Source organism: Neolamprologus multifasciatus, chromosome 2 (assembly GCF_963576455.1).
Source record: "Neolamprologus multifasciatus chromosome 2, fNeoMul1.2, whole genome shotgun sequence".
Lineage (NCBI taxonomy): Eukaryota > Metazoa > Chordata > Actinopteri > Cichliformes > Cichlidae > Neolamprologus > Neolamprologus multifasciatus.
The window spans coordinates 1,550,026-1,622,114 of record NC_140440.1 but is presented as its reverse complement, the minus strand read 5'-3'; the positions used below and the strand labels follow the sequence as shown (position 1 = coordinate 1,622,114).

Here is a 72,089-nt window from a genome sequence, read left to right as displayed (position 1 = left end):
TCGGAAAAAAAATTTGAAATGCAGTTTATTAAAGTGCAATTCAAAAAAGGTTTTTGAAATGCAGTTTATTAAAGTGCAATTCGAAAAAGGTTTTTGAAATGCAGTTTATTAAAGTGCAATTCAAAAAGGTTTTTGAAATGAAGTTTATTAAAGTGCAATTCGAAAAAGGTTTTTGAAATGCAGTTTATTAAAGTGCAATTCAAAAAAGGTTTTTGAAATGCAGTTTATTAAAGTGCAATTCGAAAATGTTTTTTGAAATGAAGACTTAAAAAGCATTTTAAAAATCAGTTTATTAAATTGGAATTCAAAAATGAATTTACAAATGCAGATTTTATTCTACAATTGACTATGTGCACATTAGCATATGCTACTTCCGGTGCGGAAACTCCTGTGGGGAGCTTTGTTTCCGGTGTCCTATTCGCGCCTGGTTTACGGTCCAAAACAAGTTAAGCAAATGAATAAATAAAGCGACGATTTACATTTCTATAGATGTCTCGGGCATTTACCCAATATATCTGTAAATGATGTTCATCGACTTGTCGATATATTCCCCCTGTGCCTCAGAGCAAAAGAGAAAAGGATTCAAATGTTATATTTCTCAGCTGTCCCTCGTTTATCGCGGGTGTTATGTTCTAAAAATAACCAGCGATAGGTGAAATCAAGTAGCCAATTTTATTTTTTGACGGTGCAAAACGTTTCGTGGACATCGTGGACATACAGCACTGCACTTCAGAGTCACACTGCTAGCATCGATGCAGCGATTCTGTACTGTACAGGAGAGACATCATGGAGGAGATCGTCTGCAGCGATCAGGACCTAAAAAAAAGCATGCAACAAAAAACTTGCACTAAAAACTCTGCGAAACAGCGAGGTGAAAGGTGAACCGAGTTATAGCGAGTGACCGCTGTAATTTTGAAGGTAAGTCACAACATACCCTTCGTAAATACTAATGTATAGAAACCCTTACCAGCAATCATTCATTTTTTGTGTGGCTTTTTTCACGGTTTGTTAACATGCTGTGTAGGTGTGTACTTGACTAGCTGATATCAACATAATGGGGGAAACATCTGGTTTGACTATTCTTCACCTGTAGTTTGAATGCTGAACATTTGCCTGTTTAAATCATAAGACCAGTCACTATACAGAGATGTGCTTCTGAATGTGGACAATGTGTCTTCTGCTGCAGTGATGCAGTTCTGCTTGTGTTGAGTGATGTAAACAACTGATCGATCTAAACTCTTTAAACGTCAAAATTGATCATTAGATTTTTTATGACACAACAGTGGTGAGTGTTCCCACCTTCTCCTCTTTGTAACTTAACGCGATCTTTCCGTTTTCGAGTTTTGGACATCAATTTTGGACTATATCTTCGCAGTAGCGATTGAATGCAAAGTAAAGCTACCGGAAATGTACAACCCCCACATCCGGTCTCAAACCAGGAAGTTAGCATTTTCTCGTGCACAGGGTCAATTCATTAATTAAGCACAGGATTTTTTATTTCGATGCGCGTGGCTCTTGTGGTCCTCCATATATATATAGCGGAGATGACAATAAAGTTTACTTTGACTTCAGCACCAAGCAGGCGCACCGAGCGCTCACTTTTCGTGTATAGAATTTCGAAAAAACATCGGTGCAAGGGTTAGGGTTAAGTCTGTATCATAATGTCTGGTGTTTTCATGTTTGTTGGTTTGTTTAAATTTTGTTTTATTTTGCGAGTTGGTTATTAGATGCTGCTCCAGCCAGCCAGTGAATCCCCCGCCGCCCCGCCCTCTCCTCCCTGTGTCGCAAGCAGCAGGCGCACCTCGCAAACGAGGGCGCCCTTACTCCCAGCAAATGGGCGATAGAAAACCGATCGGTGCCTGTACCATTCCCAATATGCGCTGGCTGACGTCGGGGCAGCATGAGTACTAGCATTTTTTTTTTTTTTGCCGATGCCCGTGATGCCGCTCCCCACCACGATGCTGCCTCGGGCAACTGCCCATGTCGCCCGTATCTAAAACCGCTACTGCATGTATGTATGGGAGAGCAAGTTGTGGATAACATCTTGCCCAAGGATATTAAGTGTGGATAGAAAAAAAGTTGTTTTTTCTTTGAAAATGTATATGTATGAAAGCAGAAGTTCTCTTTATTTTGATCTATTTACTCTTTGATGTCATTACCAGAAATATTTTAGGATTTTTGAGGAATTTGTGAATATCGTGAAAAATGCTGGTGGTAGCTGTCAAACTTGAACATATTTCAGTGTTTATAAATCTAATGTTTATGTTATTTTTTGCAAAGTATTGATTATCTGCTTAGACTGAAATAATCCAATTGATAACTACAGCACACCATTGTTTTTCTTGTGACATTACCAATAAGTTTGATGTGTCACATGGCCCTCTTCCTACTGAAAAAACGAAAGTTGTATCCAAGATGGCCGACTTCTAAATTGCCACCATGGTCACCACCCATCTTGAGGAGTTTGCCCCCTCACATATACTAATGTGCCACAAACAGGACTTTAATATCACCAACCATTCCCATTTTATTTCGGTGTATCCATATAAATGGCCCACCCCGTAGAATAGGACACAGCTCAATTGGTGTTTTTTATAAGAAGTAGCTCATCGTGATGAATGACAGTTGATGAGCATTCTCAGTTTCTGCTCGCTTCATGCCTAAAATCACAATTGCTCATGGTTCTGTGATGTCCTTGATACTTACAGAAAGGTAAGTATCAAGTTTTTTTAAAAAGTTTAAAAACTTGTCTCAACCCTCTCTATCAAAACAATGCTGAAAATTCCTGGAAGACAAATTAGTTTCTTACTGTTTAAGGGGCATGTCACAACCTAGAAAACCATATGGAAGTTCTTGACTATTTAGAATTTCTTTGGAGTGACTGATATTAGTTTGATTGTAACATGGTTATCTGCATGTAATCATTAAAAAAAGAGTAAATGTCATAGATACACTGCATATGTTTTCCATTCACCTGACAGAAATGTCAATGCCACTGACACAGGAATACATCTGAAGTGCACAATTTCCTGCTGAAACTGGACAACTGTGGTAAATATCCTGACCTAAATCTCCCAAAGGTTTAGACATTTCAAAATGATGTGATGATACACCATTAGTGCAGGAGGGAATGATGATGGACAAAATCTGCAGAAAGATCATGAGCCAGTTGTTGGAGTATTGATTGTCCCAACAGCTCATCCACTTTAGAAGTTGATATAAAGTCTTAAAATCTCTAAATAAATAGGAAATATACTGCTGGAAACTCTTTTATAGTTAATTTATAAACAGATAGAAAATCCTTTGTTTTATGTGTCTAATAATGCAACAATAACCCAACAGTGATGCTGTTTTTAAATTGTTCCTGTGCATTTAGTCTTCCTCAATGTCTTTTAACTCTTCATGTTAATGATGATGTTATTAGAATAAGGACCAAACCCTGACTGCTGTTTACACTTGATCTGAGCATGTTGGCCAACACTCGGACATGACAACCTTTTTCTTGTCATCAAATATGATGTTGTTACCCTGGTTACGGGGCATTTTAACCTGAGATATCAAGTGAGGACAGTCACGGGCCTCTTATTAGTTTGAGTGTTATTTTGTATTGAACAGTGGGAACTAATTTCATTTTCTCTGTATACAACACACACCTATAGACTTTACACAAGTAATCAAATGCCTCTTTTTTATTAATACGTTTTTTATGTTTTTTGTGGTTTCTACATAGCAGCCCGATTTTGGTTACACAAAGTCACTATATATATTTGACCCTAACAGTTGGGGAATCCTTCCAAACACTGGCCATTTAATGAGTGTTTTTCTGGCCTATTCACATGATGTTTTTTGTGTATGCTTACCAGTTTATGCCATCCATGTGAAGCTCAAAATCTCCTCTTCTGACCTTTTGTGTGGCAGACATTACAGAGATATTATGCAGATATTGGTTTAAAAAAGCCAGACACTATAAGAGAAGAAGTGTAATAATTTGAAGCAAATATATTCTCGGACATTCAGAGACAGAAAGAAACTGCTATTGGTCTCTGATGAAATCAGCCTAGTCAGAGATAAAGAAACAACTACTGCATCACTTGGAGATTAAAATGGATTTTATCTGCACACCAGGGGCGATTTTAGCCCAAAATGAATCAAAGCACCCTCAAAGATTTCTTACTTTTTTGACAATATTTGCTGTTTGTGGGACACACTACTAAAAATATAAAAAACATACAGTACGTAATTGAGATGGAACATTTTAACAACAAAAGTATAGATAACCCCTCCCCCCTCCCAAAGTGGTTTGTTCCAGCTCTCCCCTGTTCTGGCTCTAGCGCCGTCGCTGCCAGAGTGATGGTGGCTGAGACGCAGCGGAGCGGAGGTGGAAGTGTCTGGTTTAAAACAGGACATATTAGCTGCATTTAACCTTCAGTTACTCTTTATATAGTTAGGTAGGAGTCAGGCCATGTTTCTTTTTGGATGAAAAACATTACACCAGGTAACCTGCTGTGTTGAAAACGTGTTTCCCGACTATGTTTGCTACCCTACAATCCGTCCTGCTCTGTAGTAACATCAGCGACATTTGACCGTCCTGCTGCTCCCATTTATTTATTTATTTATTTTTGCCTGTCCCGTTTGGATCTTTAGCCATCAGAATTGCTGTCTGAAGGCCAAGAAAGATGCCAAGCGGATTTACTTTACCAAGTGGATCATCATGGCCATATTGGTCCATTTGATTGACTTTTATTATAATTATGTATATATTTTATTTTCGATTTTTAAAGACGGGACAGACATGACTGGGGGATAGGACAGGGAGAAAGAATGAAAGAAAGAGAGGGAGAGAAGAAATGTTGCTCCCATTGAAATGTATACAGCCTATTTAAAATCTAAAACTTAACATTGTCCGTAGCCTACTGTTGCTACCACCGTCCTGTTTGAAATGTAATGAGAGAAACTGGTTATTTTGTCCTATGTGTATGTGCCCATATTGAACCCAAGGTACTAACTAGCTAACTGGCTGGATGCCAATTAACCTTATAACTCCTGTTGTGTGTGTGTGTGTGTGTGTGTGTGTGTGTGTGTGTGTACAGAGAGACAGCCAGGTTCATAATGGATATGAGGAAGTTTTTTCAAAAAAAGGAGCCACATTTAGGTAAAAGTGTAAAATCAAATGATCCATCAATAAGGAATAATGTTAGATCAGTGTTTCAATATTTATATTCTTTATTAGATGTACATGTGGTTTGGTTATTTGCCTTTTGGTTGAAAGTACACTGAGAGAGGACTTTTTTTTATTAGTGATCTTAATTATATTTTTTTTAATCTGACTGAATACAATCTATTTGTGTATGGTTGTCAGTCCAAAGAGGGAGAGAGGAAAGAGGGGAACCTGAGTACAAAGTACAAGGTCAGGAAGAACCAGGTAAGAAAACAGACAGGGGGTACTAACAGGCAAAATAGAAACTGTTAAACTGGCAAAGAAAAAAAACACAACAAATTTTACTCGTACAATCTTTTTACATTTTTTGATAATATTTTGTACATTTCAAGGACTCTTCTATTTTTGGAGTGTATTTTTTTATGTATCTGTATTATATTATACATACACTTTAAAAGTGAATCTCTGTCCAAAAAATGCACTCAGTTTACTTTTTACTCACTGTGAGCATCATTCATTATTCTCCCCCAGTAATTAAGGTTTGGATATGTATTTTTTAAAATTCCAATCCAATCTTCTTTGGCAGTAATAGTCTTTAGCAGCATTTAAATAACCTTTATCAGATTTGATGGTTTTGTTACAGACTTTTCAAAAAAGTGTTTTGCTTTTCTTTCACAAATGTGGGATTAAATTGTGTTAAAATGTACAAAACAGTGATGTCATGTTTTGTGACGAGGACCCAGGCACAGAGAGACTTGATGAATTTAAGAAACTTATGATTTAATAAAGAAATTTGCAGACTTGCACAGAGATGGTAAAATTATGATGACTGATAATGGAGATGAAGACAACAGACGATGAGGACAGAGAGGAACAGGGGTTTAAATGCACCAAGGAGACAGTCAGAGGGAACTCGGGACAACTGGAGACATTTAAGGATGCAGGGACTGACAGAGACGGGGAAGAAGTCTCATCATGACGAGTAAAGTTTACCTTGCCTGTATGGGCAGCTCTCTTGGTGCTCAGCACCCCCAAAGCTCTGATCCTAGAATCACCCCTGCTACACACAACTAAAAAAAGGAACCGCAGCTGAGTTGCAAACCTGTACAGGAGGTAGCAGGTAAAAAAGGAACCAGACCAGTTTAAAGAGTGCAGTTTGTATCAGTGTCAGTAGAAGGTGGAAAAAGAGTGTTATGGAATGTGTTCAGTGATACAAATTCCATGACAAAGTATGCAACAATAAGTCCTTAACTAGCAGACATCATTCTCTGCTGATGCCTTTTGGATTTTTTCTGGTTACAGACATCTGTAATGGCAGCAGACTGCCTGATCACCATGCGGTGGATCACTCTGCCAATTACAGAGACACAAAGTCACTTTCACGACCCAGTGGGCACAACATGTAGCCAACAAAGACAGAATTATTCACTCTGCATGTACAGTATAGAAATCCTTCAGCAGCAAAACCATAAGCAGTGCTAAGCTGACACACACAAACCCAATGGCATGGAAAGAAAGCTGTGCAAATATGCAGCAGGCCTGTGCATGTCTATCATTGGTCTTTTCAATGTACCTTAAACTACAAACCACAGTGTGCATGCTGTCAAGATCACGAACGAACATGTGGCCAACCACACATTACGTGGTTCACTCGTGGTTAAATACAAAAAATGTTTTACTCTGCTTGGCTAGAGTTAGAGTTGGGGTAGTTATCATACAACTTAACCCCCCCCCCCCCCCCCCCCCAGACATTTAAAATTTCTTAAGCACAATAAAACATGTTGTATATAAAATGATTTTGTCCAAAATGCTGCAGCAAGAGTACTGACAGGGACTAGAAGGAGAGAGCATATTTCTCCTGTTTTGGCTTCCCTTCATTGGCTTCCTGTTAAATCCAGAATTGAATTCAAAATCCTGCTCCTCACATACAAGGTCTTAAATAATCAGGCCCCATCTTATCTTAATGACCTTGTAGTACCATATTACCCTATTAGAGCACTTCGCTCCCGCTCTGCAGGCCTACTTGTTGTTCCTAGAGTATTTAAAAGTAGAATGGGAGGGAGAGCCTTCAGTTTTCAGGCCCCTCTTCTGTGGAACCAGCTTCCAGTTTGGATTCAGGAGACAGACACTATCTCTACTTTTAAGATTAGGCTTAAAACCTTCCTTTTTGCTAAAGCATATAGTTAGGGCTGGACCAGGTGACCCTGAATCCTCCCTTAGTTATGCTGCAATAGATGTAGGCTGCCGGGGGATTCCCATGATGCATTGAGTTTTTCCTTTCCAGTCACCTTTCTCACTCACTATGTATTAACAGACCTCTCTGTATTGAATCGTATCTGTTATTAATCTCTGTCTCTCTTCCACAGCATGTCTTTATCCTGTCTTCCTTCTCTCACCCCAACCGGTCGCAGCAGATGGCCGCCCCTCCCTGAGCCTGGTTCTGCCGGAGGTTTCTTCCTGTTAAAAGGGAGTTTTTCCTTCCCACTGTCGCCAAAGTGCTTGCTCATAGGGGGTCATATGATTGTTGGGCTTTTCTCTGTATCTATGAAGCGCCTTGAGGTGACATTTGTTGTGATTTGGCGCTATATAAATAAAATTGAATTGAATTGAATTGAATTGAACACTTGTCTGTTCCCCTGGAAACACATTCATTAATAATGATCCATATGTGCCCCAAGATGAGCATAAGCCCAAGTGCTCGTTACGGCCTCTTGTTCCTGTATCTTGCAAATTTGAGCCTTTGTGATGCTAATGGGTGGCCTGCACTGTAAATCATCCTGTGGTGCTAGCACATTTACAAATCAACAGATAATGATGGTCACTGTTTGTGGCTGAAGCTGAGGGCGGCTGTGGTTGAAAATCAGCTCACAGCCTCAGGGTTTATGTGCTAAAGAACAAATTTTAAAAACTAGGTGGAACATGGCTGTTTTCATAACCATTTGAGGAGACAGGAAATATCTAGTTTTTCATTTATTTATCATCAATTACTTCTGAATGACCTCTAAAAAGTTTTTTTCTTTATAAAAGGAACCTTGATTCATTTAATTTTTAAAACATGTTTTTAGTAATGTGTGTTGGAGTGCAGTAGCCCAAAACAGCCAGCATTTTAGTCTTCTGTGTTTATTTTTATATTATTCAGATATCTAACTTGAAAGAAGACATCTAACTAACCTAAGGTGTCTATGTTCTTTAAAGTACTACAGTACTAGGTGTATTTCATTCCAAAGTAATGCATTACTGTAATCACATTACATTCTTTAATGCAGTACTGTAATGTGTTACTGTACTAAATTTAGTAATCACATTATAGTTATGTTCTTCTTTGGATTACAAAGCAAAAATGCTTTTTTGTCCTAAACACTTACAGTGAGAACCCTGCAGCCAGGTGATATTAGCTTGTACGCAGGGAGAATGGAAATGGTGAAGCTGTCTACAGCTTTTGAGGAGTGGAGATATAGACATTTCTTTTTATTGGTATAAAGGACAACAGAACAATGATAAAGTACAAACTGCTTTAACTCTTTGCAACCATCCGCACAGATAGGGCGGATGGTTCTCCCTGAGAAATAAATAAGAGACACCTTGTGGCCAGGGTGTCTTCACCCTTCCCAGTGTGGTGAATTTTTTAGCTCTTTTTTTGTGTGTGAAATTATTTTTTTTAACCATTTGACTTGAATTTGATTTAAGTAGATGCGTATTCTTTGTGATATCAACACATGGGAAACAAAAATCATTTAGGCATTTATTTTTAGCTCAAAATGACAACATTAACACAATAAAACAGGTCTCTTTCTTAAACAGAAGCCTGTCATGCTTAACTTTTGAGAATAAAAGTAAATCTTTCTTTAAAAGAACTCTGTCCTGCTTAACTTAAAATTATATAAATTGATAGAAAACAATAGAAAGAAAAATATTCTTGTAACAGTGCACATTTAGTGCATTTAGTGCAATTGGCTTCAGTAGAGGCATTATTTCAGCTTTTGCTCCCGTTTGTAAACCCACTTGTTCCCATGATTACGCATCATAACTCATCATCATTATTCATCTATGTATTACTTTTATGTATTACTCATCTATTTGTTGTAATCGTCTATCCTTGCAGTTGTTTATTACACAAAATAAATTATATTATCACACTTCTGGCCACATAGCGCTGATATTCACTGCACATGCCCATTTTAACCTTAACCAGAGGGTTTAAAAACAAACAAACCAGTGTTTACCATATCTGCTTCTGCCGTGGCCTGGTGGACAAAGATTGGTTAAGGGTTCCCCGAGCTTTCACGCCCCTCATGTTCTTCATGTGCCCACCATTAGAAGCATGCCTATGGAAAAAGTGCGCCAGCACACAGTGCAGTGCGCTTTATAGGTGTTATCGTGCACTTTTCCAGCCAGGTGTTTTCCTTTTCCCATTCTTCCCTGCACTTTTGCAGCCTTTTTTTCTTTCTCTGAGAGGAACAAACATTGCTGGTCTAATGCTGGGCTCACACTCTGCGATTTGTGGCCCATTTTGAGCCGATTTTTGAGTCGTGCGACCAATTTGGTGATCGGCCCGATTTTGGCCTTCATCGTGCATCGTGTAGTATACGTGGGGTAATGAGAAGCGATTAACACTTCACGACCAGCTCCCGATCATCAATCGCTCGTGAGGGTGTCACTGCAGCCGCTCACACTGCTCACGCGCAAACACGTAAACGTCGGTGAAAAAGACGGAGCAGCACGGCTGTGCAGCGTGTGATCTGGACACAAGCGATGGAGGCACAACTTGTAGAACTTTGGAAAGCTCATCTGAGCCTTTTTGATGTGGCATCACCAAATTATCACGACCACAACAACCGTGAAAATAGTTGGATTTACATTGCTGCTCAATCACAGCTGCCTGATCATGTTTGTCATTAGTAATTTAGCAAAGTTGATGGTGGTGTGTGTCTGTGTGAGTGAAAGACAGAGAGGGAGAGCGAGCGACAGATTTTCTGTTATAACCTTCATTTTATCGCATCAGAGCATCGGGCGGTATAGTGTGAGACCCTGCATCGTGACCTACGAACTTATAACCCATGCGAGCCAATCGTGCAGTTTGAAAATCACACAGTCTTTGCCCAGCTTCAGGTGTACTGTCGTCTGAGACTTGCACCGCAGTGTCGGCGTTTGTTTCCCCGTTGGCCATGCTTTTTGTTGTGGTCATCTGTTGTCTTCCGGTATTTTCTCCGCAAGCGACCTTTCCTCAACCAATGAGATGAGCGGTAATCTGAATTGTCATACTCGAATTGTCATAAGTGTGCTGTCAGCTCATTGGTCACAAAGCAGGAGCGGGGCTGGGAATTATGTTTTCAAACAAAGCGTTAATTACATTAAAACTTATTGACTACTTTTGATTCTCACTGTGTTACGGGACAAAGTGCGTCCCTTTTCAGCTCAATACGGGACGTGTACTTTTGTTTCTAAATACGGGACGATTCCGTTTTTTAAGGGACGGTTGGCAACCCTACGCACAGACAGCATGCCAACACAAAGCTAGCAAAGAACCCAGTATGATGTTAAAGCTGAGTCCTGTACTGAGAGTCTCACACACTGCTTTACTCTTACGACAAGTAACGAGTAATACGTAACATGTTACTTTTTTGAAGGAACAATCACAGCACCAGACAGTGAGATAATTTCTGTAGAAATGTTGAGCTGACCCTAGCTTGAATAATGTTTAAGTATCTCATGTTTGACTGTAGAACGCTTACTTTGAAATACATGATTTTGTATGCAAAACGACTACATACATTACTACTGTAAGGCAGATTTCCTTTTAATATATCTCTGAATGCATGCACACCAAAGTGAATACTTGAGGTTCTCCATAACTGTCAAGTCTTGTTGCAATAGGACCTCGTTGTGAATTGATTAGCGAGTTCATGCATCATTAACTTTCTGACAGAAACCCTGCTCTGTGGTATCTACACATACACACAGTGTTTTTTTCTTTTTCTTTTTCTTTTTTTTTACATACACTCACATCAAAGTGTCTTCAGCATTTTTATATTAGCAAGTGATTTTGTAAAATCAAAACACACAGTTTGCCATGCTATATTAATTTAACATTATCAGTTTTTTTTTGGTGTTGTGATTAAAAAGCTTGTTGGAGAGAGGTGAGACAAAATACATATTGATTTCTCATTTTCCTCTAAACTCACAAAGAATTTAATGAGCTTTAGAAATATTTAAATCAGATTTTAAAGTAGAGCAGAAAAAATATCCCTCAGTTTTTGTGTAAGCAAACTCAACATTGACACTGTACCTATTGTATATTTTCGCCCCATTTAGTACAAGAAGGTAAAACCAGATTTTGGACATGCAGTATACATAAAAGATTTGGCAAAGACTCAAGCCAATGCAAGGGAGGCTGCTATGGAAATGATTTCCAGGAAAGGTCGTGTCCTTTTGAAATATAGAGTATAACTCAGTAACAAACAAGTCAGTTTTCCTTATTAGAACTATTCCAAAGAAAGCCACACCCTCTCAGGTTGCTCTTACCTTGTACCCCATTATAGAACAAACAGGAACTTAAAATTCTTCATTCCCTCAGTTATTACATTACTTAACGCTGACACGGTACATCTAGATAGACATTCAAATACATAAATGTATTTTTAATATATTTATTCATTTTTATTTAGTTTTTTTCCTTGACCTCAGTGTTTGTTGATCTCTGTTTGCTGAGGTGAAGCAACAGTGTTTTTGATTAGTGTTTAAAGAATATTTGTTGTGGGTAAGCTGTGAACAGTTAGCCTTTTGGGGATCTTTGTCCTTCTCCGTGTACCTTAGAAGTGAATGAAATGCAAGATGCTTCAACACATGTTGATGAAAATCTGTTTCGTTCATTAATGTTTTGTGTTCTGTCTGCCTGCATTAACAACATAAACAGTGAAGTTGAGAGTAAGGAATTTGGACTTTGAAAGCTCTTAGCCAAGCTAACATTTTAATTTAAAAAGAGCAATTTTAAAACATTTCTATACCTCCTTAGACAAATAATAAGGTGTAATAAAAAGTTGCTCGTTTTTGCTCCTAAAAGGTAAAACAATACCTGATTAATTTGGCGAGATTCTCTCCTTGCACTTCCTGTGTTGTTTTTAAATATCCTGAAAGTCTTTTTATGACTCTTTGTTCTTTTGTGTCTACATTCATCAATTTCTTTTAAAATATATATATTCAAGCATTTAAAGTATTTCCGCTTAACCACATTGAATAACATAAACTCATCTAGAGTAGCTGCTGTAGAGAAAGTAATTACTGGTAGTCCGCTAACCTAGGCTAGTTAGCTTTTAGTAAGACTGTTCTATATGGTGCTACTTTTTCTCTAGGTATAATTTAGATGTTGGCTTTAGTTTATTGTAGTTATATAAAAAATTTATTTTTAAGGCATTACAGCAGGGGCGTCAAAAGTACGGTCTGCGGGTCACATCTGGCCTGCAATTCAATTATTTCCAGCCCATGAGATAATTTCAAATGTCAGTTATTAATGGCCCGTTGGTACTGTATCATCCATGCCACATTTATCATGTTAGGTTTTAAAACCCCAGCTTCTTTATCTCCCTAACCAACAGGTGGGTCATAATGATTATCCATCTTTATATATAGCCTTCAAGATGACCCCGCGCTTTATTTTAGTGTACTATTAAAAAATATTAGCAACATTGCACTACACCATCAAGAGGTGAGAAAGAATAAGTCAAATCAAAAATGATCAGCTGTCCCAACACTGTTTGGCAGTAAATCTGGGATTTGAACCTCAACATCATATAATAAACAGGACCACAGAATGAACCATGGAGCTTTGCTCCTGGAATATCTACAGCCAAGAAGGGGAAACATCTATTTTTTTTTATTTCTATATAAGTGACATCATAATATTAATTTTACTATTCTGCATGTCCTATACTACGATTTACTCATGAAAATGATTCTTTTTGCATCTCTTTTACTGTACCAGTTTTAACTATTACTACATTGTATTAAAAGATAAAAGCACTTTGAAGGGTGAGATTCATTTTTCTTCTTTTCACCAAAATATTATTATTATGCAAAATTATTATACGAAATTTAGAGGACTGTAAGAAACACTGCTACCAGAATCAAACCACATGCTACAGTAATCCATAAAGCAGATATCCCATAAGCACTGCCATGTTCACACCTGCTGCATATAAAATCTAAGAGAAGAGAAAAACAAAAGCAAACATGACAGATTTCAAATAGCAGGTAAAGCATTCTAGCCTCAAGGATGCTAGAGGGAAGCTGTATTCATGTCCACAAGGTAAGATCTTACTTCTAGACACTAGAATACATACATATATTTATCAGCTGAGACAGTGTAGCAGGTGTTCTTTTCACCTTATAAGCCTGTCAGTTTGTGTAAGTCATAGCAAATGAAGGTCTTGTACACATCTACTATAGCAGGGAAATAAAGTAATTTTGAGGATTTTTTGTAGGTATTGTTTATAGACTACCTACATTTATATGAATACCATAATGGAAATGTTTAGTTGTGCAGATGAGACTGAATTTCCTGGCTTTCCTGGAAAAATACCAAAAAAAAAAAGAATCGCTTCCTTTTTCCCATCTTCTATAACTTTCCCTCTTTGTATTCTTTGCTTCCTCTAAATACTGTTTTTTCTTTTAGATAGTTATGTTTCAGCAGAGGTGTAGTGCTGCTGGAGCAGAAAGAAGCGACGTTCCACCCCTTGCGTTGTCCAAGAAATGAACTAAAATATTCACTGTAAGCTTTACTACATGAAATTCAGCTGTCATTTTAAGAGTAATTCAAGCAAGAAGGTTAATAAACACAGCCCTTGCCCACACCTTTCAGCTTTTGGTCACATTAGAGAAATTGGTCCATAATGATGGCAAGCGCAGTCATACAACTGTGCAACACCAAAAATCACTTTCACATATTTTTTTTTCTTTTTTTCATAACAAGTTCAAATATCTCAAAATACAACTATTAACAGAACTCAGTGTTACGAGTTAGGGTCAGCTAGTAACATAAAAGAGCCCAGCTTGGGGTAGGTCAAGTTAAGAAAAAGTGTTTATTAACAAAAAACTGAACTGAAAACCATTAGTGTAGCTTACAGTGAACCACTAGGCAATTTAAAAAACACAAAACAACTCTCACATACTCACACGTACAAATACAAATGAAAACTAGCCACACAGGCAGAAACACGTTTCGAGGCTACAAAACTCCCACATTTAACCCGAGTCAGGCAAGCGGGGCCCAGAGACAGAGGTGTGAGGGACAACCTGCACATTCAGTCCAAAAACAGTGTCCAATGAGTGAAGGATCCTCAGCCTTTTGTAGTCATAGGTGAACGCTGTCAGTCGCTTCATTGGACCCCTGAGCACCGCGTATCCCCAGGCAGCCAATCATCTGTGAGTCCTGGCATGCTTGGGTTTCTTTATACGAAGGCCGGCCCACCTCCTCCAAGACCAGGGGCCGTAACACTCAGAAAGATCAGAAGTCTCTTAATGAATCGTAACAGTATATAGCACTGACTTTAATATATACTTACATAATACATGACAATATGTAGATGAGTTATGATCTAACAGTAGATAAACTTGTCTTGTGCTCTTCTGTGCTTCAGGTCACATAGTGGAATAGTTTGTAATAAAGCAGCCTTCTTCTGGATAAATCCTTCCGATGCCTGAGCTATCGGACATTTCTGCATTTCCGATGTTAATGCTGTGAAAAGTGTTGGAAGTAAAATTTTACCAGAGATTAGTGAAGGAGTAATGGCATCAACGTTTGAAAGAGAGCAGGCAACTATCCCACAGAAAAAAATAAATAATGAGAGCGAAGATAAGACTAATAGGTATGCTGATAGATTTAGTCCATCCATTTTCTTCCATTTATCTAATTCAAGGTTGCAGGAAGGCTGAAGCTTATTCCAGCTGCCAGAGGGAAACAGTCAGTGTACATCCTGGGAAGGTCACCAGCCTGTCACAGGTCAAACACAAAGAGGCAGACAATCATCCATACCTACAGTCAATTTAGAATCTCTTACTGCATGTCTTTGGACTGTTGGAGGAAGCCAGACTACCTGGAGAGATCCCACACAATAGGATAACATGCAAAATCCACAGAGAAAGGCCGTGGCCAGATGATAGATGTGAACCTAGGACCATGTTCCTGAAAGGTAACAGTAACGACTTGACTGCCACTGTGCCTAACCTCTTCTAATTCAAGTCACTGAACTAGAGTGCTCAACTGTGTTTGTTTTTTGGTAAATTCTAGAACATTTATATGGAATTATCTAAGAATAATATTGCTTGGTTGAAGTTAGAAAGACTATTTTAGTAGTCTTTCTGTTACTTACTTGCAGACATCTGTGTCTGTACATCATGTATATACAGTTTATGAATACAGCTCGCTATCCAAGGCTGCTAGCGTGCGCTGGTAATGTACCAATTCATTCTGTCATACTGCCACTTTTGTCTTCAAAATAATCAACAGATGACATCATGGTATTATATACATCATAGAACTCTTTTATATAAAGAGTTCTATGAGTTTGACCTATGAGTACCAAGTAAAGGATGCCTGGAGGGTCACTTTATGCCCATGTTACAGTCTTTTACAGTGTAATGTTTTTATAATGCCCTACATGAAGTATCTATCTGGGGTACAAATGTTTTCCTGATGGATGTGATCGGAGAACTCATTGATGTAGCTGCTGTAATCCCATCACAAGACTGTCTTTAGTCATTTGTTCATTAAACTGAAACTATGGGACACATAACGTGTGCCCTCTAACTCACAGTGTGGTCAGATTACAAGCTGAAGATCATTTTTCTGTTCACATACAACAAGCATTGACCATTGTATTGATGAATCATTCATGTAGGTTAAATGATACGAGTCAAACATGAAAAGCATGAGCAGTTTCTTCAGGGCTTTCATGAACAGTCATTCATCTTTCATGTGGGTAAACGTAAGTGAGTGGTTATCAAGGCTGAAAGTGCAGTGAGGCAGAGAGAAAAGAAAAGGAAGAGAGGTAAAAGAAACTGAATGAGAATTTAGGTTATTGATGTTTGTTATTAACCCTTTAAGACCTACCATAGAACCAAGTCCGCCAGAGCTTATATTATATTTTTACATGTTGTAGTGCCATTTTTGGGAGCATTTCAAGTTGCTATACATCAATACAACCATTACAGCCTACATTTTAATAATATGTATGCATTAAATGCATAGTCATTACATAAATTGCAAAAAAGTGCAATGAATACAAAAAAATTGAAAATTGTTTTTTTTAACATATATTTCTAGTTAGAGAAATTTAAGAGGCTTATCCCTCAAAACTGTAAATACAAAAAAGTTGCACAAAATAGTTTCCCACCACAGGAAATTTATTTTGAGTGTCTTCATAGTTTTATTTTTGAAATACACCCATTTTTATATACTGCAGGAAAAACGAAAATAAATATTATAATGCAAATTTGCAAAAAAACAGCATATGCATCAAAATAAACTATTTCCAGCAGTGCAATATGAGTCCTAAGCATCCCAGAAACGACACAGAAAGTCATAAAGTCAAACATAACTTTTAAAAACACCAGTATAGGCTCATGAGGCCCTGATGGTAAAAAACTACATTTCCGCGAAAATGACGTCACTTCCGGTTTCGGGCAGGTAATGGCGGACATGCGATAGTTCGCGCTGACGTCTATTCCAGTGTAGGAAGTGTTACAAACAGCTGTTCGGATTGGCAAAGCGTGTTTCTGGAATATTATGTTTTTGTTGCTGCAAGTGCTTTTTATGCAGTTTTTGCAGGAAACTGTGACCTAGAACAAGTTGATGGCATAAGATGTAAGTACAACTTCTCCGGTGCGCAAAACAGAGTGTGCCCGCTCTGACCGGTTTTAAAGGGTTAATGAATCATTCAAACCACAAAACAGGATACATTTAACATTATTAAAAACTAATGGTTTTCTGAAAACACAATAGAAATTGGCCTTGATGCTTTAATAATCCAAACGCCAAAGAACACATACTTGTTTAATTAACCCAATAGAAAAAGAAGTTTGATGAAAAGAAGCTGAAAACTGTGCAAACTTGTCAAACCCAGGGAGTCAAGGACTGGCAAGTTATAGTGAAATTGACAGATTAATGAATATTTGCAGGAATCTACCCACCAGTGTAATATGTAAAAAGTGAAGGGCAGCAGCAGCAGCAAGACTCAAGGACAAATCAGAACAAGCACCAGTGACGAAAGATATTACATTTATTAAATCAGACACAGCATGGACTGAATAATTGTATTGGAAGTGAGTTGCAAACCAGATTGCAGAGGTGCAGTAATGGCTCATTGTTTACCTTTGTTTTCCCTTGAGTTTCAACCAAAATGACTTGGTTAGTTTGAGTTAATATAAACCTGTTTATAATTGCCCACTTCTTTTAACCCTTTATAACCTGAACCATGAAATAACTGCCAGAAATCTTGAATTTTTTGATAATGGAGTGTTTGTCGAACCTTTAGACAAAATATATAAAAATGTATCAAATTTTAGTCTGCATATATGAGTTTAATTTTGACACATTTGCTACATAAGCCATATTTTTACAATTTAGTCATTAAAAATTTGTCATGCAATTTATATCATTTTCTGGGGGTAAAAAAAAAAGCCACGCTGATGGTGTAGAAGTCTCTAAAACTCACAAAAAACACATGTATCAAATACGATACCCTTTAAAGGGTTAAAAATGTACCTGGGTGTCCTTATCTGCCACAGTTATAGTTTTGTACTTTTTTGTGTATTTTTGGTTGTTTTGTTTTTAAATTCAGAATGTTTTAGTATTGTGCTTGTGTGTTTTAGCCATGTGACACGATAGAGAAACTTCTATTTGACCACTGAATTTACCAACTGTTGGTGAGTGAACAGAGCTAAAGGACTTGAATAAAGCTAATAGTGTTTGAAATTTCACTTTGGGTGAAATCACTGGGTCCAAGGTATTTATAGGTAACTAAAACTAAACTGATGATTATAACAAGACGTGAAAAAACATTTTAGGCAACTAAAAAAAATAAAACTGAAAAATAAAAACTAGGCTTTAAAAATAAATAAACAATATACTAAAATACAACTATAGAGAAAATAACCTTATTTCTAATATCTGTTAATTTTATTTTGTCTACAAGACTGAGTCAGTTGCTTTCAAAAACTTCACAGTTTTTAATTGTACTGATTTGTACTGAAATCTTTCCTCTGACATGTCCTCCATACTATAATTATAAACAAACTATATAATAATAAACTAACTAAAACTACAACTAGGGGCAGTGCAGTGGTTAGCACTCTTGTCTTCGAAATAGACTTTTAACTCCATTAAATTTAATAAATTCTGTTTTCATGGATGCCTGGATGTTAAACTTAATTGTTACACCTGGTAAAGCAGCAATGCTGATCATTATATTAAAGATGAAAGAATTTGTTGCTGCAGTGTTTGTTTGACTTTGGGACCTGAAACAGACAGAGTTTTGGACCCAGATTACTCCGCGAGGCTCCTGACTACGGTAGCTGTAATGCTCCAACAATCCATCAAGCGGTGCGGCTTCGTAGCTTACCAAAGTCATACTAAAATGTTTTTTTGATTTTTGAGCACCGTGTACCACATAAAATTGGTTCGAGGTCAGTAAGCACAACCAGAATTTAGACATAAAGTGCACTGTCAATTTTTGAGAAAATTAAAGTATTTTAAGTGTGCCTTATAGTGTGGAAAATACGGTACTCTGAAAAAAGAAAATCTGCTTTAACTGAAAGTAAACTGAATTTAAAATGTGAGAGATACAGATATTGACAGGGTCGGGTTATGTTAAAAAGTATAAATTGTTATACTTTGTTCATTTGTTCAAAGGTACCCCACACTTCTTTTTTTTGCTTGTTTGTTCTGGTGTATTTTTCATTTGAACTGTTATTCTGCCAGAGTACTCATATTTACAAGATGACAAAGAAGCAGAACACTACAGTCGGGACCTGGTAAAAAGGAAGTTTTTGACATCAGATGGGCTGCAAAATGACAACATAAAGTTCCAGATTAAAGACCTTCTTGACAACCCAGATGTGACTGATGAAATGCTGATTGAGAAACTAAATGAAGGTGCCAATCTTGAGACAGAAAGACTAAACAAGTTAAAGAGGAACAATACAAAACCACCAAGAATCAATGAGCTGCATACTAGAGATGAACCTCACAGCAGCTCACAGATCCCCACCACCAAGGAAGACAAGAAAAATCATCCTCCACCCGAAATGCACGACCTGGTGAAAGAGCTGTGGAACGAGGTTGCAGAGGTGAGGCAGAGGGTTCTTGCCTCCCTGAATGCCCTCCCTGAGTCGCAGACTACAAAGAGGACATCAGATGCTGCCGTGGACACCCGGAGGAAGAAAGGCTGCAGGACCTGCCAGAGCAACGGAGAGGAAGACAACTGCACCCACTGCTTTAAGTGTGGCCAGCCCGGCCACATCTCCAGAGGATGCCGAGCTCCACTTCAACTGCAGGGAAACACCAGAGGGCCACTGCCACGGGACCAGCAGTGACCCCACCACCACATCAGGAGTCCCGCCGCTGCAGTTGCTGCCACCAGAGAGAGTCGGTCAGCACCCCACTCCAGAGGTGTGCAGGCTGCTCATCTGTCAGTTACTGTTCTAAAGCCTGTCAGGGACAACACTGGCACCATCACAAACATGTATGTAAAGCGGTGAGGCTAGTTGAACAACATTTGAGTGAAAGAGAGAAAAAGGGGTTGTTGTCATACATGGGATATTCTGACCTTCTATCAGATAAGCAAAGACAAAAACTAGTGAAACTGATTGAAACTGATTGCTAGGCGGAAAATGGTGAGATGCACTTTTGATAATGTACCAGTCACCGCATTGTGGGACACGGGTGCACAGGCTACAGTAATAAATAAGAACTGGAGAGTTGAGCACTTACCTCACACCACTATCAGGGGGATAGATGAAGCCTTAGGATCAGAACCATTAAATGGGCTTGCAGCTAATCAGACAGAGATACCATTTATGGGGTGGATCCCTGTAGAGTTTAGACTGACTGGGGTGGAGACGGCCAGCTCTAGCCTTCTAGTGCCTGTATTGGTCTCTAGTGGCCCAAATGTAGCTCAGGATCCTATTATTGGATATAATGTGATAGAGGAAGTCATCAACAAGCAACTTAAACAACAGGGCATCAAAAACAGTGACTGTGCTGCAAACATTGTGAGTAGTGCTTTTGGTTATTGACGCCGGATCTGCTAAGACTTTTATCCAGTTGATAGAGACACATCGAACAGCTGTGGAAGAGATCCAAGTCAAGACAGGGCGGAGTAAAGTTGCCTTAGGCCCTAGTGAAGCTACTACCATTCGCTGTCGCACACGCATACAGGCTGACGAGAACACTGTAATGTTATTTTGTCCTGTTCTGAACCCTAGCCTGCCTGAGGGGCTTCATTTGCAGGAAGTACTGCAAATGAAAGGAAAAAAGGGGCAACTCAGCCACGGTCCCAGTACCTGTCACAAACACCACATGCCATAATATTACTGTAGGTCCGCGTGTTATCCTGGAGCACATTGAGGGCGTAAAAGCAATATAATAATGAATAATAATAATGGATTGCAATTATTGCAAAGCGCTTTACACTACCACTATTCATTCACTCTCACATTCATACACTGGTGAAGGCAAGCTACAGTTGTAGCCACAGCTGCCCTGGGGCAGACTGACAGAAGCGAGGCTGCCATATTGCGCCATCGGCCCCTCTGGCCATCACCAGTAGGTGGTAGGTGAAGTGTCTTGCCCAAGGACACAACGACCGAGACTGTCCGAGCCGAGGCTCAAACCGGCAACCTTCCGATTACAAGACGAACACCCAACTCTTACCCAATATACCCAGCTGCCCTAAAACCTGTAGAAACTCCAACAACTAAAACAGCAGACGATGCAGGTGTAGAAGTCCCATTAGCCCCCACAGGTGACACAAGTGGTGTTTGGGATCCCCCTGTAGTTCTAGACCATATAACGAGCGGGCAACAGTCGGCACGGAGGATGATGCTCAGGGAGGAATGTAAAGCTTTTGCAAAAGATGAAAATGATGTAGGCTGCATTCCTAGCCTTCGGATGCACATCACTCTCAACGACCAAACACCAGTTCAAAAGACTTACAATAGTGTGCCTAAACCTCTGTATCAGGAAGTAAAAGCTTACCTGCAGGACTTGATCAATAGGGGGTGGGTCACAAAATCCAAGTCGCCTTATTCGTCACCGATAGTCTTTGTTAGGAAAAAGTCCGGTGACCTCAGACTTTGTGTGGATTATTGAGAACTTAGTCGCAAATCAGTGCCTGACAGACATCCTATTCCTAGGATACAGGACATGTTGGACAGCTTTACAGGTAGCTCCTGGTTTACAGTACTAGACCAGGGAAAGGCTTATCATCAAGGATTCCTAGACGAAGACAGTCAGACACTCACTGCATTCATTACCCCCTGGGGTTTATACCAGTGGGTTAGAATCCCATTTGGACTCAGCTCTGCCCCAGCAGAGTTTCAGAGGAGCATGGAGGAGTGTCTTTGGGGTCTGCGTGATGATATCTGTCTACCGTACCTTGATGACAATTTGGTCCACAGTAAATCTTTTGAGGACCATGTTGAGCATGTAAGAGCCGTGCTACAAAGGTATCAGAAACAAAAGCAAAAAGTTGAAATGAAATAATAATAAAAGCTAATTTAAAAAAATTCAAATGTATAATAAGTCTGGCTAGGCTTAACCCTGGGCTCAGCCTTGGACCTGTGTTGCAAACCACAAGGGGAGAACCACAATTAAGTTAAAACAAGAGGGTATCTACCTTAATTTCACAAGGTACAACATTTCACAACACAAAAGAAAATATGTTTAGAAGATTTGGAATTTAATCCAGAATGCCATAACCACAAATATTAAAATGGCAAAAACTGAAAATATAACCACGGACATGTCTGTCAAGGATATCTGACGATGATATTGCAAATAGCTCCTCCTCTTCACTTATTCAAGTAATGTTGGATGTTTTTAAAGAAAGACTGGCTCTGAGGACATTCCCTGTTGCTGTTGAAACCAGCTGAGTATCCATCACATCAATTATTCCTCTCTGATCCACCTCCTACTCTAGGAAGAGGAACAGATGAATTTTTCAGTACTGGTTACCACGTTTATTGACAACCCCATCTTAGTCTGGAATTGTAAAGGTCACTTTATGTCTGGTTCATCCCAGCATTACTGGATTCAAATTGTGCCTTTTCTACTCTGAGCACTCAAAGGGCTTTTTACTACAAGTGTCATTAATCAAGTCTTGTAAAAGTCCTTTTGAGTATACTTAAGCACCTTATTTAACAGTTATACATCGATGGGTGCATGATACTACCAGGAAGCAATACACTGAACTGACTCTCGATCTCCTGAGCCACAGTTACCCCAATTACAGTTACAGTTGCTGCCAATCTACATTCTGCTTGTGGAACATTTTATTCTGACAAAACTCTCTGGATATAATAAGAGCAGTGCATGCAGGCAACATGGACCACATAGGCAGGCCACCACACAGACTGACCGTGTATGTGCCTCCCTGTTCACCCGACTCACCCGACTAGAAAAAAGCAAGTGTGCTCCTCTAATCTGAAAACTCCTGTTATATCCCCATTTATATGTTTTTGGTCATTTTTTGAATAATCCAAATTTTGCTTTATTATATGCCCAAACCTGTGGCTGGAAAAATCTTCCCTAATAAATGATTTTATTACCAACTGAAACCTGCTGGTTAAGTGAAAATAACAGGGCTACAGTTATTATTAAAACAACCTTTCTGTCATGACCCTGTGCCTTCTCAGCTGACTCTGTATGGCTACAAGTGTTTCTGTTGTGTTGCGTCTCTCTCTCTCTCCTCCTGCGCACTGCGCTCTACCGGGGCGTAGTCATGACGACTCCAGCCCCTGGCTCGGACACCTGCAAGCAATCGTCTCATCACCACACTCACTTCTTAAGGCGGCTGCCGAGAATGCTTCTTCACTGGATTATTGTGTAGCACTCGTCAGTGTCATTGCAAGTCTGAGCTTTCCCACGAGTTTCTTTCGTGCCGCAACTTACCTGTTCTTCCTTCCTGTGCCAGATTTCTTGTCAGCCTGAGGACCGTTGTTTGGTGAGCTAAAGTCAGAGTCCGAGCTAACCTGAGCATCAGCGAAGGATTGTGTATATAGCCCCGTGTGTGACCTCCCCGTGCCTGTGTTCCCCGGAGACCCTCTTCCCGTACCCCCTCACCTGTATATATCTGCACCTGGTGTCTGTGTGTAAATAAATTGTGAAACTTTAGAGACGGTCTGCCTCCGAGTCTCTCCTGAGCCTGACACTTTCCAAGAGGCAAGGAGGAGGAATAGGCAATGTATACAATAATGTCAACCACTGTAAAGAGCTGTCATATGGAACATTTATCTCTTTTGAATATGGTACACTTCTGCTGATATCCTCTTGCTGAACAGATTTTAGAAACATCTAAAAGCTCAAAAATCGAATGCAACCTTTTACTGAAACTGCTACTAGCTGTGTATGTTAACAGTGTTCTTAGCATGGTTGATTTTAGCATAAATATTGTAAATATGATTCCTTGTTAAGAGACTGATAACTTAATATTACTGGTTAAATCATTTTCAATGTCAGAGCTTGGTTCATATTCATGCATAATGTAAATGTATATCTGAAAAAAGAGATAAATGAGGAGGAGAAAAAACAGCAGGGTAGCGCACATTTACAACAATCAATTAAGGATTAGATGGTAAATGGACTGATTCTTATATAGTACTTTTCTGCTCTCGAAGTGCTGTATACAACATGCCACATTCACCCAGTCACACCCATTCTCACGAGCACAGTCTCTAAAATGACTGCTTTCTAGCAACATTCACACTCCGATGGATGCATCAGAGAGCAACTTGGGGTTAGTACCTTGCCCAAGGATACTTGACATGCAGACTGGAGCCAGGGATCGAACCACTAACCTTCCGATCAGGTGATCTGCTCTACCTCCTGAGCTACAGCCACCCCAATTAGCTTAAGTCACAAACATGCATGCCTTGTCATTTCACAGTTAAAGCAATTTTTAAAATTCATTTACTTACACTTACCAGTTCTACATGTTTCATTACCTGGGGAATTTACAAGCATTTGTCATTGGGTCCAAATCACAGTGGAAGGCACTCAAGGTAGTCCCCTACATGACTCACATAACCTTCAGGAGTCAACACATATGGTGCACCCCAAGGGCTGCTATGGGACCTAAGTGATTCAGAACCCACAGTTTCACTTTGCCAAGATGGACGTATATACACCACTGGCTAATTGACATGCTCAACACCGTGATGTGGTGATGCAACACACAGTTGAAATAGAACAGTTATAAAAATCTACAAATGAGCAGGAATGCATTTAGGACAGACTCCATGATGCAGATTTGCAAATCTGACTATAAAAACTACAAAGCCAGAAAAACAAAAGTCTGACTGAAAGACATGGCAGAAAGCAGCTAACTGGATTCATCACAGGTCCAAGGCCTCGTTCCAGTCCAGTCTACTTCACCCTCTCCAGCACTCATGGACACAAACAGGTCCTCGGGATTTCTGCCCTATAATGCAGCCTTCTGGGACTAAATTCCACAAACACATTCTCTTGTGCCGAGTACTAGAAGGGGAAATGGGGCTAGAATTCTTCACTCCACCAGAAATACTTTTTCACTCGTTCATCTTTGCTCACAGCTGTCACAAGAAAACTAGTTTGGAGCTGTTCTTATGAGAAAGAAAGAAGAAAGGGGAAAAAGGAAAGTGGAAGAAAGAAAGAACTGGCAGCACTCTGTGCATTCTGATGATGCTCAATATATTATCAGCCACACATCTGGCATGTGGACTCTTGAGTATGCAGAACAAATTAGTGAAGAACGAAATGTACCTAAGGCAAATTCAAAGTGTGGAAAGTCCTGACACGGTTTGGTACGGCCAAGCAGTATTAAGCATGCTGTCAAATTTAACTATACTATTATATTAGAATGTTCCAGATTTCTGCAAATTCTGAAAGAAAGGTAAACTGAAGAACATCGCTTCTCGTTTCTTTTAATTTGTTTACAGAATTCTCTGCTGTGATGAATCAAATATTGAACTCTTTGGCCTGAATGCCAAGAGTCATGTCTTCATAGCTTTGTAAGCAAAAGTGGTGAATACTTCTAGACATAATTTTTGTTTTTCTTTGTATTTTTAATAAATTTACAAATATTTCAAGCAAACATTTGTTTGTTGAATTGTTTGTTTGTTTTCTCATTTTGGAATATTGTGTTTAAAACTTTAAGAAAGACTTTTTTAAGATTTCATGAAAAATAAATCCATTTTAGAATGTGGAGCAAGTGAAACTGTGAATTAGGCCTGCTTGATATAAGGATATATATTGGATGACGATATGAAAATGTCTATCGTTTCATATTACGCTATCATTTTTTTCGTGGTGTTGCAAAATAAACTGTTTACGGCAATATTTTTTCACCATTTTGATGGTCACTGTAGTGGCTGTATTAATTTCTTAAAGTTCTCTCTTTCTCTTATATTTAAAATAACCACACTACGGACAGACAAATGACTGTTTTTACGCGTTGTCGTTAGCAACAACGACAGTAAACCTAGCGTGTGGCTCCGCTGTTCGCTTGTTTATTTTCCACATAAACCTTTCACAATAAAGCTGAAGACCCTGTTGAGATTTTTAAAAAATAAACTGAAATGACGACTAACAGAAGGACCAGTCAAAACAAATCGAGGATCTTAATTCTAAACGAGGGGCAACCTCTGTAGCATGGAGATGGTTTGTTTATGAAAAGTCTGACATGGACCAGAAAACTGTATTATGCAAATTATGCAGGAAATCGGTCCCCACCTCAGACTCAAACACAGCAAACCTCTTCTACCAACTATGCAAGAATCACGTGAAAGAGTATGGAGAGAGTTTACGGATGAGAAGCACCGTCAGGTGCTCAAAATAAACCTTAGACTCAAACCTTAGAACAGACTTTGCCCCACAGCACGCCGTGTAATAAATACTCACAAAGAAAATGGCGGCTGTTACAACTTATGTCTAAAAATGTATAGTTTCATGCATCGGTCAAAACACTTGACTCCAGGTACACAACACCCAGCTGAAAACACTTCACACAAGTCGATTCATAGAATTTAAAGAAAAGTAACATTTTTGTGATACATATCGGTGTCGGGACGATAAGTGTCTTATATCGGGATATGAGATTTTGGTCATATCACACAGCCCTACTGTGAATACTTTCCGGATGAACTGTAGGAGACTACAGAGTGAGTGAAGGTGTTCATATAGGCAAGGTCATCAGACCTTGTACCACTCCAGTTGGTGCCATGAAAAGAGTCTTTTAGCATGTCTACGGCTCGGGCAGAGGTCATCTTGCCACTCGTAATCATTGATACGGCTGTCTTCAGTCTCTGACTGTACTTTGGAATAAGGAATATAGTGTTATTATCAGACTCACTAATTGATACTCTCATGATATCCCTCAGGTATACTGCAGAATGAGCAGCAATTCCTGTGGATTGTACATAGATGCCTCACCACGTCATAAGCCAATCGGTACTTCTGCTAAATGAGCTAATAAATTATGGCTAACATCCCGTTAATATGTGGCATGTAGAAAACAGTGGATGACTTTAGGTGGCCACAGTGGACAATGCCGTCCCTACAATCTGTTTAGTCTCCCCAAAAGCCACCCACTCAAATCATTCATTTGTTCACAACCTGATGCTGGTTCCTATCACTGCAAATTTTTTACTTCTTTTTAGAGTGATCTCTAAAAAGAAACATGCTCAGGGCTGATGATTACAGCGACTGGTGTAACTAGTCCAGGCATTTATTTTTCCTGAGAATCTTGTGGTACACTGGACAGCAAGTTAAGAGCATAAATTTCAGATTGTTTCCTATTAGTACTTATCATGTACAGCAAGAAACCATAAGATGATAAACGTTTGCCATCCTCTAATCTTGGATATCATTTAAAAGCGCAGTAGAAAATGAACTGGAAACAACTGTTAAGTGACTCTGACAGGATCCAGAAAGCTTCTGTGCTTAATGGTGCATTTTTTTCATTTAAGAATTGATGGCGCTGTAATGGCATATTAAATTCACATATAAATAGTGTTCAGGTTGGTGTCCATTTATTATCACAAAGTAGCTTCAAGTTGTGTTAGACAAATGAGCTTTCTCTTGTTCTGTTTTTTACTAAAAGAATAATAGAGCTCATGCAAAACAAAATCTGTTTTGGAGGCCGTTGCTCCTCGATATCTACAATGACTCATAGGTTTCTGTTAAAAGGGACTGACACATCGTGTTCTGTTTCAGATAAGAAGAATGTTCAACTGACACAGTAATTGAGTTTCCAAAATTGCCCTATGAGATTGGCTGACTGTTGTGAACTACATTTCAACGGACCACAAATATGAGGTCATTTGATCAGAGTTGTAGCAGCAGTGAAAAAGCAGAAACCACTGCTATGTTTGAAGGAAAATCAAATGTCCTTTTAAAGGTGGTTATTTGACAGCTGAGACTCCTGTAAAAAGGACAGAAAATTATCTTGTAATATTTCAACAAAATACCATAGAAAGTTGGTCTAAAACAAGTCAGGCAGAATTGTAAATGTATAATTTTCTTTTAAATAAAAACAGCAGTCACTGCACTGCAGCTGGGACACTTCTGTTAAGTGGCTGCTGCAATTCTTGGAAACATAGTTGGCACCAAAAGGTCTCACATATCAATCCAATCATTGTTACACACACACACACACACACACACACACACACTGTTTCAAAAACAACTAATGAACCATTGAAGCAGCAGTCCGATACTGTAGTCTGCACATAAGGAGGCAGTCTTGGACTCATTATTAGCATTTTGCTGCTGGTAGCAAACTGTGTTAGCAAGCTAAATCCAATAAATTATGGGTACAACATGTAAACATACACACTCTCACACACAGAACTACTAATTAATACAAAGTAACAAATTATTAATAATATCCTAGTTTCACTGAGCAAAACTGAAGCACAGGGCTACAGCTTTCTGTTTTATAACACCTATCAATATAATATCAGTAAGTGCTTATAAAATTAACTCCTTTCTGCAGGTGGATGAGTTGGAACATAAAAACTTTTAACCGGGGAGTATATGGTGATTTACTTGATTTTACAACCGCATGTTTTGGCGAAAATGGTTTCAACCTCAAATTGGCTTGTGGCCTAAAAGAAAAGATTATTGATTCTAACCTGCAATTTATTTGACTGCACCCTGAACATAAGAACCCTGAGAAAGCAGGTCTGCACATAAGAGAAACTACAGCTTTAACAGAGACATGGGCTTCTCTTTGTTTAGCCATATGCATTTTGGATGTCAGTTATCGTGTGGAGATTTTCTTTTGGATTCGCTCTGAAGATCCAATTCGTCTGTTTCTGTGCAACAGCAGAAACAGCAGCATGTTCACAGAAAGCTTCGCTTACCAGAGTCAGATCATCTTCCTCTCTGTTCCTCTTGGCTTACTTTTGTACAAAGTGCCATAGCCGGGTTGTTAAACATCATGCAGTGTGTTGTTTTTTTCTGACAGGCAATGGTTGTGAAATCATTGGTTTCCAGTCAGCTGGTCAGCTGTAAAGATACAATTTCAGATCCATTTTGAAGGCACTGTTCAAAGGGAACTCCATTGTACAAGTACTGTTTAAATAATACTGGACAATCTCTTTTGATCGAGAGAACAAAGCAAGCCGAATTCAGCCAGTTTGACGTTGTGCTTTGAGTGGAATGAATAGCTATTTACTAATGTATCTATTTTTTTGTCCCATCAATGTCTCATGGAATCAATTATGGCAGTGGTTCCCAAACTTTTTTTGCTAGGCCCCCCTTTGTTTTACGCGCATGCACGCACACGCACGCACACATCCTCCAACCACACAGACCCATATTTTGCTCCATTGTGGTTTATTTCACACCTCAAACATTTAGTAAACAATTAAGCAAATACAAGTTAACTGTAATAAATTACAGGTAGTAACAAAATAAACTACTAACTCTTTTACGCTACGTCCACACCTACACGGGTATTTTTGAAAACGCAGCTGTTTCGTCCACACGTAAACGGCGTTTTGAATCACCGAAAACTGAGATTTTTTTTAAACTCCTTTTTTGCGTTTACGTGTGGACGAGGAATACAGTGTTTGTCACGCAACGTCAAAGGTATGTGCCTTTTTTCACGTCACGCTGTGCGCCACGTTATTGTTTACATGAGATGAATTGCAGAATGGCAGATAGAGACAACATACTGTCACTGATAATCTGACTATCTTCAGTTTTTACACGCTTACATACTGTACACACACGCAGTTACTGTCCCTCCATTTACAAAGGCAGAGGCGTCACGGTGTAATTATTTTACGTGTAGTTGTTTTTTCCTGTGTAATAATATTCAACATTGCTATCAATACATTTTTCAAAAAATGCCTCTCTGTGCAAAATGGGTTTAAAAACATAAACAGCTGTGGGATCCTGTTAGTCCGTGATTTGAACCGAGGGAACAAATCATAGCAGGATCAGCCTGATGTTATTTGTATCCCACTGTAACTTTACTGTATAAAGAGCTAACATCTCCAAAAAGTGTTTGTGAACTAAAAATCAAGAATGTGGGATACTGTTTGTCTGTGATTTGAACAGCCCAGTGCTGCTCCCGATGAAGGGAAAACCAATTATGCAGTGGAGACCTACCTCGGCACTTGTGTAGGTGAAGCCAAAGGGAAGATGTGCTTCACCATATTTTCTAGTCTTTGGCTTAGAATGAAGTTGGTTTGGAAACGTATTCAGCGATGCTTCATCTCCTGCTTTGTGTTTGTGTGGGCGCCCCGTGCTAGCAGTGTCCAAGCGTTTTTTTTCTTTCCCTTTTCATACCGCGCCCCCCTGCAATGGCTCTGCAGCCCCCCTAGGGGCGGGCCCCACACTTTGGGAAGGTCTGAATTATGGAATATCAGAAACTGATCTGTTACTGGTGTAATTGTTTTTTCCTTATTGTTATTTTGACATAATCTGTAGTCTGACATCATTCACGGGGACAGTCAACGATGACTTTAAAACGTTAATACATGCATTCTACCTTGCTATTAATTCCAAAATGGTAAGCCTTAAATGATCTTTGTGTAATCCCACAAACCCATTTTTTGGAAATTCTACTAGAAACATACTAAAAATTGTGTCTATACAAAAAGATCTAAACTTCTCATGAACATCCTGGTGAAAGAAAAAAGGATTTGCATTTTCCACTCCATACAAAACCTATATGCAGGATTACGTGAAGGTATTGAGTTTTAAATTAGGAAGTGTAGATTTGGGTTGCTTGGGGTAATACTGTATAACGGTTTGATTCAGATAATTATGTGCTCTGTAATAAAAACTGCCAGTGAAGCAGACTCAAGAGTGGGTATCTCATTGCTAATGTGACCTCCATAGAGGATTATAACCACCTGCTATGGGACCAGATGATTTCTCTGCAGTCAGTTATCTTGTTGCCTACTGTCTTTGCTCTTTTCTCTTTACTGCTCAAGTCCCTGAGTATTTTCTGAAGCATTCTCAAATGTGGAACTCATTCATAAAATCAAACTATGTACACTAAATGAGTAATGAGAATAAAGCTTGTTTAATTTTTTTTTCAGTCTATTAAAATAGGTGTATGTTGACTATGATTTAGTACTGTGTGTGTGTGTGTGTGTGTGTGTGAGAGAGACAATAGTGGTTTATTGATGATAACCCTGATATTTAAAAATGAAATGAGATTATCGTTAATAATGCACATGTAACACAATCATACATAATTGTGTAATTGTTCCTGTTATATGCTTGTGTGCAATTCTTGTATATGCACTTTTATATAGAAGTTAATAGACAAGTGCACTTGTATTGTGAGTTTAATAAATTTGCAAAGCATTGTTTTGAATCTGTCATGAATCTCTGGCCATGTGCCTGTTTTTTGCCAATTTTGGTAACTTTTCAGCAAACAAGTTCAGCGCTGAATTTAATAATTTGAATGAATATTTCTCATATTTTGGTGAGAAATAGTTTTTATGACTACGAATTATCTCTGTGTGAGATGTTTACCAAATATCTGTGAATGTTATTCATGAAAACCAAGATCGCAATTAAATTATTTCACTGTAAGCGTACCTGCAGTGGCACAATTATACAATGAATATTCCTCATCATGCAGGAAACTGAGGTATTTCATTACTTAGTCACTGGCTTAACTGAGGAGTTCGACCATCCGGGAGGGGCTCAGAGTAGAGGCGCTGCTCCTCCACATCGAATGGAACCAGTTGAGATGGTTCAGGCATCTGACAAGGATTCCTTCTGGGTGTTTCCTGGGTGAGGAGTTCCAGGCATCTCCCACCGGGAGGAGGCCCCAGGGCAGATCCAGGACACGCTGGACCCCACACTGTATAAGCGGAAGAACGTGGATGGATGGATGGTTTGATTAGCATTAGCACTGCTTCTCAGCTCTATTGTAGCTAACAGTAACACTAACATGAATTCAGCTGATGCATCCTTTTATTCCTTGCAGAACTTTGTGTGAGGCATTCGGGAGAAATTGTAGGCTAGCGTTCTCCACAATGTGACAGTGCCCTACTAGTTTGTTAATAAATCTCTGCTGAATGACTGAACACTGAACTAACCCTGTGTTAGCAGTTAGCCCTGCTAACTGCTAACACAGTAATCATTCTTAATGGAGGATAAAAAGTAGCTATAGTATTTTTCACAGTTTCATACTTAAGACTTCAGATTATAACCCGGTCAGGAATTAAAATATATATATATATTGACTGGTAGCATTAACAGCTAATAAAAGTATTAAGTTGTTAACATTAATTGAGTAGCTGTAGACATCAAATTTGTTATGTATTTGCTGTTTCTGCAATAGTCTGTGCTACATTCTATAACTCTGCAGGTTACCTTACTGCTTTCCTATTTTATCATTAAATGGAAATAAAACAGCGCCACACAGAACAACTCAGTATGCTAGAGCACGTAAAATCCAGAATTTTTACTGTGCATTTTTGGGCAAGTTTCATGTTCAAACTATGCACTTAATTTCAGGTCAAAATGACTTAATTTGCAAAGTAGTTAACAAACTCATTTTGTAGGCTAAAAATCTAGACATGGTGAAGACAACCTGCTAAAGATCAAACTAAGCATCAGAATGGGAAAGTAATGTGATTAAGTGACTTTTAAGTGACATGGTTGTTGACATGTCATGCAGATCTGAGTCTTTCAGAAACTCATCGTCAAACCTTGAAGCAGATAGCCTACAGCAGGAGAAGACCACACCAAATGCCCCTCCTGTCAGCTAAGAACTGACCAGCCGAAGACTATAATGTAATTCACAGTAATGTGAATAGTGAATTTAGTACAGTAACAAGTTGCATTAATAAAAAAATAAAAGTGATTCTAGTAACATGGTTTTTTTTTTGAAGTGCAACATCCAACACTGTCTATAAATGCCTGGATAATTTTCAGAAATTTGCTTTCTATCAAACGCTTTTTTCTTTCGCATTTTTCTTGCATTGCTGTGCCTCAAAATTCACAGTTTGAGAAACAGATTTTTATTAGCAAACATCCACTCGTGGTGATTAGACTGCTTTCGGCCACACAAGCACTGCAAACCATATAACAACCACAACCAAGTTAGAGGCATTAATTTACAATAAATAAAGCCACTGTTGCATATACACTTTATAAAGCAATAGAACACCAAGGAAATGTCTCTAAAACTGGCAACAGGACTCCAACCCCAAACAAGATCTGAGACAAAACTATTATCCATTATACTCTTGAGATCTAGTATCCAGTGTCTATGTCAATTTGTTATCTAAACTTAGCTTTAGCTATAATGAACACATTTATTTTATGCTTTTATGACAAGTTTATTTTGACCAAATAACTGTACAGCGCTGTATTGTTTTCACACCAGGTAAAAAGTGATCTTAACAACTCAGAAAGCAAAGCTGGAGATTAAAGGTAGTCTCCACAGAAAACACACTTTGACACTCACCATTACTCCTGTAGAAAGGATGGTCACCACTGTATCAATCTATTAAACCCAGTAACTCATATCTCATGGCAGAGTGTACCAGCAGAGAACACTTTGCAGTGCTTTCAGCCTCAGTGTGCTATGCTTGTTGCTTGCTAATATGGTACCCACCGTGAATGTTTAAACCATCTGCTCTGATACCCAGCCATCTAAACGCCAGGCCAGCCCTGTTAAAATATTGGCTGAAGGCTCCTTTCTCTCTTCTCGTCTCTAACCCCCCCTCCATTTGTTTCTCTGTTCATCCACCCCTCCTTTCCTCAGTTTGCCCTCTCTTGTCTTACGCTCCTCTAGCCCTGTGCCCTCACTCGCTTTATGTCTAGCTGTTCCCCTGAGGTTGAACTACCAATTATGAAAAAATGAACCGTGACAACTTGGACATCTGCTGAAGAGCGGGCTCCGTTGAGACTCATTCTGTAGTCTGCGGAAACACAGACTGCAGCCGAATGACGAACAGAGACAGCCAAAGACCAGGACAGGATGAATCCTCATATATGTCACATATGCAAGATAGATTAGTAATATATAGATTACTTCTTAAAGCATTCATCATTTATATGATGAGCTGCTAGATAAAAAAAAATTGGCAACATTTCTTTTTATAGGAACTATTTCTGCATGAGCTAAAATTATGGTTCAGCACTGGCTGTTGTCAACAAAGGCAGTGTACAGAGTATGTGGTACAACTCATTTTTGTGCAGTTGTTGGTTTGTCAGCCAGCTGCAGAGAAGAGCAAAGTTACAACATATGAAGAAGTGAAAATTAGTGTTAACGTCTGTAGCTTTCATAGTGAATTTTTATTTAATTTATTTTTTATCTTCAGTATTGTTTTGTCATGCTTTTCCCATTCTTGATAAAGCCTGCTGTTGCTTCCTTCCCTGTTCCTGTAAAATTGTTCAAATTTAGACTTTGACCAGTCTGAAATTATGAAAGCACTTCAGTGCAGCCCTACAAATTCAGACCACAGGAAGAGACTTTTAAGCCAATGAAATTTACATAATCTCTGAGATATTCAAAGTTATGATGAAGGTGTGTGTCCCACAGCCCTATAGATGAATGTAAAGCAGTGTTAATAGGTCGCACAGGGAGCAGGGTGGCTCACATTCATCAAACAGATTTTCTCATCAAGTATTAAAGGCAGGCAGAGGGACAGATCGATCCACAGCGCCAGAGATCTTTAACCTAGATTGTTAGCTGCTAAGTGGACTGGGGTCCATTCTAAATACACACATAGAATACTAGAGGTAAGCACATAGGCACACGTGAAACAAAAATAGTATATCTCAATGCTTATACAGGAAGATGCATGTGTGGTTATACAGACCAAGGACAAATGGTATAATAGAAGGCTCTTGTAATGACCTGTAATATTAGGGTGGCATAAGTGATGGTGGCATCTCAAGGATAAAAATAAAGAACCTTTGTTGTCAGGGTCACAACAATAAATATACTCATTTTTAAAAGTAGTACTGACAGGTTGAAATACTATTGTTATATTTTGTCAACTCATCTATACATCCCAGCTAAATTGCATTTAAGTAGAACTACACTGAAGGCCCTTTCTCATTCTAGTCTTTATTCAATTTTATTTTGAGAAATTGTCATTGTGCCAAAACTCAACATAAAATGAAAGGGTAGGAGGAGTGAGAAGGGTAGGAGGAGTGAGAAGGGTAGGAGGAGTGACGGTAAGTGACGGAAGTGATGGGTAAGGTAAGCGACCCATGTTGTAGGTGACGTCAGACGCCGGAGATTTGGCGGAAAAAAAAAGCGAATGGTAGCGTAGAGTTTAACAAAGTTTCTTTAAGCTTCAGTACTGCCAAATAAACTAACCAACTGTCATATAACTAACAACATCTGTCTTATCATCTCTAACACCCTGGAGGACAACGGGGAGAGTTTAGATGCTCTCCAAGATTACATCGACCGCTGCTTCCAAGATTTAGTAATGAAGAAGGCCCAGAGTGCATCTTCCCCGGCCAAAACCGAGACGCCGTCATCGAAGAGATGTCGCCCGGCAAACTCCCCCGGCACAACATCGCCTGCCGGCAAAGACATCGCAGATATCCTGGAGTCAATCGACAAGCGATTTTCCAGTTTTCGATGCGAGGCTGTCCCTGGTGGAGATTTTACACCGGGAATTTAAATCTCTGAGAGAATCCCTGGAATTCAGCCAGCAGCAGGTGGAAACGCTTGCCGCTGAAAATGCCACGCTACGGGAGTCGGTCAAATCTCTCGCCGATAACGTGACCCAGCTAAACACTGAAAATAAAAAAATAAAAGAGTCCGTTATCGATCTACAAGCCCGTAGCATGAGAGACAATCTTGTTTTTTCTGGTATTCCAGAATCTACCGGAGAGGACGCGGAGGCAACGGTGAAAAGCTTCATTAAAATCCACCTGAAGCTGCCGGAGGACACCGTAAAGAACATCGCCTTCGATAGAGTGCATCGCTTGGGGGGCGTGAGGTCGCGGACCGGGAGACCACGTCCTATTGTGGCCAAATTTGGTCAATTCAAACAGAAGGAACAGGTGAAGAGTCGGGGGACTGAAAGGAACGGACTTCAGCGTGAACGACCAGTTCCCCAAAGAGATCCTGGAACGACGCAAGGTCCTGTTCCCAGTCCGACGTAGCTTCATCCAGAAAGGCTCCCGTGCTGTCATCGCCGTGGACCGGCTCTACGTGGACGGACAGCTCTACCGCGACCCCGGCACCACACCGTGGTTATATTGACTGCACTCCAGATAAGAACCCGCTACACTCTTTTCTTATTCATTCACACTTTCTCCTTTAACATGGGTTTAACCTAGTAATATCAGTATGATGTCATAGCAGATATAACACCGTCACCCTCCGTCATTACTTTAATTGGAATGTTTCCGTTTCTTTTCTTTTTTTTTGTTGTCGCTCACCGTTCTCGTGTTTTTTTCTTTCTCTTTTCTTTCACTGCTGTGATCACCTACTTCCCCACTCACCTACAAACAACACCCTCTATTTCTCCATATATTCGCACCACGATCACGCAAACACACACGCTCAACGGCAGCACATTTACAACAGCCTCACAGCAAGCACAGACTTACAGGACACATACACAAGCCACGCTTGTTCATATTAGTGAATAGTCACACACATAGTCAGACTTATGGAGCCTATCACCACACTTTTTTCTCTTTCTATTTACAAACAAGTGATGTTTGAAACAAGTGATTTACAAACAAGTGATGTTTCCACATTTTCTCCACCCGTCTAAACGAAACACCCAGCTTACATCATTAGACAAACACAATTATGGGCATGCTGAGGTTTGTCACATGGAATGTAAATGGGGCTGGCACCAGAGGAAAGAGGTTAAAGATATTTAACCAGCTTAAAAAACTACAGGCAGATGTTGTTTTATTACAAGAAACTCACAGACCTGTTACAGGTTTAAACGAACTTAAAACACCTGAGTTTCCTAATGTGTTTGCAGCTTGTTATAATTCTAGACAAAGAGGAGTAGCAATTTTAATACATAAAAATGTTAATTTTACAGTACTCGATACAGTTATAGATCCAGAGGGTAGATTTCTAATTATTAAACTATCAATATTGAACAAAAAACTATGTATTGTAAGTATATATGGTCCAAATGTTGATGAACCCTCATTCTTCCACGGATTTTTTAGTGCACTCTCTGAACACCTTGATTGCACACTCATTCTTGGAGGCGACCTCAACCTTGGACTAAATGAAGAAATGGATAGGCTCAACACAACAGGAACTCAGCGCAATTGGCAATCCACAAATATAATCAAACAGTATATGAGCGACTATGGCCTTTGCGATGCATGGCGCTCCCTTCACCCCAACAGTAAGGAATATACTTTCTTCTCACATGTTCATCACTCCTACTCTCGTCTGGATTATTTTTTGGTCAGCAGCTCACTGCTGAGTGACATTTCAGACACTGAGATTCACCCTATAGCTGTCAGCGATCATGCTCCTGTACCTTTAACACTAATACACAAGAATAATACTACGCCAAGTAAAAACTGGAGATTTAACACATCACTACTTAAAGATGAAGACTTTATTAAATATTTTAAAAAGGAATGGACTTCATATTTAGACTTTAATGACACTCCCGGAACATCTGCTTCTGTTCTATGGGAAGCAGGAAAAGCTGTGATGAGAGGTAAAATAATTTATTTCTCATCACACAAAAAGAAAGAAGAAAACAAAAATATTCAGGAATTAGAAAAAACCATCAAATCCTTAGAAGAAGCCTACGCGTTCCACCAAGATCAAGAAATAATGAACAAAATATGCAAAACAAAACTAGAATTAAATGAAATTATTAATAGAAAAACACAATTCCTTGTACAAAGACTTCGCTTGCAGAATTTTGAACACAGTAACAAACCAGGTCGATTTCTAGCAAACCAGTTAAAAATAAATAAAGAAAAAACAACTATATGTGCTACTAAAGATTTATCAGGGAACACAATATATGACCCTGGAAGAATAAACAAGATTTTTAGGGATTTCTATGAAACTTTATATTCACCACAAATAAACCCATCTAAAAATGAAATTGATTTGTTTCTTGACAACGTAACTCTTCCAAAATTACTAGACAGTCAAGCAATGGCACTGAATTCGCCACTGACGCCAGGTGAACTCCAGGAAGCCCTGATAAGTATGCCCATTAATAAAGCTCCAGGTCCAGACGGCTTTCCTGCAGAATTCTACAAAGAATTCTGGACAATTTTGGCACCAGTAGTCCATGGAATGTTGCAGGAAATCAAGAAAAATGGCAGACTACCACCAAATATGAATTCTGCTAACATTAGTCTCCTGCTAAAACCAGGAAAAGACCCTTTATTTCCCTCAAGTTATCGTCCAATATCCCTTATAAATGTAGACCTTAAAATAATCTGCAAAGCTCTCTCAAAGAGATTAGAGAAAATAACCCCCCTCTTAATTCATCCTGACCAAACTGGTTTCATAAAAGGTCGGCACTCCTCAACAAACACTCGTAGATTACTTAATTTAATAGACTACTCATACAATAAAAACATTGAAACCATAATATTATCTCTAGATGCAGAAAAAGCATTTGACAGAGTTAACTGGAAATTTTTATTTGCAACTTTACACAAATTTGGTTTTGGAAACTCTTTCATAAATTGGATAAGAATATTATACAATTCCCCAACAGCTCGTATCAGAACAAATGACCAGACATCCTTCAGCTTTTGTCTCCTGAGGGGCACCAGACAGGGATGCCCACTCTCCCCTTCACTTTTTGCAATTTTTATCGAACCTCTAGCAGCAGCACTTAGACAGGCTACAACAATTAAGGGCATAAAATGTAATAACGTAGAACATAAAATCAGTCTCTATGCGGATGATGTGTTGCTTTTTCTGCAAAACTCACAATTCAACCTCTCTGAGGTAATTACTCTAATAAACTGGTTTTCAAGAGTTTCAGATTATTCAATTAACTGGCCAAAATCTACAGTTCTTCCCATTAACTGCTCCTTCCATAATTCATCTTCTGCCCCACTACAATCTGGAAATATTAAATATTTAGGTATTAATGTTTCTCCTAAGCTTTCAGACTTAACTAAATTAAACCACATCCCACTTCTAAAGAAAGTAGAAGGCGATCTGACTAGATGGAAATCTCTACCCATATCACTCATGGGAAGGGTCGCCACTATAAAAATGATGATCTTGCCAAAAATAAATTACTTATTTTTAATGATCCCTAACAAACCATCACAAGATTGGTTCAGATCTCTGGATTCACATATTTCTAAATTCCTTTGGAAAGATAAACCCCCGCGTATCAGCTTAAAAACGCTACAAAGAACCAAGGATAGAGGAGGATTAGATCTGCCTAATTTTCACCAATACTTCTTAGCCAACAGGCTTCAGTTCATCTCAGAATGGTTAAAATGTACCCTCTTAGATGAGCCCTGGCTACATGTTGAACAGGCATTATGCAATGATCTAGAGATTTCAGACCTACCATTTATTAGCTCAAACATCAAAAGACATGAATGCTTTAAAAGCATCAACATCAGCTTTTCTCTGACAGCATGGTGGGAGTTTCTAAAAATAACGGAGTCTTCATTAATCCCATGCAAACGTACACCTATCTGGAATAACCCTGACATATTACAAAACAAAAATATGATTAATTTCCCAGAATGGAGTTGTAAAGGAATTAAATACTTAGAACATATATTAGAGGGAACAGAATCTATTCCATTTGACAGACTAGTTACACAATATGGGATCAACAAGAAAAGATTTTTAGAATATCAACAAATTAAATCCATAGTAAAAAAGAAATTTAACCTCAGTCAAGTTGAATTACAAACACCACCAAGTGTGGTTCAATTTCTTACTCTTAAATCCCCCAAACTATTATCTAAAATATACAGAACACTTTCTAAAATAGATGAATCAATATCCCTTCCTATTGCAAAGTGGGAAGCAGATTTATCAGTCAGCTTAGACCAAAACGTCTGGTCTCAGATTTGCTTAAAAACCTTTAAATTGATTAAAAATCCCAATCTGCAATTAATACAATACAAAATACTGCATAGAGTGCACTATACAGGTCATCGAATGTTTAAGATGGGCTTTACATCCGCCAACAACTGCTCACACTGCAAAAACCCACCTCCTTAATACTAGATAAATACACTTATTTTTGGTGAAGTTTTGCTTAAAACAAGTGAAATTATCTGCCAGTGGGGTAAGTGTTTTTTTCTTATTAAGATTTCTTGAAATAAGAACAATATCCAGATTTAAATAAAGCTAAAAATAAGTATTTTACACTTATTCCAGGCAACAAATCAGAACATTGAAACTTAAAATAAGCTTTAACCACTTATTCTAGGGAACAATTAGATAGTTAAATCTTAAAATAAGCCTTACACACTTATTCCAAGCAACCAATCATGGCAATTGAAACCTAAAATAAGATTTAACCACTTGTTCTAAGCAAAATGTTGAAGAAATTAAATCTGAAAATAGGCATAAAACACTTATTCTAAGGAACAAATCAAGGCAAATAATCTAAAAACTAGTACATTAAATCATTTTAAAGATCTTAAAATAAGTTAAAAAATAATAGATTGTAGTCTAAATCTTCTTAAATTCAGTGAAATAATCTGCCAGTGCAGTAAGATAATTACACTTGATAAGAATTCTCAAAATAAGAAAGATAAAGCCAAATTAAAGCAGGCAAAGTATACTGTGTACATGACCTTTATTGGAAACAAACTCTCCAAACAGTAACAAATATTTCAGTGAATCATAGTACACAAAAATTTAAAGACACATTGTAAGTGTAACATTGTTATTTTGTGTTCCTTTTAGAAGTGCTAAACCAGTTAGCTACTCAACATATAAAATGTAATAAAAAGAGCATTTGCAATTTTAAACACAATTTGCAGAACAGATGTGTTTAAAGAAAAAAGTACTTTGTATTACATTAATAAGAATTAAAAAAAAGAATAGTGTAAATTGCAACTTCAAAGCTATCAGGCCCAAACCTTCCAACACAGACCTAAGTTACATCTTGCTCAAACAGCTCTACGTTTCAATAAACATTCCTACAGCCTGCCATGACTTTTTTGTATGAGCCTGTGGTGTCTTGCTCATGGATTTTGTCCTTTAACACTTCAGTCTAAATGACAGACAGAAGCGTTGCCACACATTTAGGATAGGTGAGATGCAGGGTGTAGTAGTATGCCATAAGATACAGCAAACCTTCTCCAAGGTTATCTGTGGTCAAATGTGGTGATGGGAGTGGTTCCAACTGCAATAAGACAACGGGACCCTTCAAAGAGCAGAACGGGGCTGACGCTGGATCTTCTATTGGCAAAAGAAAAACAAAGACAAAAATTGTACAATGTACGGAGAAACTCCAAAGCTATCAGGGTAGTTCAAATACTTAACCACAAGTATGTATTAGACTTAGACTTCACTTTATTGATCCCTTTGGGGTGCACCCTTCGGGTGATACATAAATGATGACATCCATAGATCAGATGCGCTACAGACCATATTAATGTTATTTTTCTTTAGATTGACAAATACTGTATAGAAAAAGCAAAAAAAAAAAAAAAAAAAAAATTATATATATATATATATATATATATATATATATATATATATATATATATATATATATATATATTCATGCCATTGAAAAATGTAATAAATTCTGCCTCATCACCGTTGGGATTATGTCTTTACACACTTTAGGAAATGACAAAGATACTGCACCTGTGATAGTTAAATATGTAATTATTTCCATTTTGTTTTTAATTTCTTTATGATTTTCTTTATTATTTTTATTGAAATTTTTTTTATCTCAGTGTTTGTGCCATTTCAGATTTCTGCACACCTTTTCCAAATATAAACTACATTGTTGGAGGACTTGGCATGGATAAAAAGGCCAAATAAACTGTTAAAGTGAAGGCTTTACGGGCATTATTTGATAACAAATATGAAGAAACACAGACCTGAAGTACATTAATCAGTGCTTCACTGGCATGTCCCATCTTCTTGGGTGGTGCAACTTGTGATGGGAAGAAAGTTGGTAGTGTCCTGAACAGGGCTATGAACAGAACAGGAAAGAAAGAACTAAATCCAATTTCAGTTCAATATTCAATATTATTGCCATAATTGTAATCTTTCACTTACAACTGTTGTCACCAGAACTGCTCCTTGGTGGCAAAAGCATGTTTGATCCACCACTTGAATCTGCATCATAATCTTCTCCCTGGTCACATGGTGAGATGTCCATGAGACGCCTTTTCTTTAGTCTCATCCTAAATAAGAAAACGAAAATAGTTATATTACAGGAGTCCTAAACAAAATGTGTCGTGCTAAGTGTTTTTAAATCAAAAGCGGCAAAACTTGCCTCTTTGTGAACTTGAGCCCACAACTGTTTCCTCCTCATAAAATTTTCAGGCCCTGGAAGCAGGTCCCTTAAATCGTCCCTACTGAGGGTGTGGAGCAAGACCTCATCTATGTCTGCAGCTGTATAAAAGTCAGTAACTTTCAGAAATGTAAAAGTTGTACAACAATTCCAAATTGTCATTTTGTCAAATACAATTAAATGTAATTTAAATATTTTATTGATCTGACAACATAAAACTGATTCTATGTACGATCACTGTCAGTGTGTGCAACACAAAATTCATTTAGACATTAATTTGCATAAATATGCATATGCTTGGCCTACCATTTAGAACCGAAAGGCTGCAATCATCCAAACCCTCCATGATTTACTGGTGTAGCTTTTGTCAGAACTTTTCCCTGAGGAAAGAAAAACATATGTTTGGGTCAAAAAGAAAAACTGAGTCAAGACACCACCTGCCATGGATCCAAAGTCTATGCAATCAGACACATGGATAAGGTGCAAAAGACAGACCAAGTAGAGCCTGTGTTAATTCAATGGTTAAGTCTTATAAAATTGCTCACTTAAAATTTATGACAAGGCTATTCCAAACTAGTTTTCAAACTAAAACTAATAGTGCCCAACTGCTTGTCAAATCATTCAACAAATGACCACAGCTCAGATTAGGCCACTTCATCCATAAGAAAAAATGTTACCTCGGTTCAGCAAGGTTAAAGTGACCTGATTGATATTAATAGTTTACAACATAAATAATTGGAAGCAAGTTCACATCTTCTCCAACTTACAAGTTTATATGATTAATCATAATCTGTCGGAAATGAGGCTTAAAGTAAATCTATAGGTAAAGATGTCTTTCATAAATGTGCATTATTTTATTCCCTTGTGTTATCTTTAATTTCATTACCCAAACTGGACTTGCAAAAAATAGTAAAATAATAAAATTTGAATAAACTCATGTTGGTTAAATGTAATTTTGGTCATAAAACAGTTAACTCTTGATGACTTAAGTAAATCCTCATTTAAGTTAAATATAGATCTGTCCAACATCCCTGTCTTTTTCCATAACAAAAAACAGCATTGTAAAGTTATGAGCCCGATTGCGAGATTTGTCTCAAACCAGTATCGGTCCTCCCAAGTTGCACACACAAACACACCAAGCACAGTGCAGACAGAGAGCACGCGGCTTAAGAAGGAAAAAAAAACACCGCAGCTTTTTATTTTCCGTGGGTGGGAAACACAAAACGGACTTTTGCAAAGGCGGATATCAACTGTAGTTCTTTTGTCATATAGCTATGTTAAGTATATTGAACACGAAACTAAATTTACCTAACTAGCACCATTAATAATTTTAAACTATCACTGCATGCTAACAATTCAGCATACTGAATGAACTAAGCTAGCTAGCTGGCTGGCAGTTTTGGCTAACTACCCATTGGTAGTGAACTGATAATACTGCCTCGGTAAAACTTAATATTTGACCACGACTGATGTTACTACAGTAAGTCAAAGCTAAAAGAACCCGAAATGTTTGTAAGCAAAAGTTAATTACCTCAACAGAATCCAGTCCGAACCTGCTCCCTCGTGTCCTCCGATTCAAACAGTGAGATAATGGACAGAGCCACTTGAGGGCAGCCAGGGGGGAGGTAGTGTTACACATTTTCGTCTGTGTAAAGCTTGTAAAACGTGAACATAACATGCATAATGAACCTGCATTCGAAAAACTAATTTTAACAAATAACCCATCAATTACTATGACTGTTGTAGTCGTCTTTACAATTACATTACTACACAAGTTAAATGCAGACTTGGTATAAACCACCCCTTCAAACTTGGTATTGACCTCTACTACTCTGCCCGCCAAGAACTTCTTTCAGGTCTTTTCCCCAAACAAGATGGCGTGTTGGAGGTGTGGGATTTGTTTTGTTTTTGTTGCCTTAACAGTAAAGTCTCTTTTGAGCCATATTAATACAATTCATAGCAGTAGTCCAGACTTTTGTGTGATATGTGGGATGGTTGTACCGAGGAATACAGGAACCTAATCTAGTGCTAATACATTATTTAACTTTTTAATATGAACTAGACTATGGAACACCAAAGTGAATAAAACGTGTCATTTAATTTTTATTTTACATTGTGTATTTTTATAATATTTTATTAAATATTTATTTCACTACGATTCATTTTTGTAATAATAGAAACATTTTGAGACACTTTAATTTTAAGCACCTGTTTAAGCAGCAGCCAGTGAGCGTTCAGGTCCCACCCTGATTGCCTGAATAAGAAATTCAGTTGTTAAATGACCTCAAATAAATACACCATTATGAAAAACCCCATTATGAAACAAAAACAGACTTTGGGAAAAAGAGATTTTGGAATATAAATTCATCGAATTTAATAAAATGTCTCAAAAAATGTTCTATAATTCATAAAAAAAAAAATTAATGCTACTTTAGCTTCAAGTGACAACAGATTAAAACAATCCCCTGGACAAATGCTTATATTGATCAAGATTTTGCCATTCTTTTATCAAATTTATTTTGGATTTAATTGAAATTGTTAAAATACTTTTTGCCCCAGTTGTGTCTTCACAAACTGTGTCCAAACTAAAAAAATGATAGAAGATTACATGCTGCATCTTCCCTCTCAGATTATTGCCCTGGGACCTGTAATTTGCCATACGTGTATGAAATAGAGTCTAAACGCAGTTTTTTAAAAAAAACAATGGTCAGCCAAATTAAACTTTAAGAATGTGTGCAAGTCTCTTGTAAACCACAATCAGCTGCTGGAGTGTTGTCAAAGTGAAGCAGGAACTGAGCATCCAATATTTGTAAATGAGAAAGGACTAGGTCCTGTATCAGAGGTTGCTAATATGGAGTTTTTGGTGATTGAAGATGCTATACATTATGCCGTTAGAGTAAAGTGGCTTATTTTACATGGTAACAAATACATCTGTGACACGTTCCAATGATTGACTTTCTTATTTCAAGGAAAAAGGTGAATGTTTCTTATTTTAAGATAATTTTTTGTTTTACACTCTATCTAAAAGCTATTTTTGCTTAAAATAAAGGTGAAATGGTTCATTTTTAGATTTACAGACTAAATAAGAAAAAAAAGGAATATATACTTAAAACAAGTCTAATCATCTAACACATGAGACTGGAAACTAGTTTGTAATGTTCAAAACAAGATGGACAAGATAATCTGGCTAAATTTAAGACAATAAATCTTGTTAAGCTACAAGAAATTTGCAGTGCACACTGTCAAGGCAATACACCAGACAGTTACATCCACGCTCTTTGGTTCTGTCCACCAGTGCAGAAGTTTTGGCACGAGATATGTGAGGACTTATCAAAGTGTCTGAAATGTAAAATTCCAACCTCCCCTTTAGTATGCTTGTTGGGAAATTTGGATGATGTCACTACAGAAATTAATACAGTCCACATGGTTTTTATTGCCCTATGCATCGCCAAGAAAACGGTCCTCATGAACTGGAAAAATAAAAATAATCTTAATTCTAGCCAATATAGAAACTATCTAATAGATCACATTGGTCCCGATATAGCCTCTGCCACCACATTAGATCAATCCCTCTGGGCTCCTTTGATCGGCTCCATCACCTAGCGGGGGTAGGGGGTCGTGGTTTGGTCCCGCCTTGGCTATTGTGGTTGATGTGGAGGTTGGGATGGGCTTAGGGCACCTGGAGGACCCCTAGAGACGTTATCCCTGGAGGGCTTAACCCGGGGGTTGTGTTCATAACCTGGTTAGTGGCTCTGGTCGCTCTCAGAGGTTGTTCTCCTCGTGGCCGCGTGCAGCGGGGCTGGAGGATGGTCTGTGCTGGCGGACGTAGGTTACTGGCCTGGTGGCCTGGCTGCCCCTGAGTGGATCCGGGGCGGGCGTGGGGGTTTGGGGTTCGGGGGTGCTTCGCCTCCGTGCTGGGGCTCTGGCTGGGCCTTGGGGGCTTCGGTCCTCGTCGGTGTGTCGCCGAGGTTGTGGGCGGGTGGGTGCACGGGGGCTCAGCCCTGGCGCAGGGGGCCTCTTGTGCATCGGCCTAACCGGGGGGCTCTTGAACCGGCAGGGAGGTTGTTCCATCTTTGCAGGAGTCCACTCTGCAGGTGGGGGAGAGACATAGGAGAGGTGGAGAATAAACTTAACCTGGGTGTCTGTGTCTTGTGTAGTCTGGGAGATGATTGAATGTTGGGGTGGGTACAGTTTCCTCTGCGGTGGGGTGGGGTGGGCTGCCCCGGGTCCTGTGGGGCTTGGCGGTGCTGCTGCCGTAGGCCCCGGTCTGGATGGGCCTGGGCTCCCTTGCCTTGGTGGATACCGGAGGACGGGGGTGCATATTGGGGTCAGCGGGGGAGCTGGCCCTAGGGAGGGACACCCTCCCCTCCCTTCTTTTCCTCCCCATCCCCGGCTGCCTCCCTCTTCCCGCTCCACCACACCCACCCACACAGGTAGGGCTTTGGGGTGCAGGTGTGTCACCAGGGTGCAGGGGAGACATTCCCCCCCCCCCCCTCTGTCCTCTTCTGGCCACCTGTGCCTCAATTTTATCTCACAACTTAGACATCCACATTACTTACACTCTCATAACACACACACATATATATATATATATATAGGGCCTTGAGGGTGGGCACGTTAACGGCGTCCAGTAGACGGTCTGTGTATTCAAACCTACCTCTGGCGCCGGTGCCCACCTCTCAATTTTAAATCCATGTAGACATTGAGGGTTCTCGGGAGGGGCCGTGCTAGCACCTGCTGCTCTCTGGCAGCAGCACCATGCTCTCCCTTGTTTTAAACACACTTTAGAGCAACACGCAGCAACACTACACTTGAGCGGGAGGAGGGAGGTATGGGGTCTTAACACACCCCCGTTCTCTGCTAGCCATCGGGGCGGGGGGGCTGGGAAGAGATGCTGGCTGTCCGATTGGCCTCCCTGCTGCTGCGGAGCCTGGGGCGGTCTGCTTGCCTCCACCCCGGAGGGAAGGGTAACATCTCTTGGGTCTGGGTGCCATTTCCATCTCTGGGGGCGAGGATACCTGGACCCGGGGTATAGAGTATGTTTGGGGAGTGTGATTGTGTGTACATGTCCATTTACGTTTATTCCTACGTTGGGCGAGTGCTGAGTGTTTGTATATGTGTGCATGAGGGTGGGAATGCATGTCTGTGTCTGTGTGTGCCTGTTTGTCTGTGTCTATATGTCAGGTCGGGTCTTAGACTCCACCTCTCTGGGAACTCCAAGGCCCTCCAAAGTGTGGAGACCTATCTCCCCTCACCACACTCCCTGCCGGTGACTGATGCCCTCAGGGGTCGGTGCATTGTTGGTTCTTGGTGTCCGGGGCTGGGCGCTCAGGTATGTACCAGCTCACTCCCGGTGGCTACTTGGCGGGGCCTGGCGCCTGCTGCTCGGTCGGGCCTCTTCCGGGGCGCGGGGGGCCCTCGGGCCTCCGGCCTCTGTGCCTGCGGCTCGGTTCACTCTGGCACAGCTGGCTGCCGGCGGAGCCGGCGGGCACGCCGGTGCAGCCCCCTCTAGCTCCTGCCCGGTGGCTACTGGGTGACCCCTCGTCTGGGGATCCTCAGCCCTTCCCATGAAGGTGGCACGGATGCCCCTCCGGTGGTCCTCCTTGGGCTCTTGCACTCTGGGGCCTCTGGATGTCTGGGGCCTGGATCTCCTCCATGCCTGCTTCATGCCCTGGGGGACGGGGCTATGGCTCTCTACATCCTCTAGCAGACCATTACATGGGGAAACCATTTGAATACAAGCGCGCCGATCCACACAGGTGTGCACATGGGTGTTCACTGTTTGTAGACTTAAATCACACCTTTCTTGGCTGCTACTTCAAAGCACATTGTGCGCTGTCTGTCCTGCGTGCTGCACAACAACATTCAATATTTAGTATTTACTGCTGTTTACACTTAGCTAGATTAATGCGATGGTGTTGTGTATAGTATGTTGCTTTGTTTTGTTTTTTTTGCTTGTTTTCTATTCTTTTTCTCTCAACAGGTGATCCCGGAGATATTTTTTCTTCCCCCCTTTCTCACTGTCCCTCTCCCCTTCTGTTTTTCTTTTCCTTCCTCTTTCTTTCTCCCTTTCCTATCCCTCACTCATGTCTGTCCCGTCTGTAACAACTGAAAATAAAATAAATAATAAAAACAAAGGTCGATCAAATGGACCAATACGGCAATGCCATGATGATCCATTTGGCAAAATAAATCCATTGGGTATCCTTGTTGGTCTTCAGACAACAATTCTGACGGCTAAAGAACCAAATGGGACAGGCGGAAAAAAAAAAAAAAAAAACATAAAATGAAAAAAGTGACATTATGTTAATTATGAATATTGATGCTAGCATAACATCTATTCAGTAATGTTGCATCTGCTTTCATAATCTGTAAGCCGACAGCTATAATTACATATCCCACAGATTATCTCTACCAATCAGACAACTCTGTCACCCTGTCAGTCTGACAATACATATCAGTCTGATGCTGGTGTCCTCAGTCTCTCCTTTTGGCAGCTAAGCTAATGTTAACATTGATCTCATGTTGGCTAAATATTTAATTTCACAGTTGGCAAGAAAAGAATTGCTCAGGTCTAACTGGATGTTTTTCTATGAAACTAGGGAATAGATATGGCAATTTACTGAGATGTGAAAATTTAAATAAAAATATGGTTTAGAAGGTGTTACGAAATAAATATATATTCTTATTGCTTATTTTCTGTTTATATTGTTTTATAGAGGCCAGTGTAGGAAAACGCCCCTGTGAGTTAGAATGTGTGCCAAAAGTCACAGAGTACTGACAGGAGACTGCACGCCTTATGCAGAGAACAGGAAGCGTGGCAGACAGAAAGTGAAACTAAGCAGAGTGCACTCCAAATCGAAACTGTGTGTGACGTATAGCAGAACTATATATATGCCTTTTGGCTTGCAATGCTTTTAGAGCTGTGGGTGCGTGCTCGTGTCTACAGTTCTCCGTTTCCGGAAATGTACAATAAAGATGATTTTTTTGAGCTTGACCACTCTGAGTCGGAAGTCTTTCTCAGTCGGTAAAAGAATTCAAAAGAACGGAATTTGATAAAGGCAAAAACATAGTTTGTGTATTATTCTAAAATTCAGTATTTGGGATGAAAACACTTACCCTTCAACACAAGCCTGAACTCTCTGAGTCAAATGATCTTACAGGGTTTTTTTTTAGTAATCTGCAAGAATAGCTCTCCAGGCTATTGGAGGAACATTACAAGTCTCTTCTTTGGATGTCGGCTGCCTATCGTTCTGTTTTCTTTGAAGACGATCCGTGACTGAAAATGCTTGTCCGTCTTCAGTCCTGTCAGCTACTCAGCCACCATCACAACTACAGTGGCTTGCAAAAGTATTCGGCCCCCTTGAACTTTCCCACATTTTGTCACATTACAGCCACAAACATGAATCAATTTTATTGGAATTCCACGTGAAAGACCAATACAAAGTGGTGTACACGTGAGAAGTGGAACGGATATCATACATGATTCCAAACATTTTTTACAAATAAATAACTGAAAAGTGGGGTCTGTATAATTATTCAGCCCCCTGAGTCAATACTTTGTGGAGCAGTATAGTATTACAACATGGCATTTGGGCCTTCAAACTAAAACAGGAAAATAGCAACATAAATAGTACCATCATTGCAGGTCCTGGCCCACATCTGGTTGACATACACCCTGCCATGACACCAGTCAGTCAGAAGTGCCAGCTCAATGCCAGATCCGGGCCAGACCTGTTTTCTATGAGCCTGGGCCACATAAACCAAACCACAATTGAGCCAGATATGGCATGCCATCACATAAACAGTGCCATATGTGCCAGGCCTGGCCCATATCTGGATGACATACCACTTACCATGCCAGAAGTCAGCCAGCAGTGCTGGCTTGACACCAGATCCGGGTCAGACCTGCGTGCTATGTGGGTATAAGGTCATTAAGATAAGATGATGCCTGATTATTCAAGGTTTTTATATGTTAGAAGCAAGATTTTAAATTCAATTCTGGATTTAACAGGGAGCCAATGAAGGGAAGCCAATACAGGAGAAATATGCTCTCTCTTTCTAGTCCCTGTCAGTACTCTTGCTGCAGCATTTTGGATTAACTGAAGGCTTTTCAGGAAGTTTTTAGGACATCCTAATAATAATGAATTACAGTAATCCAGCCTAGAAGTAATAATACATGAACTAGTCTTTCAGCTTTAAGACAGAATATTTCTAATTTTAGAGATAACATATTTCTATGATTTTTAGGGGTGAGTACTAGGGGTGCAACGATACACAAAATTCACAGTTCGGTTCGGTTCGATACTTTGGTGTCACGGTTCAATATTTTTTCGATACAAAAGAAAATGTTCATGCCTTTTTAATTTGTCATTTATTAAAATTATAAATATATATTTCAACTCAAAAGTACAGTTTTTAAATTTAATGTTGCTGAAACAAAAAAGTAATAAAAAAAATAAATATATCTGATTGAGGAATCACTCATCTTTGGAAAAGAGAGTTTATTACAGAGAAATGTCTCTTTCCAAAATAAAAGCTATACTATACGCTTCTTCTGGGCTACATTCTCAGCAGCATATTAAACATATCAGGTCCCCATAAGGAGAATCATGTGCTAACGGCTGTCTAAATGACTCGGGTAAAGTTTGTAGCATGCGTGCTTGTTGTTTTTGTCTGCTTCCACTTGTCTTTGCACTAAGATGCTGTCGGAGTAGATGTGCAGTCATATTCGTTGTGTTCCCACTAGTGCTGTCAGCGTTAATCTCGTTGAAATGACGTTAACGCCACAACACGGCAAATCTCCGTTAACGAGCTACCGCGGATCGCCCCGTGCGTGGGGCTGGACGGCCAACACGTTAACGAGCTAACTGCGCTAACACACTAGTTCCCACCAATGTAATTGAGCATTGCTGGCACATCCGACATACTGTTTTACTTTAGTCCATGACGCGCTTACCTTCAGGGTCATACGTCACATGAAAACCAAAATAGTTCCAAACGCCAGATCTGAATTAGGGTGGGGGACGTTCAATTTGCCATGTAGCAAGAAGAGCTTAACTTGCCTAACTCGCTAGCTTGCCCTGCGCTCAGTGAATCTGCGTTCGACTACTCCGCCTAGGCTGCACTGTTGAGCGCAGATCCACTGAGCGCTCAACACAGACAGCATCGTCAGAAGGAAAGTGGATAAAATAAATGAAAAATTTTGTATTGTTCGATACATATGCGTACCGAACCAAAAGCACTGTATCGAACGGTTCAATATCGATACGAGTATCGTTGCACTCCTAGTGAGTACAATAACCTCAGTTTTATCTGGGTCCACGATGTTTGTGCTTTTGCTGCCTTTTGGAGTATTTTGATGTATTCATCCGCCAAATAATATGTATTGCTATAAGGTAGAAACCATGGAAAAGAATTTTGAAAGTAAGGACTGGCATTTAAATTTCAAAACAACCAAAAGATAAGGAGCATGAGTTCAGAAACACAGGAAAACAGATCAAAACAAAACCAAACTAGATCTAACATGACAGCAGGGCGACAGCACAAGCGGCGAAGCAGGCGAAGCAAATCAGCAGGCCGACCACACAGAAGGCAGTGGCGGCAACAGAGCAGGTCAGGAAGCCGACCGCAAAGCCAGCGGTGGCGACAGAACAGGTCCGCGGGACCAGAGGGGGTGGGACCAGACGGCAGCGTGGCAGCTGCGGGACCAGACGCTGCAGGCGACGGTGTGGAAGTTGCAGGTGGTGATGCAGGTGATGGCTGAATGGGCTCCCCAGAGCCGTCAGTGGACACAACAATGTGCTGGATGGGTCCTCCAGGACCCCCAGCTGATGGGGCGTGATGCTGTCTGGGTTCCCCTGAACTGTACCTAGTGAAGGTTTACTCATGTTTGCCAGTGGCTATAGCTCAGGAGGTAGAGCAGCTCACCTACTGATCGGAAGGTCAGTGGTTCTATCCGTGACACCTCCAGTTCGCATGTCAGGTATCCTTGAGAAAGATACTAACCCAAGTTGCTCTGTGAATGTAGTTAGTAAGCACTCAGTTTAGAGAAAGTGAGTGTGAGAGTAAAAAAAAAGCGCTATATAAGAATCTGTTATATAAGAAAGAGTTTTCTCATGTTACTTTTGCACTATTATGTTCCAGCAGAATATTTTGATATATTGTTAATTATAAATTATATAAATTATCCAATTCAAAATAAATTTGCTGCATTACCTTTGTTGAGACATTTTTAATCTGTGCTAAATTCAGCACATGTTGTTATTACATGGCTTGATTAAGGTACACATTAGACTAACATCTGGGGCCAGAGCTGAAACTGTTCTGGGCCAGCACAGGGCCGCCGTTGTTTGCGGTATGTGGGCCATGTGTAAGCACATTGTGTGGGCCAGATTCGGGCCATACCAATATTGCTATGTGGGTAGTACCATATCACCCTATTAGAGCACTTCGCTCTCGCTCTGCAGGCCTACTTGTTGTCCCTAGAGTATTTAAAAGTAGAATGGGAGGGAGAGCCTTCAGTTTTCAGGCCATCTTCTATGGAACCAGCTTCCAGTTTGGATTCAGGAGACAGACACTACCTCAACTTTTAAGATTAGGCTTCAGACTTTCTTTTTTGATAAAGCATATAGTTAGGGCTGGACCAGGTGACCCTGAATCGCCCCTTAGTTATGCAGCAATAGGTGTATTCAGCAATAGGGATTCCCATGACGCATTGAGTATCACGGAGTATCAGTCACTCAGTATGTGTTTATACACCTCTCTGCATTGAATTATTAATTATCATTCATCTCTGGCTCTCTTCCACAGCATGCCTTTTGTATGTAATACATTTACCTACTATACAGCTGTTATGAAGGGGAAATCTGTGGATAGAGGTCAAAACTGTTTATTGTACCAGGCTTTGGAAAAAGCTTTTAATGCTTTAGCATGAGAGAATATATCGAATAGATCGACTCATTCTTGGGATCAGCCCAAAGTGGCCATTAGAGGGACTAAACGTTTTGGCACTTCCACATCATGTTAGTTTTTGTGCCTCACTTTATTTGAAATACAGTGTCACATATGGGGCATAGTTGCTTGCATAGTTGTCCTCTCATGTATTTCCCACACTGACATATGTTAATTAACTGTTGACATCCATTTCCATTTCTAGTCACTTCAGCTGTTCACTTCAAAGTTAAGATTAGTTTAACTTGGGACCTGCCTACTTAATCTCGCAAATGGTTATTGGATCCAGGTACATCCACACCTGTCCACTTGTGACTGGACCAAAAAAATATGTATCAGTGCCAGGTATGAATTTATTCTACCTTCATGCAACATCTGTCCCTGGCCATGGGACAAATCCAGTGTTTTGTGTTTTAAACTTATGTTGTTTAATATTTTGGCATCTGAGTTATTATTTACTTGGATGAAAATCCTTTGGTGATATCCATGGGTTCTAGGCTTAAGGCATTTTTGTTGCCTTCTCTGAAAAGCTTAGCTAGGCTTTACTTCAGTTTTCTGTTCAACAACTGAAAAGCATGCTTCACTCAGTTGATCAGGTGACTTACTTGGCCACAGAAAAATAACCTACATATCTTTAAAAATGTATTTACCTTGTAAAACTCTACGGTTCCTTTTGCGTTATGCTTTGTGTCACTATCCTTTTGTACTGTGAAACACCTTTTGTTAACTTGTGCTGCATTTGGCTGATTGTGAGCAGAGACTATAGCCATTTACACTTTAGATTTCTTCCTGCTATGTGGTGTAGAGGGTGAAGAGGAAAGGGAAGAGGATGGTCCTTTGTGGTGTCCTCGTGTTGCTGATCACCTTGTCAGACACACAATGTTGATGCACATATTGTGGTATTCCTGTCAGGTAATCAACAATCCAGGACAGAAGAAAGGCATCCACCTGCATTGCTGTCAGCTTATCACCCAGAAGGGCCTGATGGTATTGAATGCACTCGAAAAGTCAAAAAACATGACCCTCACAGAGCTCGCCGACTGGTCCAGATGGGTGTAGACACGATTGAGGAGGAAGATGATGACATCCTCAGCTCCGAGGCGGGGCTGGTACAGAAGGGGATCATGATGTGGCCTGACTATGGGTCGGAGCTGGTCTTTAAGACGTGGGAAGTCAGTGTGACTTGTGTGAGGGCCACTGGGAAGTGGCATCTTTGGTACAGGGATGAGGCATGATGTTTTCCACAGCACTGGGACTCTCTGCAGACTCTGACTCAACATGAACAGTTTATGAAAGACTGCGCAAAGCTGGGGGGCGCAAGCTTTAAGGACATGGGGACTCAACCCATTTGGTCCAACTGACTTGCATAAATGGAGTCTTTTCATTTGTCTCCGAACCTGGTCGTGAGCAATGTTCCCTCTAATTTTTCATGTGTCTGAGCGAACGCACAAACTCCCTGAGCGGTCCCTTGGACCACTGTGAGCAACAGCAGACGTGTGCACTGTGGTCATGCCAGCATCAAATCATCCAAGTTACATGTTTATTAAAATAATCAAATTACAGTATTTACATTTATGTTAGACTACTTTTAATTAACTGCTTTAGCCCACTTACAATGAAAATTTAAAAAAAAATTGTGTTCATGACTTGTGTAGTATGTTAACACTATTGGAAGTAAAAATAACTTGAACTCCAATTTTGAAAACACAACTTTTTTTTTTCTTTTCTGACTTGTATTATGAGTCTGTGGTCTGGGAGAGAGTCCTGTAACTCTCTGTCTGCAAAATACAGTATATTATGACAAATTAATTATATAGTTACTTCTTCAAAAAAGTAACAAGTTTGCAAACAAAGTTTTTTGCTGCTGTTTACCTAAAAATTCTGCCAAGGTGTTTTTTTAAATAAACATTTTAAAATATTTACAGAACAATCAGCTGTTCTGCATCAAATTTGATGCCACACAAATTATTTGTGCCACTCCAAAAAAGAATTTCTGTCCACTATGAGATAAAGGAGAACATCACAAGCCTGATACCTGCAGGCCTGACAACAGATGTATCACTCCTGTAACACCTGTAACATTCAGCAGTCGCCTCATTGTTCTGACACACACAACAAAACTATTGACTACACTACACACTAACTACACAAGATTTGCACTAAACGTTGCAAATCTCTAACATCTCAAAACACCGCTGTCACCCCTAAAATGCCATGTTGCCATATCATTCTTTGATTGGTCGACATGGCACATCCTTCCACCAATAGGAAAGGCTGGAGGGGGGGGGGGGGGGGGGGCTGGTTTTGTTTTTGCTCACAGGTGGAGAGTGCTTTTGAGCGTTTTCCTTATAAAACGCCGTTTTTACCATTTCTTCCCACAGTAAATATAAACAACGATAGTATTCAGGAAGAAAACCCCAAAAAAACAAACATTGCATGTATTTTTATCATAACTCATCAAAATCATAAATTTATCACATCTCCAGTGGTTGTACACGTTGTCATTAACGTGGCTTCACTCCACATCAGCCACGCCGCTTTGCTAGCTAAAACACCAGTGTCGGCACATAAGGATGCTGTCATAGCCTGTCAACGACGTTGATTAGCTGCATATAGACGAATGTGAATCGCATCATTGGCTAGATTATGGGATAAGGTGGCATCGTTCTAATCCCATACTGGAGCAGCCAGTCATTTACTGACTAACACTGCAAAACAGAATTGTTAACTAGTGATGGGATTTCCAGCTCTTTTTAGAGATCCGGCTCTTTCGGCTCGGCTCACTAAAAAGAGCTGGCTCTTTCGGCTCCGAACCGGCTCTTCAGGTTGTTTTGTTGCTTTAATTATTTAATCATTAACAATAATATAAAATTATGCAGAAAAGGAATTACTAATGTAAAAAAAGTGGTTTTATTTATATATGTTTATATATGGCCCCTAGAGACAAAGCACGTACAAACTCTAAAGCATATACAAACTCCAAAACACATTTCTAGCGTTTACTGAACTTCCAAAACAGAGCTACCCAGATCACTTAAATTACACATTTGAAAACATGTGTGTATTGTTTGTGTATTTATAGACAAGCACTCATATTTATTCAAATAATTAAAAAAAAAAAAGTTCATTTACCTGTTACTACCACACACCAAATCCGGTTGTTGATACTTCCTGGCTTGTGTAGCCACTAGGTAACAAAAGCTCAACACTGCGCCCTAGAAACCTGGAGCACTTCTGTTGTCATTTGTACGTGTTTTGGAGTTTGTACGTGCTTCTGAGTTTTTACGTGTTTTGGAGTTTTTACGCGTTTTGGAGTTTGTACATGCTTAGGAGTTTGTACGTGTTTTGGAGTTTGTACGTGCTTTGTCTCTAAGGTCCACCATAAATATACTTTGTTTATTCACTCCACATAAAATGTAATAAATAAATCATATAATACAAAAAACAACTATTTACATTTTAAACTTTTAACTATTTAAATTTTCAGCTTTTTCCTTTTAAACAAATTTAATGTGAAACAACACAAAACACTGCAAACCACAACACAATTAAATATAAATTAAAATATTAAAACAAAAAGAAGATGCACATTCTCTGTCATATGGGCCTGCATGATTTCTGAATCCTTTATCATCTGCAACTGAAAATAGCGGATGATTACTATACCTTTCTAATGTGACGTTGTTGTCCCTCGCTCTCTTTCTCTCTGGCTCTGTTCCTGTGCTACTGCGAGTGTAACTAACGCCCCTCCCCCCTCTGCCCAGCGCAAAGTACAGGCCGCGCATGTGGAGTTTAGCGGAAAAAAGGGCGAGAGAGAGGGTGAGAGAAAGAAAAAAAACAAAAACTCACGGCTCCCAATAAGGAGCCGGCTCGCGTCGTTCACTTCAAAGAGCCGGCTCTAAGAGCCATTTCGTTCGCGAACGACCCATCACTATTGTTAACGTATTTATTTTAATTTCAATTCAGGTTAGATTTGCAATTGCGCACGCGCGCATCTTAGAGGGAACATTGGTCGTGAGGGAACGTGATAGCTGGGGTGGGGTCCTTTTACAGGAGGCAACGGTGCAATGTGGAGAGGGAGAGAGAGACAGCGGTGTGGCTCCGGATTTCAGGCTGACTACAGGTGAGGCTGTAGGGGGGTGACACTGCAGTGTCGAATCTGTTGAAAAAAAACATTCAACTCATTATCTCTGTCTTCACTGATGATTACAGAGTATGATACTAGAGTATGATACAATGTGATACTCAGGCAGAAACTATGGGCTTGGGAAGTAGCAGAATTTAATAACAGCTTAAACTATGGGGTCAGTTTATGAGGAACAACAGTATCACTGCTCTGATCTTTGTCTAAAATTGACGACTGGTAACTCTTCCTTATCCATAGAGTTTAAAAATAATAGACAAAATATGCTTGTGAAATTTCATACACACTATGCTAACCAAACAAATATGGATTCCAGTGTCCTCAATACACAGAGGGGATCTTTGTAGCAAACACAACATCTAATTTACCTACTTACCTTATTGTATTCTTACAATGATATTGCTGTCTGAAGGACTATGAGCTGCAGGTAACCAATACCATGCTGAAAAACAAACACAGCAATGATTTTATGGAGACCATGGGCCATGATCATGACACATATGGCCACTGATATGGACTTCCTAAGCCATCCCTTTCACAATCTCATGCTTTCTTACCTCCCATAGCCCTACCTTGAGAGTGACATTTTAAAGCCACAATATCGTAACCTTAGGGATATATTGTACAGTAGGTAGCTACATGAGTTCTACTATATTGTATTTGACTTTGAAATAAATCTGGCTTTAAAGACCAGACTTAAAAGCAGAAGTCTGCAAAGACAACATCAAGGATATGATATTTCCCTGCTAGTGGGGTCAAAAAAAGGAGTTGTTTTTTTACAGTTCACAAAAGAGCAAATCAGTTGTCTCCATTTCAAAGTGAAATGCTCCAGCAGTGTGGCCTTTGGAGGAAGGCAGATGTTACATAATAAGCTCCCCCCCCCCCACACACACACACACACACACAATACACAAACACACACACACACACACAGAGACGATGCTTTAAATACCAATGACAGAGGCAACAGTGTTGGCTAAACAACGTGTAATGTGGTTATGAGGTTACACAATATAGTATGGCATATAAATCAGATATATGGGCAGAAACTGTCACACATGATTATTCTTCCATTGAGAGACTGGTTTCCAGAGTTATGGCTCCACCTGGACTGACTACCAAATAGTTAGTGCCTGAACTATGGCTTCAAACACAGACTCCCAAACAGTGAGTTGCTTCTTTTCCTTCCTGTTTTAGCATTGTCTGCAACCTTTGCATCTTTTCTTACACTTTAATACTTTTTAAGATCTTATTCCAGTTTTTCCAATTTTCTTCTTCTGCATTTTACACAGCATGTAGAGACTCTAAGATGTAGAATTTTACAGTTACAGCATAGACATCAGCATAGACAGCATAGACAAAACAAAAAACCCCTCGAATAAAAGCAGTAAAAGGTACACATTTGCAACCTTTCCTGTTGATTTTAAAATATTTCCTAGACACATTCGTGCTTTTTAGTGAGATGGAGTGGTTAGCTTGGTTGGCTCACATAAGCTCTTGGGTTCAAATCTTGAGACCTCTTTTGCCCTTTTGCATGATAGTTTTTCACTGGTTGCTCCAGCTGCCCCCCGTAGTCCATATATATATAAATGAATTAAAATGAGTTATTGTTCATTACATTAATGTAGGTACAAATGGCAAAGGTGTACTTAGTACTGCCCCTCAAGGGTACAGCAACTGTGCTTTCGAGGCTACCAACCACCATTATATACTACAGCACCACTAACCTTCTGACAAAAAAAAGACCATATTGACCATTAATTGTTATTCAAGCCACTGACGGTAATGAAATGAGTAAACATAATGGTGCTTTGATGTCCTGACAGGTGACAACAACAATGGTTCAATCAGGTCACAGTGGCCTACGTGTAACATTATTTTCCACATTTGTTTTATTCAGATATATAAATAGTGTGGTTAATTTTTCGAATATGTTCAATTCACAACTGTTCTTCGCTCCTGTGCCACACTCTGTGACCTTCTTAAAATAGCTGGGGGGTGCATTTTATTAGCATTTCCAGTCTGGCCCTGGTACAAGAACCTCCAGGTAACAAAAGTCCAATGTGCACCAATGATTCTGCTTTAGCAGATGTTCTAGCAGAATCAGATGAGAGCTGAGGAGGGGAAGCTGCAGACTGAGGCAGAGAAATGTGGACACTGAAATAAAATGTGTTATTTTGTATTGCTTTGTACAGGGGTGTTGCTATTAGCTGCTAAGTGCTAGCTAACTGCTAAGCTTTAGCCAGGCACTAGTGTGCGTTCTCAAATTCAGTGCAGGAAAACAATACCAGGGGTGGTTTATAGGCTAGTGGCTACAGACCTGTAGTGTATACCTGATGCTAATGGCTGGAGAAAGAAACAATGGGCTTAAACTAACTCCAGTGACCTATTATAACCTCTTGAATATTGAAAGTTTGGATAGGCTCGTACTTGTGAACTAGCATCCTAATTTAGCTAATATCTCTGCAGTATAATATATAATCATGGGTTTGACATAACTACAGCACATCTTTGAAAGAACAAGCTCCTATTTTTTTTTTTTATCCAGCATGTTGTTCATTTTTACACAGTTTTCAACATTTAAAATCTAAAGAATTGACATGATGCAAACTATTTTTAGATTTAAGATTTTACTGAGTCACATCTATGATTTACAATTTTGTAAACAAAAATTTGGACAACATTTTCACAATTAGTCTGTTTTAACCACTGCAAAGATCAACCAGTGATTACCAACTCATGAAATAACTGCTGAAACTGTTCAGTGTGATTTTTTCAATTTCTCTTCCACTATCTGGTCAGAGGGTGACATGATAGTGGTGGCGCCAGTGTCCGGCAGCCTCGCCTCTGTCTGTTTATGAAGGTGATAGGACATCTCGGGAGGAAGACACCTTAAGGGTAGCAGCACCGCTACATATATATATATATATATATATATATACATATATGTATACTACAGTCAAGAGTGTTTAGAATTTTATTAGGAAGTAAGCACACAGACTCAGGTAGGTAAGGATGATTCAGCAGACAACTGAGTCACTTTGTATGCTTCACTAGCTCTAGCCTCCCAACATGCAGTAAACCCTCCAATTTAACCCCCGCCAATTGTTTTTCCCATCTCAAAAATGTGATTCCCTTCTTCTTCATTGCTCCTTGGTTTCCTATGTGCCCCCCTCTCCTCTACTTCCTTTCCTCTTACTCCTTCTGCTCTCTCTCAAAGGCATGCTATCCACGGGGAACTAGTCTGTCTATTCATTTGGGCCTTCCCCTTGTCATTATTTTCCTGAAAAATCATGAAAATGTTTTCCTGCAGAGCTTGAAGTTCTACATTACTTTTTAAATGAAAATGCTCTGCACTGAAAGTTAAATGTTTTAAATTTCAAGAAAGAGAGGTCTGGGTTTGATACGTTCTCAGTTGTTTCAAAGCAATGATAAGAAACTAATAAGTGCAATTCATTGTCCCACAAATGTGTCCATGTCACTGGAAGTAGATGGCATATGGACTGGTTTTTGCGTAGCACTTTTCTACTGTATCTGAGCACTCAAAGCACAAACACTTTTTTTCCTACACTGTTTCCTATCTGACATTCATACTACAGTGGAAGAGCAACATGGGGTTAGTGTCTTGCCCAAGGATGCTTGGCATGCAGACTTGGAATTGAACCACCAACCTTCCAGTTAGTAGGTGAACTGCTCTACCACCTGAGCTATGGCAACTTCGTATGTGCCTGCTAGATGCTGCTTGTTGGACAAATGGGCTGGAATAGAGAAGCGAGTGGCAGGTACTGAAGAACTACTTAAAAAACTTCAAAGAGACAAATACAGTATAACAAGCACAGACAGTGCAGAATTTCCTTTTTTTTAACACGAAGTGTCACTTCAGTTCTTTGTATGTTATAACAATAAGGCTTGCTAAAAGACAGAAGAGTAGCCCACAGACTGGGCTACAGTCTGTGACAACAGAGCTCTCTGCAGGTAGACTGCATCCCTGGATTAGCAGCGGACTGTGAACATGCTACCCCTGCTGGGCCATAAATTTGCTTCACAATGTTTCCAGACTCTGAAATGATTTGCCACACCAGAGTGGTACTCACTATTTGACATACTGTAGGGAAACCTGTATTTGCAAATGGCTCAGTCCCACTAGAATAAAAATATGACGTCAACCTCAGTTGTGCACTGATTGCACAAAATTTTCTTTGCATTTGGCAACTAATTGCAAGTAGTTGTCGTGACAAGGTGATTGAGCGTGCATTACCCTCAGTGTCTGGGTGACCCCTTTTGATTGCAAGGCAATTTTTAAGGTTGTGTGTTAGGAGGCAAATAATCCAAAAAAGTACTGCAGTCCACTCAGCGAGAGTCACTCACAGACACATATCTTCTCTGTAGTCTGCCTGTTTGTCTGGTTTGCAAATAATTGTCCCTCTGATTTCTGAAAGCAAACAGATTTGTCGCATCTGAGTCAGTCTGCAGCTCTGAGCTCAACCTGTGTCTTTGCAGTAGGAGACTCAACTCAGCTGGTCGTCAACTTGCTATATTTTGGTTGTATTTCTACATAAGAGGAAGTTTACTGAATCTATCTTGCAGGAACTACATCTCTGTTTGTGGAGGAATTTCTCAATTACTGTTTCAAATCACTCTGAATAGTTTTTAATGTAAATTCTTGTTTAAAGTAGCAGATTTGCACAGTTTTGATGGTGACAGATTTTCAGCAGACAGGAATTGTGTCTTGTCATATAAACGCTGTATTATCACACAAAGGCTATGTAATTTGCATTCGTAAATTGATAGCAGACTGATAGCACGCTCATTCCTTTTTTCGCCATTTATACACCATTTTGATGCACCCAAGTTACTTTGAAGACAGAAACTGATTATGAGTGAGTCACAGGCTTTGAAATGGCTCCAGAATTACTGTGGCCTCCGAAGGCCACTTTCTCACTTTGAGTACATTTCAGAACCTGAACTTTTTCACATTTACTCAAGTAGTTAAAACAGTACTTCCACTTTTACTGGAGTAACTTTTACTAAAGTACAGAATGTCTGTTCTTTCTGTTAAACTTCTTTATACTGGCAGAGGATTTTCACTGGTCCAGCCCACTTAAGATCAAAATTAGCTGCTTGTGGCCCATGACGTAAAATGAGTTTGACATCATGAACTGTGTCCATTTGCAGAAGCTTACCAAATCTGTGAGTTTTACAAAGCTCTTAATGATGAAACCACATAGTATTCTAATTAGTAAAAGGAATCTAAATTGTTATACTTTAATTTTATGTTGATGGAGGTCAAAAATCTACAGAAAACATTCAATATCACATCTGACTTCCGACTTAATGCCATCAGTAATGTAGAATTTAGAAATGTTCCTCTGGTCTCGCAGTAGATGTGGTATTGTTTTCTAGACTTCTTGTACTCAAAATTGAGTACTGTAGAGCTGTGGAGCCACTGAATTGATTAGACTAGTAATTTGGTTAAGGCAGAAGTTAAAAAAAATACAAGCTTAAAATAGCTAAGGAGCCTTGAATTATGTTGTAAAACGAACTTGGGGGAGGGGGGTAAAACCTCCCTAAATGTGTTATATTTCAGAACATAATTTGCTCTCATCATCTGCTCATATCACGCCTCACCCATTTTTCCATGCCTTTATCACTTGCTGTCTTCTATTCACTCTCCCTCTCCCTTCCTGTCACTTTCATTGAACACTCACTTTTCTTTATCCCTCCATCTCATTTCCACCTCTCTCCTCTCTTCAGGACTCCTGTCGTGTAGCACTAAGTGATTAGCATAATTCCCCCTCATGTAACAGATGGCACTTCTACGTCAGGGACCCTGCTCCTTACCGTGACAGTGTTACAGCGCAGAGAGCTCACAAATGGAACTGACATGGAACTTCTGCTAAACAGAGCACCTTTTTGATAAGAGGTAAACATGCAGTGTGGTCATAGAAACAAAATGACTGGTGCTCATTTGTAAACAGAGTGTGGCCTCTACTCATGTTTTATGCCTGCCTCTCCTCATTACTGCTGAGTGGTAGGTCTTGCGGAACGTCATATTAACCCGTAAGGTTTAAATTGTTATCAGTGATGACCCCCAAACCCCAATCTTTACAACTCAAAGACAAGAAAAAGCAAACAATGTCGGATGTGTATCAGTTAAAATTATGTTTGTCCCCTGATAGCTTAGAGTTTGGGTTTGGGTCATCTCTGATGATGGCTTATACCTCAGAGGGTTAAGTAAAAAATATCTGCAAATCAGTGGTTCCATTTTAGCAAATGATTTACTGTCAGCTGTCACCCAAATTAAGTTAGCCACAATTCAGCTGCTGCTTGCCAATTACAATACCAGGGGTGGTTTATAAGTCTGGCTGCTCTCAGGAAATGCCATCCCTAATGAGAAGATATGATTTCCATTTGTGAGAAAAGTGCATTTAAAAATGTGTGCGTGCGCAAATGCATACTTTGCAAGAGTGTGAGCTTTAGGCCTTTATGGTGCTGAGTGGAGTATACCTACAGTACCAGTAAAGAGTTTGGAGACATTACTGTATTGTTTTCTATACTGTTGAACAAATCATCAGCTCATTTGACTCTTCAGCAAATTAGAATGTTTATATAAAACAAGATGGATTTAGCTACGATGATATCACCTAGATTCTGCATTTTGGACTCATGTTCTGCAACTTTGGTGGTGAAAATTTCATTCACCAAATTGGAGCATAACTTGAAAGTTATCCTTTTAACTTGAGTTTATGTTACATGAGTGTCCTGAAACCAAATACTACCTTATGTTAGCTAGAGATAAAATAAAATAAGATGAACACTTTAATTAAGGTAATGTGTCAGGCAAATACTGCAAATTATGTACAGTATCTCAATCAATAGTGTTCCTTCATATGTTATTGTGTCGATCCGATCTGGGTCACCATTGCTGATGACCTCAAACCTATGTTTTGGAGACAAGCAGAGAGGGAGCATTTTAGGAGTAATGTAAAGTGTTTCTAGATTGTTATAGTAAGTTAAAATGTTTAAAAAATAGTTTAGTCAGTGTCAAGCTTAGGGAGCACCACAAAAAAAAAGAGAGTATGTTTCTTCCTGTTAAAAGGGAGTTTTTCCTTCTCGCAGTCACAAAACTGCTTGTTCATAGGGGGTCATATAATTGTTGGGTTTTTCTCTGGGCGTTTTTGTAGGGTCTACCTTACAATATAAAACAAGAAAACTGTTGCTGTGATTTGGCGCTGTTTAAATAAAATTGAATTGAACTGAATATATATGTGTGTATATATACGTATTATGCTGAATTAGACTGCATATTGCAAAGTAGTAGGGCTAAGAGTGTTTCCTGACAATACGTGAAAGTAACAGTCCTACTTAGAGATGGCACGATACCACTTTTTTATGTCCGATACCGATACCGATATCATAAATTTGGATATCTGCCGATACCGATATGAATCAGATAGGTGTGTTTTTTAATCAATAAAACTGTTTTTTTAATATCTTGCTGCATTTTGTATAAGTTCATACTCAAGTTTAAATAAACAACACTAAAGCTATTCTGTTATACCTGTGTGTAAAAAATACACTGCACCCAAAATATTTCATAGTTCAGCAACACTGATCAATCTAATAAACTTAAACCTGCTCCATCCTCCCTATTCTGGTATTTTAAAGAGTACTTAGCAGAAATATTAAGCAACCAAACTAATAGGGTTGCAAACTCCCAGCAAAAAAAAAAAAAAATAGGGAACCACCCCCCACCTCATGATGCTTAATCGATGTAATCAACTTTAATTTTGATGCAGTGTGAAAAAAAATGCACATAAATAAATAAATTTTCCAAAAATAATTAAATAGATTCAACATCTTTCTTCAACAGAACTGCAGACTGCACAGATGGTACCTTCCCAAAGGAAAAAGTACTAGCTTACTAGAGTATATTAGGCTTAACAGTTACTATATACAGTAATGGACTTCTATATATTTTACATCAGATTAAAACTTTGGGTGTAAGATTCAGATAATTATTTATTAAAAGCTCGACATTTTAAATGAGAATAAGAAAGAAAAGTATGTCTTTGTGCTCCCCTTTTCCCTGTTCATGCCCTATCGGCCCCCCTGGCTAAACTTTGCTAGATCCGCCCCTGCACAGTTACCAGCTGTCAGCTATGTAGAAAAAGATCCTGGTGTAGAAAGTAATATTAAATAAATTCTAACAATAGATTATCAAGCTTAAACGTGCTGCTGTTGTTCAGCCGCTGGTTTCCTCTTTCTGGTGCAAAGTGGGCCAAAAACAAACAAGAGAGACGGACTCGCGACAGAAAAGCCGATCAGCTGATCATTAATCAGTTTCATGATTGAAGTAGCAGCAGGAGAGGGAGGGAGAGAGTAGAGGCAGTTGCTCCATATATCGGTTGTTAAGCTTAACGCTGGAATGCTTTACAAAATTCAGAGATGAACTTACACACTTGCTTTACTTCTCTCTGGGATCACTTCCTCGTAGATGAAATGCCGGTTTGGTAGCGAGACTACAAATACACACAGCTGCTCTATCACTGACGCATACTGCTCCAACGTGCTACGGTTATGAGCCGAGTTACGCCGCAAGTTTTGTGAGGTGCTTTTTTGATATTTAATGGATCGGATTACATTTTTTATTTCTCTCCGATATCTGATCCAGTAATTTACGTCAGTATCGGACCGATACCGATACGTAATATCGGATCCGTCCAGCCTGCAGACCTGCACAGTGTTTTTCAGATGGACTTGTTCTACTATATGTATATACATGGACTACGACTCCATAGGTCTAATTTAAAATCAACCTTTGTCAGGACACAAAACAGATTTCATGGCAGTCCATCCCCAACAGCACCTGCAGAATTTTTATATTTATTTTGAACATCATAAATACAGTTCTGGCTTTTATAACAAGCCACTTGAAAAATGGTGGAAAATTTAGCAAGTAATATCAATTTATAATTGTGTACCGATTTATTCCTCCACAGATTCCATGGACATGCTCTAGGAGAAGTACCAACAACTGCAGCATCTAAATGTATAAATGTATGTTTTTGCCCTATTATTCCTTATTTTCATACATAAAACATGCAGCGTTAGAATTGAATAGTCGTTACAACAATAAGAGGGAGCTATAATGTTGGAGGATTACAGTGATGAGCGCTTCTTTGCCTTTGGTGCAATTATCTCATGTCGACTTCCAGAACAATAGAAATGACCTTCACTGTTAATCTTTAATTAGGTTTTGCAGACACATCACAAATATGAGGATGTGAATCATTTCCAAAACAAGATCATGGGAATAGTCCTTCAACCCAGTGCTGTGATGAGTAACAGCTTTTTCCACCTCCACGGGTATTGACATATCCATGTTACATTAATGAATGAGTCTAATCCCTACATCAATACATCCTCAAATAAACGAGACATATCAGTAAACGCTGGGTTATATGTTTCAGCAGGTGAAGGGCATTTGGATAAACTCCTGCTTTACGTTACCAGAATTCTATGTCAGACGCCATCGCTGCTGCCCTTCACTATTCCCTCTCCCATTTGGAAAACAAAGACTCATACATCAGGGTACTTTTTGTTGATTACAGTCATAGCTGGACTGACCATCGGGCATACCGGGTGATTTCTCATTTTTATGGGCCGATGTGGGGTTTTTTTTCATAACGATATAAACAATGAGAGGTGATGGATTGGCCAGATGCTGGCAGATGTGTAAAAATAACTCAATTGTTTGGTGGTGGCTATGACGGGACTTCCACAGATTCAGTAACATTAGCAAGTGGTGGAGGCCAGCAGGTGGATGAGGGAAAGAGGAGGCAGGAGGAGCAGAGACCCGAGGTGGCCGTCGGTCTGGGTATCAGGGGAACTGAACTTCAGGTAAGAAGTTATGACCTGCAGTATATCTGGGTCACATATAATCCAAGTTTAGGTGGAGTTTATTTTCGTTGTGCTGACTTTTTACAGTCAGTTACAATAACTTGTACTGCGTACTAGCTAGCATGATGGAGTTTCTATACAGCTGGGCGGGTGCTATGATGTTACTGATAGTGAACTTTATTTTGTTCATAAGGTTAGTTAGTAGAGTTTCCAACTGTCCTGTAAAAAACGGAATCGTCCCATATTCAGAGAAAATATTACATAGTTTCATATTGAACTGAAAAGGAACACAGTTTGTCCCGTACTTCGGCTACAATGAAAAACAGACAAAGCTGGATTTATTCTGTGTCTTTACGCTGCAGCTGTTTCTTCTTCTCTCATTCCCTCCCCTCCCTCTCCTGTTGCTACTTCAGTCATGAAACTGATCAATGATCAGCTGATCGGCTTTCCTGTCGCAAGTCCGTCTCTCCTGTTTATTGCCCAGTTTGCACCAGAAAGAGGAAACCAGTAGAGGTCGCGCTAAACAACAGCAGCACGTTTAAGCACGATGTTGTTAGAATTTATTTAATATTAATTTCTAGTATCAGCTGATGTTTGCTGAAGCCACAGCTGTAAAAGCTGCTGGTCATGATGTCGGTTTGGTTATCTGGTGAGAGGGAAACATGAAGATGAAACCAGGAGATGTCCTTACTGAATCATCAGAGCTGAACAGGTGATGGAGAAACAGGTTTACCTTTTAGGTGATATGAATGAGTTGAAGCGAAGTTATGAACTGTTTCTGAGAGACAGATAACCCCAGGATCCTTTTTTAGGTAGCTGACTGCTGGTAACTGTGCAGGTGCGGATCTAGCAAAGTTTTGCCAGGGGGGCCAGGTAGGGCATTAACAGGGAGTTAATGCCCTACCTGGCATTAACCATCAAGACAGTGAACATCACTGTCACAACAGCGTTTGTTTTCATTCAAAGGCTTTATGATTTTTCCTATAATGGTGGGCCGGTCTCTAGTCAAAATGCCCGGGCCAATTTTTTGTCCCAGTCCAGCCCTGTATGCAGCTCATCTGCAGTCTGGTGTTACCTACATCTTCCTATTCAGAAGGCAGAATTTCAGAGTTCTGAGTACAATCGAAAACACCACGACTGCAGTTTTTGTGTTGGATGTAAAAGGCGCACATGATGCTGGGCTAGAATCATGGCAGCGGTCAATGACGGTCCAGGCGTGGGATTTCTCTCGTGGAAATATGCACATTATCTTTTCCTTTCTATTGGTAGGTGGCACAGTGCACTTGTGGCAAGTAAACAAGCTAGAAGACTGGCAAAGTTATGGAAGCAACACATTAACAAGAGAATTCTGAGTAAAACCAAAGTTACTTTCCCTAGTAACTAGTTACTTTGAAAGTAACGAGTAACTTGAAGTAACTGAGTTACTTTTGATAGAAGTAACTAGTAATGTAACTAAGTTACTATTTTAAAGTAACTTACCCAACACTGCTCATGACTGTATGTTTTATGGAACTCACTTTTTTTTTCATTTATTTTGTCCTTCCTGATTCAGGTAGTCATTTACACATGAAATCATGAAGGCCTACAAATTCTTGGTAAGGTAGGATGCCAAGTTTCCGGTTACCTTGCTTCAAATTGTAGAAAATGATTATATAACCATTGTGCACAGGAGATAACATAAAGAGTTTATGATATCTATTTATTTATTTATGTAAGAATTAAGAATGGACTTGTTGCTCTTTGTCTGTTGTACCCTCCAGTACTTTATACTATGTAACATCCATGAATAGCAAAAGCTATGCCAATATATTTAACAGGTACTTGCCTGCCTAGATACTACTGAGCCAACTTTCTGCTGGGAGTCATACATTTTTTCCCCACTCCACCAATAGGATTACTAAAATGAAGTAAGACAGTAAGACCTGACTGTCAAATGAAGATTTGAGTATGCTGTGTACCAGTGCTGCAGTTATGGTTAACAGATGAACATGCTTTAAAATCTAGAACAATTACCATAAACTTTTATTGGGTTTTGTAACTCATGAAAGAAGCTTCTTCACTTTTGTGTATCTGCACTGCTAAAAGACTATTAAAATTCTTAGAACCCCATAATTCGGGTCATTTTTCTTTGCTTTTTAAGGTCTAGGTCTAAGAATCGCTTGCAGGGTGAACATAGCTTAACAGTGTTCTGTAACAGTGAGTGCAAAAATTGTCTCTAGCACCTTTAGTATCTGTCTGTATTCTGTCCTTTTTTTTTATAAAAACAAAACAACAATACCAACCACCGTGGTTAGCACTGTTGCCTCACAGCAATCATTATTACCGAACAGATACCATCAAGGGATATTGTTTGGGACCTTTCAGAAATCTTTAACCAACCTATCAATATGAAACATAGCATTATGCTAGTATTCTATGACCAAAAATGACATCCCTGTAAGAAAAACTAAATGACATGTATGTTTTTATTTTAATTGCGTGTGTCATAACTTAAGGAGGAATCACAGTTCAGTCTGCATGATCACAATAATTGACCATTTACAGCTGTTTTAGATGCACCTCTGAGATAAAGAGATCTAGAGCACAGCCAGGCCCCTTAGGTGCTTAGAGGTCCAATTCATGAATGCACCTGATGTTCAGGTCTTGCCCTGAGGTAATTGTTATAACAGAGGCAGATTTTAATAAGAAAATCATATCAAACTCCAAGAGTGTCAAACATCTCACAGTCAAATCCAGTGGCTGTATGGATGCCAGTGGATTTTACTTTTTTATTGAATGCAGTTCATATGTGCTGAGTCTAAGGCCCCAGCTGCCCCTATCTGCTTCATGTTATTATTAGAGCACATATGAGACAGATGCAACCATGCCACCTGAGGCTTGATGAAAGATTTTAGAAATGTTAATATGCTAAATTATTCACACATGCAAATAGGATGTGCCTTGAATGCAATTGTGCCTGCCTGAAACACACAGGTACTGCATATGGAACATATGCCTTAGCATATGTTCCATATGTGGTCTGCATATGGACTGGAAATGGTGAGCTATGCTGCACAGGGAATCCAACATTTCTGCCTCTTCATGTAACAGACTTAACCAGAGGTTTTTCATCACTTCAACTTTTTTTTACATACTGTTTAATACAGCAGATACAAAAGTCAGCACACCTCATGCCAGGGTTTTGTGGTGTGAAAAAAAGTAGTTTAAGATACATCATCAAGTTCAGCTGTTCTAGTAGGACTTTCTTTACATTTGCTTCTTCCAGACATAGTCTGCAAAGAGCTTACCAAGTATCAAAGGGGTGTCTTTGTTGAAAGGTATCAGACAAAGGAGAGGTGCAACAAAACAAAGAATTAAATATACCATGGAATGCAGTGAGGGCAGTCAAAAATAAGCAGAGAAAATATGGCACAACAATGACATTACAAAAGCCGATGAAAAGAAGAAAACAGATCAGGGAGGCTATCAAGAGAAGAGATAATAAAAGAGCTGCAGGATTTTCTGGAAAGTACTGGTCGTGTCCCACATGTGACAACAATCTCTGTATTCTTCATATATAACTCAGTCTCACTGCAGTTCATGAAATAGTCAGAACCTCTAATCTACTGAAAAACAAAACAAAACAAACAAACAAAAAAGAAACGAGTAGCCTTGCAGGTCAAATCTCATCAGTCACTCCTGAATACCATTTGAATTACAGTCAAATCCAAGTCCAATCTATAAGTTCATTGTGGCCAATCTCCCCTAGTCAACCAATCGTCTCTCTTTACTCCACATTACATGACAAAGGTCACAAAATGTCATTTTGGTGATTGCACAAAGCACAGGTTATCCTGAATGGTGGTGTATTAGAAAATAAAACATATGATCATTAATGGTTTTTGCATATGATGAGTAACAGGTAGCTAAATAACTCACAGGCCCACTTCACATAATTTGAGTGGTTCAAATGTACATTTGAGCAGTGTTAACAGGAATTCATCCATGTTAATCTCCAGTAAGAGAGACAAAAATCTATTTTTCTTTCTCATCTGGTAGATTTGACTTTGATTAATCATGTGTCTGTTGGAGACCAACAAACTGTTATTATCCTATAACCTGTGACCGTGAACTGTAAATACACTGCAAAAGCTGTGTGTGGAGTGGTTTTAACAGTACATGACTTTTTTTTTCCTGCAGTGGGACTTAAATTATCGTCTCATTACAAATGCTTCTGGGTATAAGAAAAGTACAAAAAAGAGAAAATCCTCCCTGGATGTAGCTCATTTGCATGTGATTACTCTGGTGGATGTTAACAGATTACCATGGCAACCCTCATGCATTTTTAATATGGTCTAAATCAGTGTCTGTTATTGGATCCTTAGTCAAATTTTAATTAACAATCTACTCAATGGAGTCCCTTATTAAGACCTGGAATGTTTTCTAAGTCAATGTGATTTCTCTGAACTGTAATCTAATAACACTGTTTTAGTATGGGAACATGTACTGTTGCATGAAGCTGTTTGTCAAGAATCTGGAATATAGGCTAATAGTAGCTTAACTGGCAGTGTATTTAATATTTCTTTAGGTCTGCTCATTGTGGCTGACTCCAAAGGCATCCCATGTAGAAATGTCTATACTATACAGCATTTAATGCATGTGTACAATCTAGACTAGAGCGGTTTTGGTCTCTATAACTAATATTTGCTCTTATGACAGCTATGATATAGTATATTTAGCTATTACTGACATGTGACCACTCACCATGTGATC

At 39.4% G+C, this 72,089-nt stretch overlaps 1 pseudogene across 1 annotated transcript; it reads right to left on the bottom strand.

Annotated features, from left to right (window-relative positions):
* Positions 1–39,115: 39,115 nt before the first annotated feature.
* LOC146523805 (uncharacterized) lies at positions 39,116–44,412 on the bottom strand (annotated as a pseudogene). Its single transcript, XR_014869729.1, has 6 exons — positions 42,644–44,412; positions 42,320–42,438; positions 42,100–42,227; positions 41,821–42,013; positions 41,675–41,679; positions 39,116–41,323 (listed from the first exon to the last, which is right to left on the bottom strand). The product of XR_014869729.1 is annotated as an uncharacterized LOC146523805 (transcript).
* Positions 44,413–72,089: the final 27,677 nt, after the last annotated feature.